At 43.7% G+C, this 61,051-nt stretch overlaps 2 protein-coding genes and 1 pseudogene across 6 annotated transcripts in view; 2 read left to right on the top strand and 1 right to left on the bottom strand.

The window, feature by feature from the left end:
* Positions 1-21,909: 21,909 nt before the first annotated feature.
* Positions 21,910-48,122, bottom strand: CD48 (CD48 molecule). Of its 3 annotated transcripts, none has more exons than XM_081121256.1 (4): positions 47,914-48,122; positions 36,226-36,534; positions 24,341-24,607; positions 21,910-22,732 (listed from the first exon to the last, which is right to left on the bottom strand). In XM_081121256.1, exons 1-4 carry the CDS (start codon positions 47,993-47,995, stop codon positions 22,725-22,727), a joined length of 666 nt encoding a protein of 221 aa, XP_080977382.1. In that variant the 5' UTR covers positions 47,996-48,122; the 3' UTR covers positions 21,910-22,724. The 3 variants fall into 3 exon arrangements, with proteins under 3 accessions (XP_080977382.1, XP_080977380.1, XP_080977381.1); XM_081121254.1 differs by having other exon boundaries at positions 21,910-22,339; XM_081121255.1 differs by lacking the exon at positions 47,914-48,122 and adding an exon at positions 47,802-47,870 and having other exon boundaries at positions 21,910-22,339.
* Positions 42,762-43,415, top strand: LOC308549309 (coiled-coil domain-containing protein 117 pseudogene; annotated as a pseudogene). Its single transcript has one exon. The product of its transcript is annotated as a coiled-coil domain-containing protein 117 pseudogene (transcript).
* Positions 48,123-57,985: 9,863 nt separating the features above from the next.
* Positions 57,986-61,051, top strand: part of SLAMF7 (SLAM family member 7) — a 14,448-nt gene continuing 11,382 nt past the window's right edge. Inside the window, exon 1 of one of the 2 annotated variants that reach the window (XM_081121445.1) lies at positions 57,986-58,100. In XM_081121445.1, coding sequence (XP_080977571.1) covers positions 58,046-58,100 — 55 coding nt within the window. In that variant the 5' untranslated portion in view covers positions 57,986-58,045. The remainder of the gene's footprint in view (positions 58,101-61,051) is intronic. The other variant, XM_081121444.1, reaches the window with a different exon arrangement.

The following is a 61,051-nucleotide window of genomic DNA, read 5'->3' as shown; positions in this document are numbered from 1 at the left end:
CAACTCAGAAAGCACCAGTTCTAGATGGGCTTACGGGTAAATTCTACCGATCGTTTAAGGAGGAAAGTATACCAATTCTCTACAATTTATTTCAGAAGATAGAAGTAGAGAGAATTCTTTCTTATTCATTCTATTCCATAGTCTAACTCACTCTAATACCAGAACCAGACAAAAACATTACAAGAAAAGAAAATTACACCCCAATATCTCTCATGAACATAGATTCAAAAATTCTCAACAAAATATTAGTGAATCGAATCCAATAATGTATAAAGAAAATTATACACTATGGTCAGGTGGAATTTATCTCAAGTATGCAAGCTTAGTTCAACATTTGAAAATCAAGTAATCTCTCCTGTCAACGGGCTAAAGAAGAAGCATCACATGATCATATTAATAGATGCATAAAAAGCATTTGACAAAATTGATAAAAACTCTTGGCCAGTTATCCTTAACTTGATAAAGAATATCTACAAAAACCTACAAGTAAGCCAAAAAGTGTGTGGTAATCTGTTATGACTCCTCCAGGAAACTAATACAGGAGGTAAAGGGGCACAGTGACTAATCCAGGGTACACCATGCTGCAGACTTTGACAGACCAATGATAAAAGATACGGAGGTGATAATGCCCTGTACTTACAAAACCATTTTCAAAAGTCTTCACATTCACGATCTTATTTGATTTTTACAACAGTCCTATGAAGGAGGCAGAGCTGGTGGTGGCGTAAGTCACGTCCTATACCAAACTTGGAAACTCTGACTCTGGGTCTAGACCACTTACTCTTTCCCACTTACTCATCAACACCACGAATACTCAAGAGGGTCAGGAGAGAGGAAATCCCATGAATCGAACTACCTAGATGCCTGGGGCTTCCACATACATACATTATTTGATAAGTCTTTGTAACATTAAACAGAGGGGATAATTATAACTATTTGACAGATTGAGGTACAGAGCTGCTAAATTAGTTTTCTAATGGCTCTGAGCCCCCCAAAATGGAAGAACTGGATTCAAATCCCGCATTATCTGGCTCCAGAGCCTGTGCTTTATTCACTCTTCACACCAATTCCATTACGCTTGCCCTGAAACATTGCCTCTGGTACAGGCAAAGGTAAGGGCAACGGGAGGATCCTGGGTGAGCACCGTTTCCTGCCCCTCGCCTCCATCATCTTCGACAAGCAGCACTTCCTTCCCTGTGGCTATGTAGAACCCCCCCCCCCCCCCGGAGACTGAAGAGGACCACATGCCTGTGGAAAACAGCTCTCCCCAAAAGATCTCAGGTGGGCTGCACAATGAGACCATCTCCCATCCTTAAATAGGAGGGTATAACATCCCCCTAAGACTTGCCACTCTCCTGACACTGTGGCAAGATGTGGCAAAGTGACCTGCATGAAGGTGCCTGGTGTTTGGCTGCCCCTGAGCGTCCTGGCCTCCAGGCCAATTATCGCCCTCATCAGTGCCTCTGACCAGAGGTCCTTACAGCATGAGACAGACCCACAGGGTAAGGTCACTGAGGCGCAGGCCAGACGGCTTGGCCACTTGGAGCCTATGATGAGCACATTTATCTGAATAAGTAAAAAAAAGAACCCCACAAAAATAAAATGAAAATACAAAATTTCCCCAAACTCTGAAACATCTCCTAGGAGACCTGATCACAGGGCCTAAAATTTGTCTGGGGAAAGCACTGGGAAAAACACCCTGGGGTCAGCCCAGTCGGGTGAGATGAGGAAGCCCTCAGGGACAGGTGTCTGATATGGAGGCTGAGCAAACCAGTCGACCAGAGAGCCATACTGCAAGCTGGGGTTGTAGGGGTTGAGGGAGGACAAGAGGAAACTAGGCTATGAAGTGGCTCTAGCTCAGACCTAGACCCAGGTTTTATCCAGTATTTTTAGCCTGAGCGTTCATGCCAGCCAGTCACCTTACTGAGCAGATAGATGTGCTGAGCAACCCAGGCCCAGGGAGGCGAGCTGGGGACATGGCTCAGTGAGGCCTGTGAAGACAGATGCCCACTGGCAGTAACCACTCCAAGGTCTTCACCAAGTTTCCCACCTCAGGATCTCCTCCAGGATTCAGATCCAGTTCAGAGCACTGAAGTCTGAAGGTTGAGAAGAGATATCCATGGCAACTGTAATCTGAGGATTTCCTTCCCCAAATTCTTGTCAGTTCCAGTGATGCTCCTGCCATCCTTCTAGACCCCAGAGCCAGTGTATGTGGATCTCTCCCCTTCTGTGATCTTCCCTAGACTGACCCTGAACTTCTCATGTCCCTGCAGTCTCCACAGCTCTTTGAGAAGCACTCTTGGTAGGGTTATGGGTGCTTCCTAGTATTCCTCAAATCACCCTACGTGGTAGCCATGAAGTTTGCTAGCCTGCTTTCTACTGGCATAAGCTGCTAGAGGAAGGGAAATGCCCACATCATTCCACTTTTTCTAGGAAGGAACAGGGTGAAGGAATGAGTTACAGTGCTCTTGAGTCACCAGCCTCTGACCTTTACTGTGCACCAAACATTGCCTCCCATAGCACTGGCCGACCTTCTTAGACAGAGTGATAAATATGGCAATAATTTGCAAAGTACCCTGGAAATCCTGGAAGACCACTGTCAGCCTGCTTCTCCCTCCAAACAAAACTCAAATGAAGGTCTCCTCTTCAACAATTTTAGAAGGTTCTTTGGCAAGTCTACTGAGCACTCTTCTTGCAAAAGCTGACAAGGAGCAAGATTCATTTCTTTCTCTCTGAATAGTTGTAATCCCTAACCAAGAGTTGCTTCCTTCAGACACAGAGACAGCTGGGGAAGTGGGAGCTGCATGCTCCATGCCATCATTCGATGCTCCTCTGAGATGCTTATGAGTCATGTATAGAGCCAAGAACAGAACCAATAAAATAAAATATAAATCAGAATAGGAAATGTGAAGGGATTTGAAGTCAATATGAAAATCACACAGTATAGCAATTGTCATGACAGTGAGGTAGCTGACCTGAAGTCAGTCCAGGAAAGAGGGACAAGCTAAGATAATTGAGCAGCTTGTAAAACCAAGCTATAGATTAGAAAGCTTCAGTGAAAAATTCTAGCTGGAATCACTAGAGAGAGGAATGAATTGTGGGGGTGGTTCCAAATGAAGCACATGGAGGAAGTCCAATAGCTTCCGTCCATCCAGTTGCCTACCTTTGTACTCATCATGAGAAAACCATTCCATTGGGTCAAAATATGACTCTAAACATCCTTTAATGACGTAACTGTACAAGGACCAACACAATTATCAAACACTTGAATGATTTTTCAGCATCATTTCTAGTTAAGAGGATACTTAGGAAATAGGATTTTTAAATATTAGAGTTTTGTTGCCTCTTTCTAAAATTGCAAATGTAATACAACGCTGAAGAAATTCTTTAAAAATAAAAAAAAAATTCCATAGTTTTCAAACCTTGTCACAACTGCTTTCAAACTTGCAATTCTCCTGCAAATCTTTGTTTTTAAGGCACTAGAGTAGACTGGTTCAGAACTCTGGCTCTCTGGCCGGAGAGGCCTGGGGTCAAGGCCCTGGTCTGTTATTTATAAATCGTGCAACCTTGGGCAAGTTATTTAATCTCTCTAAGCCCTTTCTCAGCAGTAACATAGTTAAGATGAGGAACAATCTCATAGGACTGTTGAGAGAAATAAATGACAATAATGCAAGCAAGGTGTTCAGCACAGTGCCTGGCATGTGGTAGTCATTTTTCATTTGGTGTCTATCACGATTTCCTGCAGGTGGGCATGAGTGATTAAATAATAAACCTGCATCTGGCAGTGCACAGGAAGTACTGCCTTGTGGTAGAGATTAAGGGCAATCCTAGGAGAGCTGAAACAGAATGCTTCAGGAACCTTGGATACGAACGTTACTCCTGGGCTTCTCCATAAGAGGCAACAGTAGCTTTGCAGCATGAATCAGAGACAAAACACATTATGGGCCATTAAGAACTTTTAGCGACTGAAGACAGAAAGATAGATTTTCTGCAATCAGTATTTTAAAGTCTTGTTATAAAGGAACTGAAAATTCTCAGCAAAGACCATCACATTTCATAAAGAAAAGTATCTGTGCATAAAACAGAACAGAACCAATAAAATAAAATATAAATCAGAATAGGAAATGTGAAGGGATTTGAAGTCAATATGAAAATCACACAGTATAGCAATTGCAGTTATTGTGTATAATATTTATTTTTTTATCTTTACTGTTGAAAGTATTACAGATGTCCCCTTCCCCCCCCCCCATTGACTCCCTCCATCCTGCACACACCCCACTCCCCGGATTTCACCACATTATTGTCTGTGTCCATGGCTTATGCATATATGTATATAAATCCCTGGGTTAATCTCTCCCGACCCAACCCCGCCCTGTCCCTGCCTTCCCTCTGAGATTTGTCAGTCTGTTCCATGCTTCTATGTTTCTGGATCTATTTTGTTCATCAGTTTATTTTGTTCATTAGATTTGACATATGAGTGAGACCATGTGATACTTGTCTTTCTCTGCCTGGCTTATTTCACTTAGCATAATACTCTCCACGTCCCACCATGCTGTCCCAAAGGGCAAGAGATCCTTTATTTTATAGTTGCATAGTACTCCATGGTGTAAATGTACCACAGCTTTCTTATCCACTCATCTACTGATGGGCACTTGGGTTGTTTCCAGATCTTGGCTAATGTAAATTGTGCTGCTACGAACATAGGGATGCATATATTCTTTCTGATTGGTGTTTTGAGTTTCTTAGGATATATTCCTAAAAGTGGGATCACTGGGTCAAATGGCAGTTCCACATTTAATTTTTTGAGGAACCTCCATACTGCTTTCCATAGTGTCTGCACCAGTCTGCGTTCCCACTAGCAGTGCACTAGGGTCCACTTTTCCCCACATCCTCGCCAGCACTTGTTTGTTCATTTATTGATGGTAGCCTTTCTGACAGGTGTGAGGTGATATCTCATTGTCATTTTAATTTGCCTCTCTCTGATGATTAGTGACTTTGAGCATTTTTTCATGGTGCATGGTGTAAGTTGATGGTTTAGTTCCAATTTTTTGCATGTACCTGTCATTTTTCCCAGCACCATTTATTGAATAGTCTGTCTTTATTGCATTGTGTGCTCTTGCCTCCTTTGTCAAATATTAATTGAGTGTAATGGCTTGGGTCAGTTTCTGGATTCTCTGTTCTGTTCCACTGATCTATATGGCTGTTCTTGTGCCAGTACCAGGCTGTTTTGATCACAGTGGCTTTCTAGTCTGGTATTGTGATCCCTTCAACTTTGTTATTTCTCAAGATTGCTGCCACTATTAAGGGTCTTTTTTGGTTCCATATAAATTTTTGGAGTGTTTGTTCTAGATCTGTGAAATATGCCATTGCTCTTTTAATAGGGATTGCATTGAAGCTATAGATTGCTTTGGGTAATGTGGACATTTTAATGATGTTAATTCTACTAATCCATCAACGTGGTATATTCTTCCAGTTGTTTATATTTTCCTCCTTCTCTTTTTCAATGTCCTATAGTTTTCCAAGTACAGGTCTTTTACTTTCTTGGTTAAGTTTACTCCTAAGTATCTTAATTTTTTGTTGCAATGGTAAATGAGGTTGTGTTTTTACTTTCTCTTTCTGAAAGTTCGTTATTGGTGTATAAAAATGCCATTGATTTCTGGGTGTTAATTTTGTATCCTGCTAAATTGTCAAATTCATTTATTAAATCTAGTAGTTTTTTAGTGAAGTCTTTAGGGTTTTCTATGTACAATATCATGTCATCTGTAAATAATGACAATTTTACTTCCTCCTTTCCAATTTGGATGTCTTTTATTGTTTCTTCTTGTCTAATCACTGTGGCTAGGACTTCCAGTACTATGTTGAATAAGAGTGGTGAAAGTGAACATCACCATCTTGTTCTTGTTCTTAGAAAAAATGCTTTTAGTTTTTTGCCCAATGAGTATGATGCTGGCTGTAGGTTTGTTATATATGGCCTTTATTATGTTAAGGTATGATTCCCCAATTCCTACTCTGATGAGAGTTTTTGGGTGTTGGATTTTGTCCAATGCTTTTCCTGTGTCTATTGATGTGATCATGTGATTTTTGTCTTTCAATTTGTTTATGTGATGTATCACATTGATTTGCAAATATTGTACCAGCCTTGCATCCTTGGAGTGAATCCCACTTTGTCATGGTATATGATCTTTTTAATTTAGTACTGGATCCGATTTGCTAATATTGTGTTGACGATTTTAGCATCTATGTTCATCAGCGATATTGGCCTGTAACTCTCTTTGTAGTGTCTTTATCTGTCTTGGAATTAGGCTAATGCTGGCCTCATAAAAAGAGCTTAGATGTGTTCCTTCCTCTTGGATTTTTTGGAATAGTTTGAGGATAGGTATTAGTTCTTCTTTGGATGTTTGGTAAAACTCCCCTGTGAAACTATCCAGACCAGAGTTTTTGTTTGCTGGGAGTTTTTTTTATTATTATTATTACTGCTTCAACTTCATCAGTAGTTATCAGCCTATTCAAGTTTTCTGATTCTTCCTGATTGAATTTAGGAAGGTTATATTTTTTCTAGGAATTTGTCCATTTCCTCCAGGTTGTCCAGCTTATTGGCATATAGTTGCTCATAGTATTTGCTTACAATCCTTTGTATTTCTGTGGTGTTACCTTCACCTCTTTCATTTCTGATTTTATTTATTTGTGTCCTCTCTCTTTGTTTCTTGGTGAGTCTGACTAAAGGTTCATCAATTTTGTTTATCTTTTCAAAGAATCAGCTTTTGGTTTCATTGATCTTTTGTATTGTTATTTTAGCCTCTATGTCATTTATTTCTTCTCTGATCTTTATTATTTCCTTCCTTCTGCTCATTCTGGGCTTTTCTTGTTGTTGTCTTTCTAATTCTTTAAGTTGTAGGGTTAGATAGTTTATTAGAAATTTTTCTTGATTTTTGAGGTAGGCCTGTAGTTAGTGCTATGAAATTCCCTCTCAGGACTGCTTTTGCTGTGTTCCATAGATTTGGGGTGGTTGTGTGTTCATTTTTATTTGTTTCCAGGAAGTTTTTTATTTCTTCCTTGATTTGATTGGTAACCCATTCATTCTTTATTAACATCCTACTTAGCCTCCATGCGTTTGAGTGTTTTTATTATAGCTGATCTCTAGTTTCATGCCACTGTGGTCTGAGAAGATGCTTGATATGATTTCAATCCTCTTGAATTTGTAGAGACACAGTTTGTGTCCTAATAGGTGGTCTATGTTTAAGAATGTCCTATGTGTACTTGAGAAGAATGTATATTCTGCAGCTTTGGGATGAAATGTCCTGTAAATATAAATTAAATCCATTTCACCTAGTGTGTCACTTAGAGTTGCTGTTTCCTTATTGATTTTTTATCTAGAAAATCTATCCAGTGATGTCAGTGGTCCTCTGCTATGATTGTATTGCTGCCAATCTCTCTTTTGAAGTCCTCCAGAAGTTTTTTTAGATATTTGGGTGCTCTTATATTGGGTGCATATGTTTACCAGTGTTGTATCTTCTTCTTGTATTGATCCCATTAGTATTATGAAGTGGCCTTCATTGTCTCTTTTTATAGCCTTCATTTTGAAGTCTATTTTGTCGGATATGAGTAATACTACTCCAGCTTTTTTTTCCATTTGCATAGAATTTCCCCCTCCCCCATCCCTTTACTTTCATTCTCTCTAAGTCTTTTGTTCTGAGGTGGGTCTCTTATAGACAGCGTATATATGGGTTTTCTTTTATTGTCCATTCAGCTACCCTATGTCTTTTGATTGGAGCATTTAAGCCATTTACATTTAAGGTTATTATTGATAGAAAGTCATCTGTTGCCATTATTATTTTCTATGCCTGTGTGCCTCCCTCTCTCTCTATTTCTTCTTCTTACAACAGCCCCTTTAGCATTTCTTGCAGTATGGTTCGGTGGTACTGAACACCTTTAGCCTTTTTTTGGTCTGTGAAGCTCTTGATTTCACCTTCAGTTTTGAACGATAGCCTGGCTGGATAGAGTAGTCTTACATTCAATCCCTTGCTTTTCATTACTTTGCATACTTCATGCCACTCCCTTCTGGCCTGTAGTGGTTCTAACGAGAAATTAGCGGAGAAATGAGCTCCTTTGTAGGTAACTTTGTCTCTCTCTTACAGCCTTCAAGATTTTTTCTTTGCCTTTAATGTTTGCTATTTTAAATTATAATGTGTGTTGGTGTGGGTCTTTTGGGGTTCATCTTAATTGGGACTCTCTACATTTCCTGGACTTGTGTGACTTTTTTCTTCACTAAGTTGGGAAAATTTTCTGTCCTCATTTCTTCAAACACATTCTCTAATCCTTGCTCATATTCTTCTCCTTATGGTATCCTTATGATGCTGATGTTGTTACATTTCATGTTGTCCCAAAGCTCCCTTAAACTATCCTCCTGCTTTTTAATATTTTTAAATAATTGCTGCTCAGATTGGGTGTTTTTTCCTATCTTGTCTTCTAATTCACTTATTTGATCCTCAGCGTCTTCTAATCTCCTGCTGATTCCTTCCAGGATATTCTTTATTTCAGCTATGCCATTCTTCATTTCCAATTGATTTAAAAAAAAAAAAAATTTAAATTATTATTATTTTCATCCTCACCCAGGATATTTTTTCCATTGCTTTAGCAAGAGTGAAGAGAGAGAGAAAACATCAGTGTGAGAGAGACACATCCATCAGTTGCCTTCCACATGAGCCCCTACTGGGGCTGGGGATTGAGCCGGCAACCAAGGTACGCACCTTTGACCGGAATCGAACCCAGGACCCTTCAGTCCATGAAGTCGACACTCTAACCACTGAGCCAAACTGGCCAGGGTTCAATTGATTCTTATTCATGGCCTCTACATCTTTTTCAAGCTTAAGAAGTTCCACTAAGTTTCTTATAGTTCTCATTAAGTTGCCTGTAGTTCTCACTAAGTTGTTCTTACTAAGTTGTAACCTTTATTTTGAACTCTAGGTCTGATAAATTGTTTGCCTCCATTTCATTTAGCTCTTTTTCTAGCAATTCCTCCTTTTCTTTCATTTGGGTGTTGTTTCTTTGTCTCCCCGTTTTAGTGGACCAGTCATGCAGGGTGCAAGGTCAAGGCTGCAGGACTGGCACATGGTCACCTGGCCCGTAGTCCCTGGGTGCTAGGCGAGGCAGCCAGGTCGTGCTGGCAGGCCTGTGCAGGAAGAGGAGGCATTGCTCACGATGGCAGGGCTGGGCACACTTAGTCAAGGTGGCAGGCCAAGCAGGCAGGCAGGCAGGCAGGTTGGGCAGGGCATCAAGGAGGCCAGGCAGGCAGGCAAGCAGGGCAAGAGCGCCGGGTCAATGTGGTCGTGCGGCCCCAGGCACTGGTTCAGGTGCACTGGGTCACAGCACCAGGCCCCTGCAGGGAGCGTTGGGTCTTGGTGGTGGGGCCTCGCGTGCCCGTCTGTGGCCTTGGGGCGCTGGGCCCTGGGCTGCTCCTTGCAGCCTCCTCCCAAGGGTGACACTGAGGATCCTCCAAAATGGACTGCGCTCCAACCTCCATCGGGGAGAAGCGCCCCGGGCAGCATTCCTCGGAGGCCAGCAGCTCCTAGGCCATGAGCGCCCGCACTGCCCTGAATTCCCGCACAGGCTGACCAGCGCTCCCCGCGCTCACACCCACACTCTCACCCTCAGTCAGGCCCTGTCCACTGCCACCTTCTTCATTTAGTCTTAAAGAGTCCAGTTATTATATATTTTAACTGTAACTATATAAAATACTTATAAGGTTCTAATTCTGTAGGGTGGGATGGTCTACCTCAACTTATTCTTTTGCTGAATTATTAAAATTTTAAGTAAAAAATGTCTCCAGGTATCATCACAAGTACACACCTGATAGTGGGGTGAGTTCCAATAATAATTGCAGTCAGGATGCTGGTGCCCAGGGAGAGGCTGTGGAAGCAAAGCTCCTCACTGAGCAGGAGCCTAAGAGAAGTGTGTTCTTGCTCATTTTATAAGCACATTTGTAACTAAAATAGCTGGTGTGCACACACTTTTGTACTGTTTTTAAGTTTAACATAATGCATAAAAATGTATTATTATATGCCATTGTCTAGTTTTATGAGCAAGCATTTCTTAAAGAATATTGTGTTAATTATCTTGCTTTGAAAAGAGAGCAAATGCAGATCATGAGATAGTTTAAAATGCTAAGTTTTAGAAAGCATTCTGTGGAGTAAAGGAAGTGTAGGCTGTGCTGGGTGACAGAGGCTTTACTTCTGTCTTCAGTTTTACTACTTCTAAGTTTTGACTTGTTAATTAACATAACAGAGCAAGTTCCATCCTAAGACATTTTTCTAGAAATGAATGCCAGTTAAGAGGAGGCCTCTATTTCCATTGTAGTATTTTTAAGAAGGATGCTCTCCTGGCCAGAGAGAGTCAGGTGGTTGAGCATAGTCCAGTGCACCAGAAGGCTGCCGGTTCGATTCCCAGTCAGGGCACATGCCTGAGCTGTCTCTCACATCTCTCTCTCTCACATCTCTCTCTCTCTCTCTCTCTCTCTCTGCCTCTAAGCATGTCCATGGGTGAAGATTAAAATAATAATAATGATAATAAGAAGAAGAAGGAAGGGGAAGGAAGGGGGGGGAAGGAAGGAAGGAAGGAAGGAAGGAAGGAAGGAAGGAAGGAAGGAAGGAAGGAAGGAAGGAAGGAAGGAAGGCTCCCAGATCCCAGCTCCCAGCTCTGATGACAGAACCATGATAAAGGCCATTAAAATGCTAAACCTTGGTCTCATCTGGACCCCAAGTGGTTGGGATATTAAATCCTGCATGGTCAGATGGCACCCCAAGACCCAGCTGTTCTCAGCTTTCCCTCCAGCAGGAGCTTCTGCAGACCTTCCCCTGCATGGCGGAGCACCCACTCTCCCACCTGGGAGAGACTTGCGTACTGGGATGGAGGGCCAGGAGAAAGACAGGCAATCTTGTTTCTTCCTACGTTGCTTACAAACTCTTTGAAGTCTAAGAATGGACTTTAAGAGCCTGGGTTCTACGTTTGGTTTGTCCACACAGGTGTGTTGGGTGATGAGTGTGGAAGAATATGAGAATTCTACAACAGAAACAGCTATCTCTCCCATGAGCTCTGAACCAGGTCTAGACCTTACTATCATTATCCCCAATTCACAGATGAGGAAACTGAGGCATAGAGAGTTAAATAATTTATTTGAGGTCACACAGTAAATAAGTATCAGGGACAGCACTTGAATATAAGCCCTACCATTTCCTGCCACGCTGGCCTGGGATACATGGGCCTAGCAAAGCCATTATCAGAGTGCTTCATGTCCAGGGACAAGGCAGAGACACCAGAGGAAGAGAGTATCTGTGGCCCATGACATCATTCTATCACATTCTTTCTGGGCTCTCTGTCCCATATCTTAAATTATTTATCATTAATTATCTATGTCTCTTTACTTCTTTGGTATTTCCTGTACACTTCTTAGGACCTGACCTTAGGCTCTCTCTCCCCCTCCCTGTGTCCCCTTTGAGCTCTCTAGCTCTCAGGCCATTTCCTAGCCAGGTTTGTGATTGCTGCCTTGCTGGCTTTTTCAGCTGCCAGTCTTCTACATCCTGGGCCTGCCATAAGCATAGTCCCACTCTCCTTGCTCTGAATTATATATCAAAGCCCCTGACACTTGCAATGTCTATTCTCAGAAATATCTTCTAGGACCTTAAATACTTGGCCCCACCATTGCTCAGCTCTAATTCTTCCTCTAAGGATTAATGTGTGTGACTGCCACCCAGAGTACCTAAAGATTCAAGCTTGATTTTGTCACTATATATTTTTCCAGTTACAGAAGTATATGTAGCCTAGGGTTCGTAGAGTCAGAAAATATGAATCAGAATTACAGAAGTTTCACTCACTACTTTTAAGTCAGCGTTGGTGAAACTTTGTTTTGTTATTTATAAAATAGTGCACTACAAGTTACTGCGTGTGGTGGATGCTATGACGTGCTGCTCAGATCTCAGAGCAGCAAAGAAATTTCTCCCCAGGTGCTGGAAGCATTGGTGCTAATAGCTCTCAGCTGAGTCCTTCTTCAGGAGCTGCCCTCAGCCAGTTCCTTCCCTGAGAGCCACCCACATCTAACGAGTGATCAACTTGTCAATAAAAGGGTATAAAAAGTCCAGTCTCCTTGCTTGGGTTTGGATCAGGCTTTAAGGGGTATCCCAGCTCCAGAGCTCCTTGTGGAATCAGCCAAAGCCTTTGTTGCAATTGTATTTATAACCGAAAACACAGGTTTGGCTGCCTGTCACAACTAAAGCCAAACTTGAGAGACAGGTGCTTGTGCAAAACTAAAGAGGTTTTATTCAGGTGCCTTGACCTGGGAGAATGTTGGACTCCCATCTCAAAGACCATTCCCCCTTCCTGCCCATTCCCCCTATCTTATAGGGATAGGGAGGGGAGGGCTTTTCTTCTATCCAATCATCTTGTTAGCTTTTGACACACTGGGGTTCTCCCCATTCATCTCTCTAGCTTTTGCTGCTCAGGCCTACCCATTCATCTTTCTAAGTTTTGGTGCACTTGGTATAAGAACCTCCACTTGCACCATCTAGGCCAGTGGGGGAGAGTCCACAGTGCTCTGTCTACAGGAGTGGGAGTAAGGGGCTGCATGACCCGCCATCAGGAAGCCTAGAGAGGCCGCAGCCCTCAGCCTGCCTCTGGATGCTGGACAAGGTGCTGGATACCCGAGGAGCCATTTGGAGTCTGCAGGGCATCCCCGGATGTTGGCATGCTTGGGTCCTCCGTGCAGCTTCAGCGGCCCACTGCTCTGAAGTGGCCGGCCGGGGCACGCTCCAACTGACAGCCGCCCATAGGAACGGAATGAGTTCAGCTTCTCCCTCTGCTCAGTCCTACGCCCTTCATCTCCCACAGGTGTTAATTCCACAAGTACTGCCCGGTAAACTTCCTGCACACACAGCTCTGTTTCAGAGTCTATTTGGGGGGAAACCTGAACTAAGTGATCGCATATATTTTTGAGTATTAAAGTAGCATAGTGTATATAAAGTACAGTATTTGATAATAGCATGGGCACTCAGTATTTGCTAGCTCCCCTCTCTTCCTTGCTGTTTTGTTTTTCATTCATTCCTAAGAATACTTGACCTACTGAACCTAGGCCTCTGACGGGAGGCAATGTTCCTCTTCCCACCTGATCGAAAATTTTTCACATACAAATTGTTAAACAATCCTTGGAAAGTCGTTCATCCTCTTGATGGGAGCTACCAAAAGTTTTAAGCTGGTAAGTGATCATATTTCTGCTCTAGAAAGATTACTTTGGCCACAGTATGGGAGAGATTTAGGTAAAATGAGAGGCTAGGAGATTATTAGAAGAAAAAATGGTCTCCACTAAAGAGGTGGCATTCAGTTAGGAGAAGGAGGCCCAATGGAGACTTATTTCATAGGTGGACTGGTTAGGGTTTGGCAACTGGTTGGATGTGGGGTGTGAAGGAGAAGGACCTGTATACAAGGCCTTTAGATTTATGGTGTAGTCTCCAGGCACACAGCAATGCCGTTCTGTGAGACAGGAAGTATAGGAGGTAGAGATAATGTTGAGACAAAATTGGGAGAGCAAGAGTATAGGGTTAGTTTGTTGGCTTGGGATATGTTCAGTTGGCATATCTACTGTACACCCAGATGGAGATTTCCAAGGAGTATTGGAATATAGAGAGCTGAATTGCAAACGAAAACTATAATCTGGAGGAAAAAAAACAACAAAAATCCCTTAAAAACCACCTCTCTAACTCCCTCATCTCACCTTCAGAAAGCTGAGATTTACAGGTTAACAGTGTTAACCCTGAAGGACTTGCCAGAGGCCACATGACCAGTTTTTGAGACACTATGACCAAACCCCAGGTCTCTTGGGTCTAGATCAGTGTACTTGCCCCATGACTGACTTTCATTTTTCTCTATATTCACGTTTCACCTAACAATGCCTAACATACAGTAGGTGCTAAAAATGTTTGGGGAATGAACATAACTAATTATAACCATTCTTTGAGGTAAGGCCAGCCTTCCCTCTCTACATCATCACTGAAATTATATCTCAGCAGAATCTTGGAAATCATCAGACCCAGGGAAGTCCAATTCAGCCACCAAATTTGCATTTCCCCAGGTATCTTTCAACCCCTTTCTGTTTCCTCTAAGAGCAAACCTCTGTTATGCAGGTAACACCCCAGGGCAAGCTTTGTGCTGAGTCCATAGACTTGAATGGGAAGATTAATAAAAGCAAGAAGAATAAAAAGAAGGTACAGTTTTGGGCACACAGAACGGGCAATCAGTCCCCTCTTATTTTACCCTTGGAAAAGCTTAGGCTAAGAGATTTTTCTCTTGATTCAGTCAAATTAAAGTCCTGAGCCTGGGAGAGAGGAGGGAGTAATACGAGACAGAAGGCAACTAAGACTATCAGGCACTTAATATATGCCAGGCTTTGTGCTGGATGATTTACTGAGGCTATCTTATTTAATCTTGATGAAAAGATCATCTACTTTTTTTTCACACAAAGAAACTGAGACTAGAAAGTTTACTTTTCCTAAAAAACTGGTAATGGTGGGTTTTAAGTCTCAAACCCAAGACTGCCTCCAAAGGTTAGGCTCTTCCCCTTACACCAGGGGTGGGGAACCTTGTTTCTGCTAAGGGCCATTTGGATATTTATAACATCATTCATGGGCTATACAAAATTATAAACTTAAAAATTAGCTATGAAGAAAAGCTTCTGGATTTATTTAATTTTGAGTCCTGCCTGCAGTTGCCTTGGCAAGGCCAGACCAAATGATTTCATGGGCCGTATACAGTCCATGGGCCAGACATTCTCCACCCCTGCCTTACACCATGAAACCTTCCAGAGGCTTCCATTGGGCTTCCAAGTGTTAGGTATAAGGCTTTAGACTGAACATGTTCATTTCAGTGTTTTCTCTAAGTGTCAACAGGCTCTTCAATGTTGCAAAATTCAGTGTTCTGAAGTTTGAGAGAATCCAAGAGACCCTTACGAACATAAGAGGGTAACGGGTCAAGCCCAGTGATTATCTGCAGATCTCAAAGGAAGGAGACGTCATCTCTGACTTCCAGCCTGAACACTGCTGCTAATTTGTTACGTGGCCTTGGTCATGTTACTTCCCTCTCTTGGTCTTCCAAGATTAAAGAAAATACCAGGAAATGCAAATTTTGTGGGCTTCCCTGCTGATGATTTCCCACTATTTTCTGTAATAATCATCTCTATTACATAGGGGATGGGAAGAAGTGGTGTATGGGGGAGGGAGAGAGTTTCATCCCTTAGAAATGGTTTTGAAGCATTGGATAAGCAACTATTGGTTTGAATCTTGACAAATGAGTAGGAATTTGTAAGGCAAACTAGAAGGGCAGGGGAGATTCCAGGAAGTACAAAAGCTTGAGCAAAGGCCCTGGGTGTGTTTGAGGAACTACAAGTAGTTCAGGAAGGTTCCAGCATTTGCTTGAAAGGGAGGAGCCAGACTAGAAATTAGGCAGGAGAAATTCATAGAAGCCAAGTCACCTAGTGATCAGCAGTAGCCTTTTGGCCTTCTAAGGAGCCTCTCAGAGGAAGATTCTAAGCACAGAAATATCACAAATTTGTTCTTGAAAAAGAGCCTTTTGTTCTGTATTTCTGCCCCCTGCCAGAGAACGGCACAGCAGAGAAAGGATGTGCGCCTGTTGCCTGGAAACTGGAATGGAAAGACATTTGTGGGGCTGAACCCTGCAGAACCAGAGACAACGTATGGCTCCTACTCATCTGTTACTCGTGGAAGTTTTCTTCTGTTCTTGATTGATTCAACAGGAAAATAAAAACAGAACTGCTATCCAGTACCTCAGAAAGCTGCAGTGTTAATCAGTTGGATCTAGTTTTTGACAAACACCCCCAGGAAAAAGGCTTTCACACTGTGATTTCCAGTCAGATCCAATAAAGATAGCCTCAAAAGCGGGGTCCTAAAGGAACAACATATAAATCAAATGATGACAGTCCTCTGGGAATGAGGTTTTGAAGGAACTCCAACCCCTTTCTGCTCCTCCAGTGGCTGCAAGGCTGTTGGGTTTTGCCATGATTGTGGGGTGCTGGTTTTAAAGGCAAGAGAGAGGATGGATAATGGGATGGGACTAGGGCGAGATAAAATGCCGCAAAGCTAACGGTTCTTACTGGAATTTAGACATTTTTTCTTGAACAAACACTCCTTGAATTGCTGTAAACCTTTAATTAATTTAGTTAATTTCTAAAACTCTAGAAAAGTTGATTCTGTATATTGGCTCAAATAGTGACAAGCAGGGGACCCATTTCTAGTCTGGTTTCAGAGATGATTCATCTTGGTGGGGTGGGCACCCTCACAATTTGCCTAATAAATATTGCTACCTCGGTGCCAATGTTCAGTTTTTCTCTTGATTCTTCAAGTTACTCCCAAACTCTTCAGTGAAATTCTCTCCCACATCTTTTGTTTAGGGATCTTGCATACAACCAGATGATACTGGAGGCAGTTTCTGCTCTTTCAATCCTTTCTTATGTTTTGCAAATGCAAATGTCCTGGCTCTGGCCTGATGCTGATTGAAATTCTCCTTTGCTCAAAGTTGATTTTGGAATCAGGAAAGCTAAACTCTAGTCTAAAGAGCGAGAGAGAGAAATGGGTCCACTTCATTCTAATTGAATCTCCCTACTAGTGAAATTTTGCAAGTGAATTTTCACCAGTTTTCCTAAGAAATAAGGAGACCTCAGTTATAGTAGAAAAACAGATTTTTCTCATTGATCTGATCCTGACTCTTGTGAAATTAAAACCCCAGAATTATTATGCTAAGAATTATTATTTGATTGTTTGAGAACTGGTTTATTTTTCAAGAGCCACCACCCAGATGGCTATTTGCCATCTACAAATGCAGCAATAGCTTTCTTTACGTACTTTTTAATTCACACCTCTCCAGCAACCAGGTGGTTGTTTTTTCTTGCAGAGCACCCCACCTCACCCTCCTTTCTTCTTCTTTTTTCTCTAATTCTCACCCAAGGATATGCTTCTCACTGAATTTTTTTTAGAGAGAGAGGGAAGGAGAGAAAGAGAGAAACATCGATTGCTTGCCTCCTGTACGCATCCCAGTGGGGAGGGAATCCACCCGCATCCTAGGTATGTGCCTTGACCAGGAATTAAACCTGAAACGTTTATGGTGTAAAAGATGACAGGGCCTTTCCGCTTTCTTTTTTCCCCCATTGATTTTTTTAGAGAGAGTGGAAGAGAGGAAGGGGTAGAAAGAGAGACAGAGAGGGAGAGAGGCATCAATGTGACAAGAGACACATCAATTGCTTACCTCCTGCACTCCCCTACAGGAGCAGGGATCGAACCTGCAACCCAGGTACATGTCCTTGACTAGGAATCGAACCTGCACCCCTTCAGTGCAAGGGCCAACACTCTAACCACTGAGCCACACCAGCCAGGCCCTTTCCTCTTTCCTGAAGGCTTCTCCACACACACTCTCCTGACATTCCATTTTCAGTCTCTGATTCCAAAGGAAAGTTCTCTCTGATCCTCAAAACTAGATCCGATCTTCCTAGTTTGCATTCGCTCCATCCCCATTAGCTCTGTTATCTAGCAGTTGTCATATTTGATGACGCCTGTAGCATTGTCATGATTGAAACTAAATTACTCATTTTCCTTGGGGCTGTCTTCCAGACTAGAATATAATCTGCATGAAGGCAGGAACTGTCTGTCTTTCTCAGTGCTAAATCTAGAATGGTGTTTAACTCATAGCAGTTGCTTAATAAATACATATAAACTGTTTTTTAAAATAGTCTGAACTTGATTGGTTGGGAGCTAACATTTTCGCCCCATTCACATCAGGACTGTGTCAGATCTGCCTTCCATCACTTAAGGATGTTTTGGGAAAATCCCTCAGTTTTGTTTTTATCACTTCTAGTAATTTAACAGTACAGTTCACTGTAAAACTCCCCTTAACCTATTCCTGTCACTCCAGCTAAGGCTTGTCTCATGGTCCAAAAATCTATAATAGGGAAGGAGGTATGGTCTAATATTTCTCCCTTCCTATTTTACCTCATCTAGTTTCAGCTTCTTGACTTGTTTAGGGCCAAACTCTTTCTCAGTTACCTGGCTGCTGTTAGTTTTCTCTGTTTCTCTGACTAATACTGATCCACTGTGGATGCCTCCTCTGACAGACATATGACTATTGGTTCATTTGTGGAGCACAGGTGTGAGTGTTTGGGGGGCCACAGTAAGGTTGGTGGGAGTGGGGCACTCTCCACTGAAGAGTGTGATGTGGGAGATGTTCTCTCGCTTGGCCTCTCGGGGCCCTCCTCCCACTCAGCTCCCACCGACGATGTACCATCCAACCTCGAGGCTGGCGTCTGCCTACCTGGTGGCCAGGTGACAAGACAACTGAAGCCTGGCCACCATCTGCAGTGGCCTCTGTGGAGACTCCTACAGCCTCTCCATGCCAAGCAGCGAGTGTGCAGGCTGTTCTCCATCCCACTCCACCTCCACAGTTTCTGTCTTCGGGAAGATCAACGAATCCACTGCCTAACCATGGAAAGAGGCTTCACTTTTTTTGTATTTCTCGAATTTCTCAAGTAGTGCTTTTGGAGCCACTTTCATTTGGCAAAGGGGACCTCATTCATGTGGGAGAGAGGGAGAGGCCACAGGTCTCTCCCAGCTCCAACCATTTTGATCCTGATGATTTTCTCTCTCTTTAATCTTCTGTTTATACAGAATGGGGGTGAAGAGTGCTGGGGTGATTGCTGGGGGAGCAAAATCAATTTGATCACCTCTTACTTAGCCTAGAGGTGATGCTATTCTTGACTTACTTGTAGCTCTTTTTGGAACATGATGTCTCTTTGTCTTAGCTCTAAGTTTAGGGCATTGGGAAGAGTCCCATCAGGAGTCCCATTACAGGTATCTGTTGAGAGAATGAACCAGTGTGTTTGCTGTGCTGTCCTCTCCATGAAGAGCCTGTCTCCAAGCTGGGCTCCCAGACACAGGGGTCACTGGGCTGGGAAGCAGTTATTGAGGGAACCATAGTTTCTATTTCACTAAGGAAGGAAACCAACCAAGCAAGGCACTAACTCTCATGGGCTGTAGACCCTCGTGGGCAGATGGAACGTCAGAGACAGAACAGAGCACAGTGAGAGCTTGGTAAACAAAGCAGCAGTGATTAAAGAAGTGTATCCGCAGGATGAGGTGGAACAGAGGAAAGAAAAAATAAGACACAGGAAGATGATGGAAATAGAAAATGAGGGTGACAAAAATTTGCAAAGATGGTGGAGGAGAGAGAACAGGCTAGGAGAGAGAGGTCAAGGGGAGGGAACTGAGCAAAGGGACTGGGCTATAGCTTGCCCAGCTGGAGCACATGGGGATGGGCAGAGCCTCTGATGAAAGAGAGCAAGAGCCTGTGGTTACCACTTTGCAGCTGGTGCAGGTGGCTCCAGGCTAAATCCGTCCTTCTACCATGCAGCCTTCTGAGGAGGTGATGCATAAGGGGGGGGAGGGGAGAGTAGACCTCTCCAGGTGTGGGGGCTGCCACTTTAACCAATAAACGTGGTCAAGGAAACCTCTTAAAATGAAAACCTGCAATGAAGAATTTTGGAAGGATTTCCTCTCCCAATACCCAGACCTATTCCTTAGGGGGAGCTTTTGGGTAAAGGGGTGTAGCAAAGCCGGGCACATAGAGGGGTTCAGCAGACACTGGCTCTCATTAAGCGGCTCCCAGCATAGGACCTCAGCTCCCAGCGTGGCTGGGGAACTAGGTAAATATGGGTGGACAATGAATGAACTCATTGGGTTGAAGGCCTAATTTATGTGTGCCCTCTTGGTCCCACCTCCGGGCCCAATCAAGCTGTTTCTTTGTGCAGAGCCGCACGTGAAGGCTGCATTCTCTCAGTTCACAGGGGCTCCTGCCTTGCAAGTCTTCCATGTGTTGCCTCGCGTTGCCTGTTGGGAGAAGCTGGTCCCTGGCAGCCCAGCCAAGCACCTGGGGACCACGGGAACCCATAGGAAGGCCCACTGGGAATTTTAACTTGAGAAGAGAATGAGTGTGGTAGCCAGGAGCCAAGCAGGGTAGTAAGTGGAGGAGAGAACCAAGTCCCTTGGACAGGCCCAGAACCACAAAGCTAACGGTCAGAACAGCAGAAAGTCTGGACACAGCTTGTGCCTTGCTGTTGGAACAGTGGTGTGTGGACAGCAGTTGTCTGCGTCTTCTGGTAACTCATTAGAAACGCAGACTCTCAGTTCCCACCCCAGACCTGACTTTCAGTCTGCGCTTGAACAAGACCACCAGGCGATTTTCTGCAGTTTGAGTGAAAGTCTGAGAGGCATTGACCTAATGAATCCAAGGCTTTAAGTTTTACACGTGCTACAGTGCAGCCAGCAGAGGGCAGTGCTGCGGGGACCAGAGCACGCCGAGCGGCGACAGAGCCTGGAACACCTGTGCCCAGACTTCAGCTCACGCGAGAACTTCGGGCAGCTGTTGGGACACCTTCTCTGCACAGAGCCCAATGGCGTGAGTTCACTGAATCACCCCATTAACTTCTGATGTAGAGGAAAACAAATGAGGGGCTTGGGAGCACCCCAGGATCAGGCTGGGCCCCTGCACTGCAAGTCCCAGGCCAGCTTAGGGCACCACGTGTCCTTAAGGCCGACCGGACTCCCCGGCATGTGACCCGCAACCAAACAGCGCCCTGAGCTCAGAAGGGTGCAGCACCTGGGTTAGTACTCCGCAGGCACGATCTCGAACTTCTTGGTAATTTTATCTTTCAATGTGTGTTTTTTAAGAAAAGCTAATTTTTGTTTTGACCGAGGTCACGTAAGACCACGGTTAACGCAAAAATGACCCATAAATGTTTCACAGCACATCAGCTCAGCGGCCAAATCTCGCTTCAGAGCACAAGCTACCGAGGGTCGAACAAAGCGGTGAAACAGGCTCTTCCGAACCCTGGGCCTCAGTGTTAAGCAGCGCTGCCCCTTTGCAGACCCGCGGCGGGCTCCTTCCGCGGCGGGCCGCGGAGCGCCGCAGGGGCGGGGCGGGGGGGGCGGGGGGGGAGGGGACGGGGGGGAAGGGCGGTGCGAGGAGGCCGCGCGGGGCTGGAAGGGAGGGAGGGGGCGGGGAAAGGGCGGTGCGAGGAGGCCGCGCGGGGCGGGAAGGGAGGGAGGGGGAGGAGGGAAGGGCGGTGCGAGGAGGCTGTGCGGGGCGCGGGGCGGGGTCCTACGGCGGCTCGCTGGGTGTCCTGCATCTTGGGCCCGGGCCCTCACCTACTTCTCAGCTTGTGTTTTTTAAGTGACAGATTTTGGGCAATAGCAGGAATCCACTTTGACAATAACATAAAATACTGATTTAAGCAAGACAGCATTGCATAGTATGATCGCATTTGTGGTGGGAAAAAATGCCTGTGTCGTTGTGTGTGCTGGGAAATAGCTAAGGGATTTTTTTTTTTTTTCATGCCTAGCAGTTTTATTTTTGCAAAGTGATATAATCATTTTTATTAGTTACTCTAAATTGAGATTTAGAATGGCATGTCATAAAGAAAATCCTTCATATTTGAGAAAGGAGACTATTTCCACCCAGCATTTGTCTAGATAGCATAATTATGGCTAAGTTACTACCCATGCATTGTTAAGTATTTATTTCTTAATGTGTAGATATAAATACACCAACCTACAATTATAGAAGGTCTGAAAACCTGAATTGTGAAATTCAACTTATCTTTTTCTCTCTTTTTTTATTATTATTTTTTAATTGAATTTATTTGGGGTGACATTGGTTAATAAAAGTTCCAAGTGTACAATTCTATGATACATATCTGTGTATTATATTGTTTGTTCACCACCTCAAGTCAAGTCTCCTATCACCATTTATCTCCCTTATACCTCCCCCGCACTTTCCCTCTGGTAATCGCCATACTGTAGTCATGACTTTTTTAAAAAATATGTTTTTATTTGAGTGGGAGAGAGAGATGCAATGACAAGAGTAATTGACCAGCTGCCTCCTGCACGCCCCCTGCTGGAGATGGAGCTGGCAACCCGGACATGTGCTCTGACCGGGAATCGAACCGTGATGTCCTGGATCATAGATGTCGATGCTCAACCGCTGAGCCACGCCAGCTGGTCTGTAGCGATGCTTTTTTAAAAGTTAATTTGAAAATATTTATAGGTGCTTCAACACACTTTCTGCATTCCACAGAGCCAGAGCTGCTGCCCGGGTTAAGGGCATGGTCGCTGATGAAGGCACGATTCTGCAGTCGGTCTCATCCTCGGTTAGGAGAGTTTGTCTCAAGTCAATAGGAGGCTAAGGATGATGGGTATCATGACCACTAGCCATTCTGTGGTCCAAGCCACTCCAGAGGATCCGGCTGGAAGGACAAGAGAGCCCCAGACACGTAGGTGTCTTGATTACTGCGTTGGGGAAGGGTGGGGGTATGGACGTTGTCATGGGAGCAGGAAAGTGTGTTTCCTCCCTGAATCCAGTCCCAGGGTGCCTGCGACGTCCTCAGCCCAGACTGGCTCCATCTCCCCAGGTGTAAAGTATAAAGAGTGCGGAAACCCATTAAATGCCACCGGCTCAGCTGAGTGCTGTGCTTGCCGGTCACCTTGCATGTTTGGGGGCCTGGGAAAGAATCACTCCTCCACCAGATAGCACTGAGGTAGGGCAGAGCTCCAGGTGTAGACAGATGACCACATGCTATGCACAGCTGACTGAGAGAAGGAAGGACCATGTCTTCCTGTTTCTCCACCCCGTTAGCCATCTGTACCAACGAGAAGGGGAGAAAAGGGGAGAGACAGGGAGGGAAGTGAATACAAACAGGAGGAGAGGAGAGGAGAGGAGGGGAGGGGAGGGGAGCGGAGAGGAGAGGGAGTAACAAAATAACAAGAGAATGAGTGAAGAAATAGGGGAGGGAGATTAGGGATGCTTTTCTAGGATACTCTGGGAGGCTAACAGTGACAAGATAGGTTTAGCCCTTCCAAAACATGTATGTATTATAGTTTTCGACCTCGCTGCCAATGAGCAGTCACCCTCATTTTATAAAGGACAGGGACTGTGTGTCTTCCCTTTTCTGGATCTCAAGATTGGTGTTGATAGGAAGGTGATGCTGGAGCTGCCCCGTCAACTGTGGTCTCAAGGTCAGACCCCAGACTTCGTACTGAGTCTGAGGTGACAGAAGAGCAGCAAATATGAGGAGACTAGAAGAGACATGACCAGCTAGTTAGGAAGACTAAAGAAGAGCATACAGGTTCCGTAGTCCACCTGTAGCAGCAGAGATCACAAAATCAGCACAGGTAGGGGAGAGTAGACTGGGTCGGAGAAGACAATGGGAGAGCAGTGTCTTTGGGGGCCACGGTCCCTGATGACTGGGCATCACAGGTAGGAGTTATTCTAGAAGGATATGTACACCAAGGCTCAGGGATGTGATTTCAGGGGTGTGGACGGTAAGGGTGATCCTTATTTATTAAGGGGGCCCCCAAACTGCTAGTGTCTCCCAAATTGAAGGGACAGGGCCTAATGTAGCTACCATTCACTGAAGACTTATCAGGCACTGTGCCAGGTTATTTAAATTGTCTCACTCAATCCTTACAACAACATGAGCTAAGAACTATTATTTTGTCTGTTATTTGAGAGGAACATGACTTAGAGAAGCTAGTTAGTGACATTCCCAGAATTAATTCCCAGGTGTCTGACTCCAAAACCTTTGGACTTACTACCCAATCTTAGCTACCCCACTATAGGATCTGTATAGGCTTGACAGAGATCCAGAAGTGATGCTCAAGTGAGTGAGTAGATCCCCCCAGGAGACAGGAGAATCTGAAACATAAAACCCAGAATTTGCCTGCCTAGGTTCATCAAGGAGCACACAGCTGGGGAGAGCAGGGAGTCTCTTGCCTTAGGGCAAGGCTCCCACTCCTGTTCACTCCTTGCTCTCGCTCAGGCTCGTCTTTCGGCCCTTCTTTTGCTGACTTATGCAGTCTACCAGAAACCCCTCAATGAGCCTGCTCGGCAACGTGTGGCCTGCTCTCCCACTTGCCCTTTTTCTCTCTGGTCACCCTGATATCTCAGATTGTCCTAAAATTACCCTGGCCTTGGATTCTAGGACCATGCAGTGTTAGAGTAGGCAAGGAGAGAGGGCATCCTGTGCAATCGCCTTTTGCAGATAAGGACGCTGATCTCCACAAAAGTGAGGTGAGTCCCCTGGGAGGTGTTAGCAGAGCCATGAGTAGAACCCGAGTCTCCCGAGTAGAACTCAATTCTCCACCAAATTCTGTGCCCGGAGGCTTAATAGGATCCCCACACCTTTCTTCATTCAAGAGAAAACTAGGGACCCGGAACCCACCTCAGCTCCCTTGGGAATATTTCTTACCCAGTTTACAGGCTGAAGTGAAGTAGACTGTGTCACTGCTGTTGCTCACGGGATTGCTGACTTGGCACGTGTAGAACCTGGAGTAGGTTTGTGGCTTGACAGTGATTTCAAGCACACGGCTCTGGAGCTTTTCCGAAATGGGTCCTGAGTCCCCATACCAGGTGTACTTGACAGACTCGTCCTGGACCACACATGACAGATTCAGATAACAGCTGTTGTTCACTTCCTGTGCCTTCTCAATTTTTATGACAGGCCTAGGTACAGGATCTGCAGATGAGGAGGATATTATAAGATGAGACAATGGATTTATGCATTTGAGGCATTTATGCTGTGAGGGTTTAGCCAACGATGTACAAAGGAAGCTTGGAGGGACGAGTGCTGTGGGAATTGGAGTCAGAGCAAGAAGCTGCTATAGAGGGAACCAGTGAGCAGCTTTGCCCTCTGGGAAGCTCCCGACTGGAAGAGCTTCTCCTCGGGGCGAAGCTGAGCTGGATTCAGCACTCAGAAACCAAATGGGTTTATGGCCATCTGTGGGCCAGAAAGCACAGCAGAGTGTTGGCAGATCTGCTAGGGTCAGAGTTGGTATCTGAACGGTTTGAACCACTTGAGGCCCCTTCTCTAGCAATGGCCCTCAGTTGGCACCTTGGCCCGTCTTCCATCAAGGACTTTTGGACTCAGAGTCAGGAAGAGTCCTGGGGTAAGAGATACCGCCCTGCACATGGCAAAGCCCTTTGCTGGACTCGAAGAGATGCAGAGAAGAGCCTCATGTAATCCCCAGCACCTGTCAACAGTGACCAACAGCATTGCGTCTGTTAACTTTGGCACCTCAGTGTCTAGTGCAGTGTCTACCACATGGCAGGTATTCTATAAGCATCGGATGGATGGATGGATGGATGGATGGATGGATGGATGGATGGATGGATGGATGGACTGATGAAGCGGTTATGAGATAGAAAGGACAAAACACTGCCTTTGGCTTGAGACCAACCTGGATTCTGGACTTGGCTCTGGTGGAGTGACATTAGATAATTGATGCTTTGAATTTCCTTCTTATTTGTAAAATGACATTGCCCATAGGAAGGTGCTTCCTGCAGACTGTAAGTGTTGTATGCATGCTGAAGGTCACATCATCACCACTGTGGTCGTCCTGCTGCTAGATGGGAGGAAAGGTAATCCCAGCATCTGCTCCTTCCTTTGCCGGGGTCACTTTACTTGACATCCTCTCGGATCTTTTTATTCTAGTCAAGGGTAAACCATCTGCAGAATCAGTGCAGCTCAGATGTCACAGGATTAAACTGTGGCAAAGAATCGACAGGTCAGAGCTCGCCTCTGGGTTTGTATGTGTGTGGAGGGGCAAAGGGAGCTCTACCAGGCTAATGCCTTGAACTCTAGACTCATCTTCTCTGTGAAACTCTCTCAGATTGCTCAACTCACCCCACAGGCTTTAACTGAGCAACTTTTATACCTTCCCCCCCTACCATTTCCTATGGTCTAGCCTCATGTCTCACGTACTACTTTCAGCATTTCTCATGATGAGCAGCACAGCACCAGGCACTTTGTGGATGGGATTTATTGAATTAGCTGGGGTAGTCTGGTTCCAAGATGTCCCCTTTGAGTTATCAGAAATTCCTGGGCTGGACTAAAGGACAATTATTCTTCTAAAAACATCCTGAAGGTCTTTCAGGCAGATGTGCTGAAGCCAAACTAGCTAGTGGATTTTAAAATATTGAGAAATTTTACAAGCCGGTTGTGAAACCGTTAGTAATTTAGAACTGGCTGTGATGGGAATGTTTACTGCAGAGACTGGTAAGTGATACAAATCTGGAAATTTTTTTGAACACCACTGTCAGAGATTTTGAGTGTTTCTTGTTCTCAGGACCTCCTGACTTTTTAGGCCATGTGACATGGAGGAAGTGGGCAAGAAGAGGAACCTAGCCTTTAGAACTGGGACCATCTAGCTAGTGGGACCTAAATATTTAAACACTTTTTATTTGTACTGTTTTAGCATTTAAAAATTATCTACTTTGATTCTTATAACATCCTAAAAGGTAGATATAATTATCCTCATAATATGATGAGGAACTCAAGGCTCTGAGGTGCACAACTCTCTTGGATGTTTGCCCAGACCCTTTTCTCTAATAACTTCCTATCCCAGAAGGCCAGGAAGCATGTTTCTGCTTTCTGACCTAACTCTTTTGTCCATTAATGTTTAGATCAGGTACACATACCTGAGCCAAGTTGGGTTAATCAGTTTCTCTCTCTCTCTATTTATTGATTTTATTTTCTCAGGGGAAAGAGAAGAAGGGAAAGGGTCAGTATGTGCCTTACAAAATGATAGATAGCAAATGGATGTACCTGGCACAGCAAAACCAACCATCAAATAAACGGTCCCCAGTGATGGGGGTCACCAAAGCCCAAGGAGGCTCAGTCTCCTGCAGCTCAGAAGTGAGGGGATGGGATGAGGAAAAGAACAGACAGGTACATGCTTTCTTACCCTCCCTCCCCATAAATTCAAGATTTCACACAAAGCTTTGGTTTCTAGCAGTGAAGATGGAGGTATATTCATCTGTCTCCTATTAAACAATCTTGCGGCTACTTTGACATAAGTTTCTTGAATCTGCATAGAAGTTCCTGAGTGACTTGGATATACATTCACCTTCCCTTTCCTGGTCTCCCAACCCCACTTTCAAAATGGAAGTCCCCCTCATTGCTTCTCTCTACTCTACAGTTAAAGGTTAAAGTACACTTGATCCATCCACATACAGCAATCTAAGTGTTTGGCATTAATCACATATCAAGACATGGTTTTGACTCAGGAGGTTGGGAACGAGGAATGGAGTATTCTTAGCTTCGTCTGGTTTTCTGCATACATCATTTAAGGGTTGGGGAGACACTGAACAAATTAAATGTGTGGGGGGTGCATTTTGTGGGGAGCAGATAGAAGAAGGGTAGGAGTCAAGTTTTTAGAACAGAAGATCTGATCCAAAATAGGAAGTAGGGTAAGGGGAAACAGAAGAAAAGATGGTTCAAGACTCCAGGAAGAGGGGTCTCCAAGCTTATGTTTCAGATCCTTTTGCCTGGTGCAGAGTCTTTTGTCAAAGATGCTTTGGCTATTTTTCTGAATACAGAAAGACATTTATAAACAATAAAACCCCTGTGCCGGGTACATCCATTTGCTATCCCAAAAGAACACGAAGACGTTATATTTACACATTATATTACACAAACTAGGCCACCTAACGATCACTAAATCAGACAAATACAAAAGCTAGAGGGGCCACCAATTGAGGGAGACGAGAACTCAGGATCGGACACACATCACCCCTGTGTTCTATTGCATTGGCCTCTTTGCAACACAGTGAGGTGGGTTTTGAGTGATCTCACAGCATGTAAACGAAACCTGCATTTCTCCTTTAGCCACGTGACATTAATCACTGCAGCAGCAGCAGGACCCTGGCTCGGGGCACCACGAAAGCATCCCTGACGGTTTCTCTGGAAGCCAAGGAAGAACAGCCCAGAATTTTTAAAGGTTAAGGAATTTAGTCATTGCTTCATATACCCATCCCTGGGCAGCTCAAGCTAGGCACAGAGGTATCGTTCTTAAAAGCTATCTTTACCAACTCATATTTTTTACAAACACACATACATACACCTTGTTGTGTGCATGGTAGGCCTGGCCCAATCCAACCAGGAATGGATCTGGTATGTAGAGGGAATCCTAAACCCTGGAATTACAGGTTGGGAACAGGAATTCTTTCTACACAGACAACCTTCACCTAATCTTGGCTCCCCTCTGTGCTTTTCACCTGGCCCAGCCTCCCCTAACCTCTGCACCGCCCGTTCCTGTTCAGACTGATTTCCAATCTTTCAGTAGAAGGACATCAAGTCATGAGGCTACTCAGTTAAAATTTAGTCTTCATGAAACATTGACGGTGGAGGGGTTTCAAGAGGACACTGACAGAAAAACCAGCTCTAATTGGTAGAAATGAGGTCATTCAGGAGGCTCTGTGACCCAAATAGCTGTCCTGCCTGGTGATAAAACAACAACGAAATGTGTTCCTGCTGTGCAGACGGGGGCTGCTGCCCTCTTATCCCTGAGATTGCTCGTGTACCCGAGAACACACTGCAGGAACGAGGGCCTTAGATGAAAATACACAAAAATACAAAACTGGAATATTTATATTACAAAAAAAGTTAAACTGGATGGAGTTCGGCACAGGAGCTGAAAGCTTGTACTCACTTCCTCCCGGGAGCACATCAGAGTGGCGGCTAAAGTACAGAGCAGTCAACCTGGGCAGCCGAACCCCGGCTGGACAGGAGTCTTACAAGGAAGGATTTCCAGAAAAACCCGCATCAAGACCAGCAAAGGTAGAGTCGTGAAAGGGGTTAGCCCAGCACCCACGTGCAGCAGGAGGGAATCCAGAGGGATATCCTGGCTGGCGAGTTTTCCCCCACGAAGCGAAGGGCCTGAGCCCCACGCCAGTCTTCCTAGCCTGGAGCACTAGAGCCTGGAACAGGAGCCCACACGATATCTGGCTGTGAAAATCAGCCTGGATTCCACACGCCCTGGTGAGAAGGGGGATGGCTTTCTTGAAGGGCCAGCGCACAGAATCTCAGTGGCAGAACTCACCCTGGGCTCTAGCACAGAGACGGCAGTGGAGTGAACCAGAGTCAAAAAGGGAGGCATTGAAGGACACTGCTGCAGGAAGAAGGCCGGAGTGAGAGCAGCAAATGCCCTATGCTAGGTCCCTCTCCCACACCACCTATGAACACCATCTTTGCAGGGTCCAACATTCCCCTCCATACAACATCAGCCTGGGGAGTGGCAATAGCCCCTCCTTGCCCCCCTGGAGGCTCCACCCTGCTGGGATCAGTCCCAGTCTTTGGTGGACTCCAGCCTGGGCCCACGCTGCAGACCTTATCAAGAGGCTCTCGAGGAGGTTAAGGCAGGCTCCAGGATTGCCATAATCACATGGGAAGAAACTGAGTTGTGGGGCTGGAGAGAAGGGCCATTCTTTTCTCCACCTGAGCAGTGCCACAGTTCTGGGACTGGGCCTATCTCTACCTCCCCATGGTATCAACTGGTAGAGAAACAATGACCACTCCCTGCTGACTCCCCTAAAGGCCCTTCCTTGTTGGGATTGCTCCTGGTAGACAGGTCTTTGGCAGACTCCAGCCTGGGAATTCTCAGTGAGGTTCTGGCAATCACACAGGAAGAGACTGAGTTGTGGGGCTGGAGAGAAGGGCCATTTTTTCATTGTACACCTGAGTGGTGCCTCCATTCCTTTGTGGAGCCCACCCTCCACATGGCCAAATCTTGGTCTGCTTTAGCCTGGTGAACACTGCTGGGCTCATCCTGATGGCCCTGCCCAACCACAAAGTCTGTGGGGTCCCAAGCAGGCGGTAGCTGGCCTTGGTGTACTCTGAGACTTTTGCTGAGTGGCCTCAGACCCAGCACTGGCACCAAGTTTGAATGTGTATCAACCTGGTGAACACCACTCCCCCCTACCTGGTGACTTCCTGAAAACCTTTCACACACCACCAGAGCTCTTCCAGTGACTAAGCCTAACAGGCAGCCGAAGGTGGAGGTGGATGTCAGGGTGCCTTGGGCTTCTTGCTGACCTGCCCCCGGGCTTGAAGCTGGCAGAAGCAGGCCTTAGCATGCAGCTTGGCCCTTCCCACACACACTGAGGCCCAGCAGAGGCAGCCACAAATGGATTGGATGGCTTTGCAGATTTACCATCATTCAAAGAACTATCAATAATCACTAGCACCTATCCTTCTCAAACTACTCCAAAAAATTCAAGAGGAGGAAAGACTCCCAAGCTCATCCTACTAATTTAGCATTATTCTAATTCTAAAACCAGATAAAGACACTACAGAGAAAGAAAAAACTAGACCAATATCCCTAATGAACATAGATGCAACAATCCTCAACAAAATATTAGCAAACCAGCTCCAGCAATACATTAAGAAGATAATACACTATCATCAAGTAAAATTTATTCCTGGGATGCAAGGTTGGTGCAATATCCACAAATCAATTCACATGGTACACACATAGACAAAATGAAGGATAAAAACCACATGATCATATCAGTAGGTGCAGAAAATCCATTTGATAAAATCTAGCCCCCATTTATGATTAGAACTCTCAACAATTTGGGAATAGGGGGAACATACCTCAACATAATAAAGGTCATATATGACAAACCCACAACTAACATCATACTCAGTTGGGAAAACTAAAAGCGTTTCTCTTAACATCAGGAACAGGCAGGGATTTCTGCTTTCACCACTCTTACTCAACATAATATTGGATGTCCTAGCCACAGTAATCAGACAAAAGAAAGAAAGAAAAGGCATCCAAGTTGGAAAGGGAGAAGTAAAGTTCTCATTATTTACAGATGACATGAATATATAGAGAGAGAACCCTAAGGACTCCACCAAAAATCTACTAGAAATGATAAATGAATTCAGTAAAGTATCAGGACACAAAATTAATATTCAGAAATTGGTTGCATTTTTATATACCAATAATGAACTATAAGAAATGGAAACTAAGAAAACAACCCCATTTACAATTGCATGAAACACACATACACACACACACACAAAGCAGAAAAACTCTAGGAATAAATTTAACCAAGGAGGTAAAAAACCCTGTACTTGGAAAACTATAAGGAACTGAAGAAAGAAACCAAAGAAGACACAAATAAATGGAAGCATATACTGAATTCATGGGTGGGAAGAATTAACATCATTAAAATGTATATACCGCCCAAAGCAATCTACAGATTCAACGCAATCCCTGTCAAAACACCGATAGCATTTTTCACAGAACAAGAACAAATAATCCAAAGATTTGTATGGAAACACAAAAGACCTCAAACTGGAAAAAAGGGAACAAAGTGGGAGGTATTACATTATCCAATATCAAACTATACTATAAGGATGTAGTATTAAAAACAGCATGGTACTGACATAAAAACATACGAATAGCTCAATGGAACAAAATAAAGAGCCCAGAAATAAAATGAACACCTAAATGGTCCATTACCCTATGACAAAGGAGCCAAGACCATACCATAGGGTAAATACAGTCTATTCAACAGACGATGTTGAGAAAATTGGACAGATACATGAAAAAGAAAAAGAAACTAGACCACCTTCTTACACCATATACAAGAATAATCTCAAAATGGATTAAAGACATAAATACAAGATTTGAAACCATAAAACTTCTAGAAGAAAACATAGGCAGTAAAATCTCAAACATTTCTCTAGCAATGTTTTTTCTGACGTATCTCCTCAGGCAAGAGAACCAAAGTTAAAAAAATTTAAAAATGGTACTACATCAGACTAAAAGATTTTTCACAGCAAAGGAAACTATCAACAAAATGAAAAGACAACTTACTGAATAGGAGAAGATATTCATCAATGATACATCCGATACAGGGTAAATATCCAAAATTTATAACGAACTCACAGAGCTCAACACCACAAAAACAAACAACCCAATTAAAACATGGGCAGAAAATGTGAATAGACACTTCTCCAAAGTGGACATACAGATGGCAATAGACATATGAAAAGTCACTAATCATCAGAGAAATGCAAATCAAAACCACCGTGAGAAACCACCTCATACCTGTCAGAAAAGCTATCATCAAAGGTCAACAAACAAGTGTTGGTGAAGATGTGGAGAAAAGGGAATCCTCGTGCGCTATTGCTGGGAATGCAGGCTGGTGAAACCACTGTTGAAAACAGTATGGAGGTTCCTCAAAAAAATTAAAAATGGAACTATGACCCAGCAATTCCACTTCTGGGTATATGTCCAAAGAAACCCAAAACACTATTCAAAAGAATATATTCACTCCTATGTTTTTTGCAGCATTATTTACAGTAGCCAAGATATGGAAGCAACCCAAGTGTCCATCAATAGACGAGTGGATAAAACATTTGTGGTACATATATATGATGGAATATTACTCTGCTATAAAACAGAATGAAATCTTACCATATGTGACAGCATGGATGGATCTAGAGGTAGTATGCTAAGTGAAATCAGCTAGACAGAGAAAGACAAATGCCATATGATATCACTTATATATGGAATCTGAAGAACAAAATAAATGAGCAACAAAATAGAAACACACTTATAGATACAGAGAACAAACTGATAGAGGCCAGAAGGGAGGGCTGTTGGGGATGGGGGGAAAAGGTGAAGGATTAAGAAGTACTAATTGGTAGTTACAATATAAGCATGCGGATGGAAGGTATAGCATAGGAGATATAGTTAACAATACTGTAATAACTATGGTGCCAGGTGGGCACTTGAATTATCAGAGGGAACACTTAGTAACCTACATAAATTTCTATCCGCTGTGCTGTACACCTGAAACTAACACAAAAAAGTGTTGAATGCAAACTGTAATCAAAAAATAAAATTTAGCCCGGCCGGGCGTAGCTCAGCGGTTGCGCGTCGACCTAGGATCCAGGCGATCGGGGTTCGATTCCCGGTCAGGGCACATGCCCGGGTTGTGGGCTCGATCAATGACTCTCTCATCATTGATGTTTCTATCTCTCTCTCACCCTCTCCTTTCCTCTCTCTGAAATCGATAAAGATATATTTTAAAAATAATAATAATAAAATAAAATAAAATTTAAGCCCTGGCTGGTGTGGCTCAGTGGTTAGAGCCTTGACCCATGCACCAAAGGGTCTTGGGTTAGATTCCCAGTCAAGGGCATGTACCTGGGTTGCAGGTTCAATTCCCCAACACCAGTCTGGGCATGTGAGGGAGGGAACCAATCAATGTGTCTCTCTCATATCAATGTTTCTTTCTCTCCCCTTCCCTCCCTTCCACTCTCTAAAAACCAATGAAAAAATATCCTCAGTTGAGAATAAATAAGTAAATATATATATATATATATATATATATATATATTTTAATCCTGAAAGTGGCCCTGGCCAGTGTGGCTCAGTTGGTGGAGCATCATCCCATGCACCAAAAGGTTGCTGGTTGGATTTCCAGTGAAAGCACATGCCTGGGTTGTGGGCTTGATCCCCAGTAGGGGGTGTGCAGGAGGGAGTCAATCAATGTTTCTCACATCAATATTTCTCTCTCTCCCTCTCCTTTCCTCTCTAAAAAAATTTAATTTAATTTAATTTAAAAAAACACCTGAAAGTGGAAAAAGAAAAAAACAAATGAAAAGGTAAACTGCTTAGGATAGGTCATTCACACACAGCTAGTGCAGTTGGCAACCTAGAAAAAGTGGGACCAAGGAGCAGTTTTCCAAGGGACCAAATAAATAAAATTATATTGGCCCAGAATGGGGTGGGAGTGAGCTTAAGAGTAGCAGGTCTGCAACTGGTCCCCCAACCACCCCTTTGCCTGTCATCACAACCCACTGCTTGGGACAATTCTCAGACCCCTATCCGAGGAGTGGGTTATGAAGAGAAAGGGCGTGGAAAAACCCTGCCTCACCTGAGATGCCCTCCCACAGAACGTAGTGGTTTGTGGGTTGGGTCCATCAATGCAGTCTTATGCTTAATCTTTTTCCACTCTCGCACAGGAAATATTATTATTACATAGGCTTCTTTGAAACGAAAGCTACCTCCCTATCCAGGTCACTTTCAAACGCTGGAGATTCTGGGGCTGGCGACTCAGATAAACCATACAGGGAGGGATTTCCCCCAAAACCCTCCCATGCATTTGGATAGAGCCGTGGTTGGAGTTCTTTGCCTCGCCCCTCCCTGTTCACCCTCCAAGAGGGAAGAGGGGGGTGACGCTGTGCACTCCAGACTGAGATAACAGCAGTGCCAGCTGCCCCCTACCCATCCTGTTTCCACTTTCTCCTTTCTGCCGATTGACGCCTGCTCCTCGACGCTTCCTGATCGCAAAAGGATGCCCCCCACATGCGCCGTGGCTCAATTCTAGGCCCCTGGGAGCAGATCAGAGCTGTGGGGCTCTTTTTCTTCCTCCCGTAAGTAGGCTGGCTGGCCTTCCCTGTGAGCTGGGGGCCTGCTGGGCCTTCAGTGGATGCCAGGCCACCATCTAGGGGTGGGGTGGCAGCTTGCAGTCCTCGGCATAACGGTCTAGACCTGCACAGTTGCCCCACCCGTCCCTTTGAGCTTCACTTCTCCATGTTCTGCCCTTCTGGCCTCCTCTCACTCTTAATATAGGACAGTCCCCTAGAGCTGGTGACTCAGATAGATTCCAGGCTTTTGGTGAACTTCTTCATTTAAAAATTTATTTATTTACTATTTTTAGAGAGAGGAAGGAAGAAAGAGAGGGAGACATTGAACAGTTGTCTCCCATACGCACCCCAACTGAGGATCAAACCTGCAACCTGGCTATGTGCCTTGGCTATGTGAACCCGCCTCCTCACCCTAGGATATTTTTTCCACTACTTTTCAGAGAGAGTGGAAGGGGGGGAAGAGAAAGAGAGAGAGAGCGAAACATCAATTGGTTGCCTCCCGCACATGCCCGGCAGGGGCCAGGGCATCAAGCCTGCAACCAAGGTATGTGCACTCGACAGGAATCGAATCCAGGACCCTTCAGTCTGCAGACTGACGCTCTAACCACTGAATCATGCTGGTCAGGGCTTTGGTGGACTCCAGAAGCCTTCCATGTGCAGCTTACTCTGCAAACTGCTGGTTTGACACAGAACCCATGGCAATTGGCTATGCCCGTGGCCCTGGGCCTCTCAGGTCAGGCAGCTGCTGACCCCAGAGAAGTCCAAAGGCAAAGGGATGGCTTGGAGAAGAGGTTGCTACGTCTTCCCCAGCACAACCAGTTTTTCTCTCTTGAGAATTTAAATAGAAAGGTACAAAAGTCTAGACTTTGAGAGATAAGTCATATAAAATGGCAGGGACCCTTAGGCCTAGTCCACAGATACCTGAGGCTAGGGACTCTGGACTGGCCCTGGTTCTCAGTCTTCCTCCCCTCTTCCCTTCTTGAATCTTCTAAAGTCCTTTAAGTGTTTTAAATAATCCTAGTTTATTAAATAAATTCTCCTTTTTTGCTAATGGTACATCGAATTGGTTTCTGTTACTTGCCATCAGAATAAATTTACCTGCCCAGCCGGGCATGGTTCAGTGGTTGAGCATCGACCCAGGATCCAGGGGATTGAGGTTCGATTCCCGGTCAGGGCACATGCCCGGGTTGTGGGCTCGATCCCCAGTCGGGGGCGTGCAGGAGGCAGCTGATCAATGACGACTCTTTCATCGTTGACGTTTCAACTCTCTCTTTCCCTCTCCCTTCCTCTCTCTGAAATCAATAAAGATACATTAAAAAAAAAAAAAAGAAGAAATTTACCTAATGGGCATAGCGATGTTAAAATCTTTCTCCAAGGTCACATAGCTAGTAAGTGAATACAGTTTTTAACCCAGATTTCCATGTATAATGTCCTAGTACTTATTCCATATATATTGCTTAGGCTAGAGCTCTGAGTAGAAGTTTTTGTCCTATACATTCAGAAAGACTAAAATCCCTCCTTAATATTCTGCTCCATCCTTTATCTCTTCTTTTTCCTTAAGTCTGATAAAGTCTTTGTTCAAATATATTATTAAGATGAGCTCAGAACTGATCTGGGTTGATCACAGGAGAACATGAAGAGAATAGAGAGGGAAACATCTTACTGTTTTTCTTCTCTTCAAATCTTAGACTCACTAACATCAAAGAGATGTTAAGTGTCCCAAGGCTATCGATTTGGGTTCTGCTGGCCCAGGATCTCTCCCAAGAATTGGCTCCAGGAGAAATGAATTAAGCCTGTCCTAAGGTCCTCTCCTCTCGGAAGAGCCCCCATAATCACCAGGAAGCCTCCCACTGGTCCATAAGGGGCCCAGAATGGGGACTTGCCCCTGGGTTCCCCAAACTCACCAAACACCTGCAGGGGGACTTTCCAGCCCTTTTCAATCCCAGACTTCATCAATACCTTCAGGATGTAGTTGCTGCTGTCTTCTTTCCGGACATCAGAGATGTGGAGCGCACCATTTTCACGACAAAGCATGACCCTGTCCTTAAATTTAGTTCTGAAAAAGCGAGGATTAGGCTCGTTGGACTCCCATTGTAAAATTTTCTGTGTGGTGTTGTAAAACCAGGTGAGACGTTGGTAGTTTTCAGGCAAATTGGAGATTTGAAGACTTGCATTTTTGCCGGAGACCTGGAATACCGGGCGTTCTGAATGACCTGCCAATGAGAGGCAGAGTGAGGCCCATCTTAGAGAAGGCAGAGATGCCCTGTGGTTCAGGCTTTGGCCTGGGCTGGTGGGTCAGGGAAAAAGGAAGGAATTTCTGCTTGCAGCCATGAGTATGGCCTTTAGCAGAGGGCCTGGACCCCTAATCGGAATTCAATGAAAGTTGGAGATTGCGAAGTGGGTTTGGGGACAGGGAACATTTCCATCCAGTTCTGCCTCAGGCAATAAAGAAAAAGGACATTGAGGCTGGCCCAGTAGATTTTCAAATAAAATAATGACAAGCCATCTCCTCTCTGGGCTTGTGTTCCCTACTGGTTCATTGAATTTTCCAGCAGCAGGTGCGGAGTAGAGGAGAAACAAGGTTTAAAGTGGATGGTCTCAGCGGTGGAGCATCGACCTAGGATCCAGGAGATCGTGGTTCGATTCCTAGTCAGGGCACATGCCCGGTTGTGGACTCGATCCCCAGTCGGGGGCATGCAGGAGGCAACCGGTCAATGACAACTCTCTCATCATTGATGTTTCTATGTCTCTCTTCCTCTCTGAAATCAATAAAGACATATTAAAAATAAATAAATAAAACCAACACACAGGAAAGTACATGCAAGAGATAAAGAAAAAAAAATAAAGTGGATGGGAGACAGCCCTGGCTGGTGTTGCTCGGTGGTTAGAGCATTGACCCCTGCACCGAACGGTCTCAGGTTTGATTTCTGGTCAAGGGCACGTAACGGAGTTTCTGGTTCACTCCCTGCCCCTGGTCAGGGCTCGTGCGGGAGGCAACCAGTCGATGCACATAAATGTTTCTCTCTCCTCTCTCTCTTTCTCTTCTCCCTTCCTCCCTTCTGCTCTCTCTGAAAGAGCAATGAAAAAAATATCCTCAGGTGAGGATTAACTACAACAACAAAAATAAAGTGGATGGGAGACAGAGCTGTTCAGTGGCAAAGTATTATAAAAAGCATTTCATTAACAAAAATTGTATGCTATTTTCCTGGCTTTAGTGCTATTGGTAGTATCTGCCAGCTTTTTAAAACTTGTGATATATTGGGATTTCTTTTCTTACTGTAACTAAATTTATTTTGTTCTTATTTGTATGTACAGTTTTGTTCTTTCTTTCGTGAGGGTACCCTACACTGCATAAGCATCAGCTCTAAAAAATCAGGTTTGTCTACGTTGGAGAGAGAAAAAGTGATAGCTACAAGATGCAAGGTAAAAGGAGGTCTGTTGAGTTTTTTGTGGGTGGGGGGAACTAGATACTGTAAATATATATGCGTTCATGTACCGCACAACAATGCTTCAGTCAATGATGGACCGCACGTACAGCAGTGGCCCCACAGATTATAAGGGAAAAATTCCCATCGCCTAGTGACACACGGCCTTTAATGTTGCAGTGCCGCCATCGCTCGCGTGTTTGTGGTGACGCTGGTGTAAACAAGTCTACTGCACTGCTAGTCATATAAAAGTATAGCACATGTAATTATGTACAGCGCGTAATTGTTGATAATAAAAAATGACGGCTACTAGTTTATGTATTTATTATACTATATTTCTATCGTACTGTATTTTCATCATTATATCTAGCATGTACTCTCTCGACTTATCTAGCCTTTCCTGTAAAACAATATGCTGTGTTACACTTGCGGCTGCCTCATATCACGTCTCTTGACTGCATCATTTTCTCTTGTGCTTCACTTAATTTTATGCTGTTTTATAAAGCTAGTGCAGCCTCAGGGCACAGTGTTTGTGCAGCCTGCAGCAGTGCACAGTAACGTCCTAGGCTTCCCATTCGCTCACCGCTCACTCACTGACTCACCCAGAGCAACGTGAGGTCGTGCAAGCTCCATTCACGGTCAGTGCCCTGCACGGGTGCACCATTTTCTATCTTTTATAGCGTAGTTTTACTCTACCTTTCCTACATTTAGATGTTTCAGTACAGTAACACGCTGTGCAGCTGCTTAGCCTAGGAGCAAGTGGCTGTGCCATCTAGGTCTGCATAAGTGCACTCTATGATGTGCACACAGTGATGAATTGCTTAATGACACATTTCTCAACATGTACCATGTTTCTCAACATGTAGCACAGGACTGTACGGGCTGATAAAGAGCAGTAGAAAAAAGCTATGGTTGAGGAAAGAGGAAATATAACTTATGTCACTTTGATCTCATACACTGCCACACAAAAACAGAATCATATTGTTCAACATCATATATATACCACCTAGCTGTTCATTTTCCACACGTCTATCATTTCCAAAAGCATTCTCCTCAATGGCTAAAAGACAATAATGCCTGTGTCCCAGGGCTTTCAAGTTTCTATTTATTAATCCTTCCAACCATCCATCTATCCATTCAACAAACATTTATTAAGCACGTATCCTGTGCCTGAGGCATATTCAGATACACCTAAGCATTCATTTTACAGTGCTTCTGATTGATCCATTTTATACTTTATAATCTCCATGGCATAATCAATTCAGCCCAAGCAACAATATTTGAACAACCACTATGTTCCTGGCACTGTGCTAGGCTCGGACATCAGCAATGCAGACAGAGTCTGTGAATTCTTGGAGCACACAGCTTAGCAGTACATTCTCTAGAGGATTTTAAAATCATTAGACATATATTCTACACTTGTTCTCATTCTATTAATTGTTTCCATGTGGATTAATAGAAGTAGTGACAATAGAAGCCTAGATCAGTGTTTTTCCACTTGGCACTGTTGACTCTTTGATCTAGACAATTCTTTGATGTAAGGGTCTTTTCATGTGCATTGTAGGACGTGTAGCAGCATCCCTGGCCTCTGCCCACTCAATACCACTAGCACCTCTCCAGTTGTGACTCCAGACACTTCAAAATGTCCCCAGGGTGGGGGGCAAAATCACCTTTGAGCCTTCATTCTGGTTGAAAACTGTCCTGGGTCATCCTTGCAGACTCTCCAACAAGTCTCAGACATATGCTTAGAAAGATAGCATAACCCACTGTTAACCACGTCTTTATTTCTCAGTGAGACGTCATAGCCAACCACCAGGATGACTTTTTTGAAATCATTATGCATAGGTGATGAAGGAAAGAGGAAAGAAAGCTATAACATCCTGTGTATGCCTATATCTTAGCATTCATTATATTGAAATAATCTGTTTAATGTATACTCCCTGCCTCTGTCACCAGACTATAGCTTCTTAAGGACAAAAAATGAGTCCTATGAGTCTCCTTCATTTTCCATTATAGAAGTGATGGTTAAAAGTATTGGTTCAAATCCTGTCTCTACCACCTGCTAGCTGTGTAACCTTGAGCATGTTACCCAAGCTCTCTGCTTTTGTTTTAGTGCTTATGGAGGTTGTGATGGTTAATTTTACATGTCAGCTTGACTGGTCTAAGGGATGCTCAGAGGGTTGGTAAAACATTGTTTCTGGATGTGTCTGTGAGGGTGTCTCTGGGCGCGATTAGCATATGAATGGGTAGACTGAGTAAAGATCACCCTCACCCTGAGCATCATCCAGTCCTTTGAAGGCCCAAATAGGACAGAAAGGAAGTGGAAGGGTGAATTAGCTCTCTGCTGGAGCTGGAACATCCATCTTCTTCTACCCTTGGGCATCAGCGTTTCTAGTTCTTGGGCCTTCAGACTTGGACTGGGACTTACATCACTGGCTGCCATGGTTCTCAGTCCTGTGGATTTTGACTAAGACTATACCACTAGTTTTCCTGGACCTCCATCTTACAGATAGCTGATCATGAGACTTCTCTTTATAGATAAGTGCATAATATGGGTTCTGCTTATATACCATAATATGGTTATGCCATAATTGCATGAGCCAATCCTGCATAGTAAATACATTTTGATGTATATATCCTATTGGTTCTGTTTCTCTGAAGAATCCTAATTGATAGTTATACAAATAAAATGTTGAGAATATAATTTAATTAATACAAATAATAAATTAATACAAAAAAAGTACTTAGACTAATACTTGGAAGGTTAGTAAGAATTCAATAAAAGTCATGTTTTATTATAATTGCCTATATTATTTTTATAGTCATAACATCAAGTACTATGCTTGTTACTGAGATGTTAAACAATTACTTGTTTAACTTACTTTATTGTATCAAAACAGCAGTAAAATAAGGACAAGATTTATGACATAATTTTTAGAAATGAATGCCTATATGTAAATATGAAAGAGTAAGGGATATAGAAGGGGCCTAAAACTCAAAAAATAATAGCAGTTCCTGAAGAAGCTTTCACTTGTAGCCTAATGGTCTAAAGGTAGGAGATATCAGTATGGCCCTGGCCAGTGTGGCTCAGCTGGCTGAGCATTGTCCCACACACCAAAAGGTCTCTGGTTTAATTCCCAGTCAGGGCACATGCTCGGGTTTCAGGTTAGATCCCCAGTAGGGGGGTGCACATCAACATTTCTCTCTTTCTCAAATCAATAAAAACATATATTTTTTAAAAAGATATCAGTATGCACAAGAGAAGACACCAAACCAGGTCACCAGCCTAGGATGTGTGATTTTAAGAAAAAGAGGTGCCAGCACCACTGTAAGACCAGAGAGCTTCCCTGAAGGCTCTTGAGGAGGAATGAGAATGATCCCAATGAGAACTGAAGACCGCAGAGCATATAGACTCAAGTCATTACCCAGGCCCAGTTATAATTTGCATCCTTTCTCCAAAATGGAGTCTACTTTATAAAAACAATGAGATCTTGTTTGGCAAGGGTGTCCCCAACATGCTCAAAAGAACTTCAGACTGAAGTGTGAGAGGGAAATCTATACCAGACTCAAAGTCGCTAAGGTGGTGAGTCTCTCAAAGGCAAAGGCCAGGTCTTACCCAACTTCAGATCCCCACAATACTTGGTTAGCATTTGGCGTTTAGTATAGAAGGAATGAATGAATGGATGAATGAGTGAGAGACACAACGTGTACGTAAGTGTTCCCAGTCTTCTCTTGATGACCTCCTACTAGTCAAAAATACTTATATTTTACTTCCCACTTAGTGTTGCCCTCTTGCCTCCTCCTTAAGATTAGTTTGGACTGAATTGGCGGAGAGGAAGGGATGAGTTAAACGAAGGCCACTCAGGTTGCTTTAGGAAATAGGGGTGCTACAGCATGAAGGCTCAAAAGAGTAAGAATCTCTGAGCGACAGATGGATGGGACGGTTTGAGAAGACTGGAGAGGGAAGGAAAGGGGGTTGTAGAAGTGTTGCTATAGCAACCTGTGACCCTTCAGTGCGGGGACGGAAGCTCTAACCATGGAGCACACTGGCCAGAGCTGGAGCCCTATCTTACGGCTGGGGCCTGAGTGAATGAAAAATAGATCATTATTATGACATAGAAAGCAGAACATCAGTGGAGGAGGTGCCCAAGAATTCTCAAAAGAGATAACATAAGAGTGTTGGTCACATACACTCTCAAGTTTTCAGATATCTATAAATAAGCTAAGAGAAACATTGACATGTAAACCCAGCAGCCTCAGATGGATCAAGACACATGCTTAAAAACAGCAAAGGAAGAGTGAACTTTGTTGTAAAATATCTAATAAATGAGGGGCCTGGAAAAGCAACATGAACCTAAAGATAGAAACACTAGAGAGAATGGTTGATTGACCATAAAAGAAAGAAAGAAAGGTATTCTAATTTTCTGAAAGAATTCTATAACCCATTCACAAATTGAAGAAGAAAGATGGATTAATTTTACCCATAGAGGTTGCAAGATTAATGCAGAAACATTGTAATACAATTTGGGGTATCAAGGTGGTAGTTTAGCCAGCTAACAGAGGATTGTCTAATAAATTCAGATAGGTCGATATTTTACTTATGTAGAGTATATTTATATATTTTTCAATTTTTAAAGTAAATTGACAAAACTTTAATTTGCCTTCCTATCAATTTCTTGTTTTAAAAGGTAGGAGAAACAACTTTCAGGAGAGCTACTATTTTGATTTAATTCTAACAGGAAGAAGTAATTGGGTATGTGCCTGGATGTTTAGGATAAAGTAACCCTGTTTACCTGTCGTTTACAATAGAAAATAAAGCAGACATTTTCTGTGCTGACCCATGTTTCTTGTTTGCAAAAAAGCAAAATTTAAATTGGGGGTGGGGGGGATCAGGGATCAGATCAAAGGAAGTAATAATTTTATACCAAAGAGTCTATTCATCAAGAAGAAAGTTCTAAAGAGGAAGCGCTGATCACTCTTCAAACAAGTCACATGGCTTCTAGTAAAACTTTAAGATGAAAGAGGTGCCTTTTAAAAACTTGGAGAGGGAGAGGCGGGCACGCCCCGGGGGAGGGCGGCGGGCAGGCTGCCCTTCAGCGCCCCCCCCCAGCGGTGTGTCAGGGCCCTGTGCTGCTCCCAACGCTGGGTTCCCCGTGGGCTTCAGGAGAGGGCCCGGAGCAAATCCAGGCACGAGTGGCCTTCGTGCCCCCGGGTGTTATACGGCATTTGTGAAGAAATGGGTCAGACAGCTGGAGAACCACAGCGTGAAGTTGCCAGGAGGCAGCTTCAGGAAACTGGGGACAGAATAACTGACGAAAATGAAGAAGTGGAAGCTGGCAGAAGTATCCGCCATCGCCCCAGTCTTACTCTGTCTGATACCATGAAAAGAGGTTTGAAGAGGGAATTTGAGGAAGTCTTTACAAAGAAAACGATTGAGCCCCAGGAACCATCCTTCCATGGAACTTGTGCGATGGAAACCTCTCCCTGAACGCCTTTCTCATAAGCCAAAGCCACCATGTAACGCTAAGAACTACCCCGGGGAGAGCCAGGCTAAGCACGCGGCCTTCCCGGGGAGAACTGAACCGCTCTTGGACCCTGGGCAGGCGGGGATGCCTGTTTACAGCAGTTTGGAGACAGCTGCTTGCACAGAAGAAGAGATGGAACTCTAGAAACCTCTTTCTATACCAAAGTTGTGAAATTTTAGAAGGTTCACGTGTTCATTGGTAAGCTTACTTATATCGTATAGAGATGCATAATTGATAAGGTGACCTATTCAGTAATGTTTACAATTTGGTTAACTTTGAGTGATAATTTAAAAGGCTTTTAGGTAACCCCTGTGCAAATTGGCTGTGGGAGAAGCATGTCTTAGGCAGTCCCAAGGAAGTGCCGTGTGAGCTAAGCCCAGCATCGATAACTTCAGTAGTTCAAAAAAGGTTGTACCTGTATGAGCAAGTTGAGTTTTAAATGTTAATTTAGAAAACGGTGACGGAATAATTAACTGAGAACATATGGGCCGGCAATGTTGAGATTTACTGAAATAGCCAATTTGCCTGGTGCTTCAACTACTGTGCAGCAACCTAACGGTTAGTAGAGAATAGCTTCCTGCTAGCAGGACGTCTTCAGTTTTTGGACATACACCAGCTCAAGGTGTCCTTTGGGGATAACCCGGATTGAAGTTTTTTATTTCTCAGGAAGAACTCTTCTGTGAGGCGAGGACTCAGTAGTGCAAAATGAAGTGACAATTCCTTTAATGCTGCAGAATATTCACTGTAACTTATTAAATGAGTGCAATAGTGTAATACTGGCCCTTTCCTCACACAACAGGAGACCACCCCAGTCCTTCTTGTTTTCTGGGTTTCTTCCTGCTTTGTACGAATCAGATACCTTGTGCAGGAAAATGGGATTTATGCCAAGTATAGACGTCACGTTTTAGAAACTAGCTCCCAGGCATTTTTGAAACACATGCCGAAATCCTTCCCCTTGTTACAGATGGCGTAGAGGCCACAAGTCTGCTTACTGGACTGTTCTCTTGCCTTTTGTTCCTGCTCTCTCTATTTCTGTCTGGATAGTCAGGAAAAGATTTAATGTTTAATATTTAAACAAAATATTTAATGTCTACACAATAAAATTATTCAAACTTCAAACCAGTATTTAAACCACTTGGAAACCAGTTAATAGTTTCTTAATCTCAGATTTAGAGATGAATGTAAACTGTATTCTGTTGAAATCGGCAAGCATTTGATTCATGCCATTTGAAAACCTCCTGCCTATGGGTCATTGTTTAATGGGACCAACTTGCAAAGTTTGTAGCCTTAAAGAAATCTCCATGCTAAAAAAATCTGTTCTACTACAACCCAAAAACATGAAGCAACTGCCGTGAATCTGGAGTTAGTGCCAGTGTTAGGGTGGAAGAGGTGATAGCTTTCCCAGAAGCACCCAGACGCACAGGTGGTCTTCTATAGGAATTGTTGGGCAGGCCTCTGAGCAAAGGTCTGTGTGATGACGAGGAGGAAGGGCCCCCAACAAGGCTCTGATACCACAGGAGAGGGTAAATATAGGAGAGGATTAAGATTCTGCCCGGCCCGGCGTGGCTCAGCGGTTGAGCGTCGACCTAGGATCCAGGAGATCGGGGTTCGATTCCCGGTCAGGGCACATGCCTGGGGTTGCAGGCTCGATCAATGACTCTCTCATCATTGATGCTTCTATCTCTCTCTCCCTCTCCTTTCCTCTCTCTGAAATCAATAAAGATATATTTAAAAAAAAAAAAAAGATTCTGTTCATTAAAATCTAAAGAGCTTATTTCAGAAGTCAAGCTATCTGACATGACAATTATTTCTGCAGGGAAATGCATGTTTAATGCTGCTTTTTAAACTTCCTGCATATGTTTGTACAAAAATTGCCTTCATCCTTGTGGTGCTTCATCTGAACCATCTCCATAGTCCCCGTGCTTCTGCGCAGTTTTTCTTTTAGAGCATAAGACCTGCCTTCGCCTCAAGGTTTCCCCAGGGGAGTGCAGGCCTTCTCACTTAGTACAGCTTTTGCAGCATGTGGCTTTCTATGCTAACGTGTGGAGAGGAAAAATTATCTAAAGCAGGTGAGCTTTAATGAACAAAGGTATATCTTCTCTGAGTTTTAGTAGGGTGTGTGGGGTTGTTTTTTTTTAAAAAAAATTAATGTGAAGAAAGTAAGTCCAGTTCTCACAAATATTAATCAGTCAAATAAAAAAAACACCTCATTCTTGAAAAGGTGCAAATGTAAAATTTAGGAAAATAACTAGAACCATGAGAAGAATGTTTCCCAGCAAGTTCATTCATTATTTTGGGTTTGGAACTTGGTTTTGTTTTAGAATAGTGATAAGAATGGTGCAGTACTAGGAAAGTTCTGGAAAGTGCTGTCAATTTTACTTTAAAATGAGAATCTGGTGTTTCTGTACTTCATTGTTTTCAGTAAAACTTCATAAGTGTTTTTTGGGGAAAAATTATAGATGATAGATGATAGATAGATAGATGATAGATAGATAGATAGATAGATAGATAGATAGATAGATAGATAGATAGATAGATAGATGATAGATAGATGATAGATAGATATGAAGTTACCTGGAGCTCTCTGATGAGATCAGCTATTTACAAACCTCTACAAACTTTTTAAGAAAGTTATTTGGCAGTAGATATCAAGACTGAAGATCTGTGTCATGAGTGACAAGGCGAACAGAGTGCCATTTCCTGTGATGGGAAGTCTAATGACTTCAGTAAGTCAGATTACAATGGGTCAAGGCCTAAACTGAAGACAAAGTAGAGGAGACCAAAAGTAAACTAGTCTTTCCAGACGCGTTAGTGAGAATAAGAACGAGAGTGGTGGGCCACCACGCAAAGGGGTGTGAAAGATAAAGAGAGTTTGGGGTTCTCGGTTTTCAGTTTTACTTAAACAGGAGAAAAACCTAAGCTATGATGGGTAAAGGGAAGGGGCCAGTGAACAGGGAGACATGGTAGATGTAGCTCCTTCCCTCAAGGAACTTTCATTCCAGTGGTTAGGCAATTAATAAGATAATTTCACTACTGGTGGAAAAGGTTAGGAAAAGGGAACTACAGCATGCCAAGGGGGCACATAAAAGGGAGCACATACGTGAATTTGGGGGTCAGGAATGGCTTCCATGGAAGGTGTGAATAGGGATCATTATAAGTAGAAATTCACTAGAGAAAGATGGAAACTGGGAATAATGAGCTTTCCAACCAGAGGAGGAAAAAAAAAATAAAAAAATGAAGTGTCTGGAGAGAAAAAAAAAAAGCAACGTCATTTGAGGAAACACAAGTAGCTCAGTTGGTTGGAGCAAGACTAGGTGAGTGTAATGTTAAAGAGAAAACCGTAGACCTCAAATGGCACAAAACCTAGATTTAATACATGGCCTAATTGTGGTTTCAGCCTCTCTCAGAAACATAACCTTAATAAAACAGTCTGGAATTTTCTGGTCAACACCAATGAAGTAATCTGAATGGGAACCTGGAAGGGAACTTTCTGCATAATACAGACTCTCCATTGTCTTGGTGGACCACAGTTTTGGGTTGCTACCTGAATCTGCATCTATGGGTTGCAGTCTTCTATTCAAATAAATGCTGTTTACTCTTCATTACAGGCTAAAATTATTTTTGGTTGACAGCGTTTCTGCTTTTCTCTCTCTCTCCCTCTCTCCCTCTCTCTCTATTTGGTGGAAAGCTGCTGAATATTCTATTGTAGGGTGGGACCTCTTCCCCAGGGTGACCTTTCTTCCCTAGCATATCACTAGTCATGCAGTTTGGACCCCCTGACCATTTCTCCCTAGAAACAACATCTAGGCCTCAGTTGTATTTCAGCTTCAGGCCCGGAAAGGCAGCCAAACCAGACAAGCGACACCACCACTGACCTCAGGACCAGCTGCACTGGATAAAGACCCCCTGCCCTGGAACCAATCAATCAATGGAGACCTAGACCTTGAAGGGACACACCTGGGAAGCTGCTGAATATTCTATTGAGATCTTCCCCTAGGCCCCTCCCCTAAAGTCTCCACCCTTAAAACCCCGAAAGATGGAGGACCCAGAGCGAGCCTCCGATTTTCCCTTCCTCCCTCTCCCTCCAGGCATGTTACCAATGACCTTCCTCACTCCCAAGCCCCAAAGGCCCTCCCTTTACCTCTATAACTTGTATCTTCAGCCCATTTCTTCTATAAATTACTTTTCCTACCTCTGTGATTTTCCAAATAAATATGAGTCTTGGCTCTGAATTCTTTCCTAGCCAGAACTCAAGTACCTAGATTGCTGAACCCCAGGTCAAGTCAGTACGCCCCTCCCACCAGACTAACACCCAGAGCCCTTCCTTCCCACTGCTCCCAACATTTCCTCTGATTCAAAATGTGACAAATACTTCACAGATCATAAACCATGGGACCAAGAGGGGCCTACTTCATGTCCACACGGTCCTATTTTTGCCTTGTCACCTTGGGAAAAGAGATGGAACTCGATACTCCAAGGCTGAGGAAAGCTCCCCCACTCCCAGCTGCCAGGCTACCAGAATGTGAGTACCTGTGGCCTGGTGCCCGAACTCCGCTTCCAGGCTCGAGCCATGTCCCATATTCTCTCTTCCACCCACCCGTGCCTTCAGCGCAGCCACAGGCAGACAATCTACGGAAAATACCTTGAATGTTGGTCTCCAAGAAGCAATGAGGCAGCAGTAAAAGATGTAGAGCCAGACACCACTTCAACCCTTTGGAGCACATGCCGCTTTCCAGAGCGCCCCAGGAGCACGGCAGCCAGGCAAGACCCAGGCTGCGAAGGGGCAGGAGACCGCTGGGCTCGGAGCTCACCGCTCAGGGTGGCGCGAGGAGAAACCTCCCTCCCCCCTCTGGCAGTTTGTGAACAAGGTCAGAAACCAGAAACAGGAAGTCCTATAGAGTTTGTGTGTTTTTTTGTTTCGTTTTTCTTAAATATACCTTTATTGAGTTCGGAGAGACGGAGGGAGAGGGAGAGAGAGAAACATCAACGATGAGAAAGTCATTGATCGGCTGCCTCCTGCAGGCCCCAAACTGGGGACCGAGCCCGCAACCTGTATGTGCGCCGACCGGGAATCGAACCGGGATCTCCTGGATCCTAGGTCAATGCTCAACCGCTGAGCCACGCCCAGCTGGGTTTTTTTTTTATCTGAGGATACCACAAAAAAAGGAAGTGAAGCAATGTCGTTTGAATGTGCACTGTTTTTGTTTTCTGAGGAGAGGATCCATAGCTTTGTATTCTCAGAGGGGTCAGTGCTCGGAAAGCTTACAGGGCTCTAAAAGAATACCTGCTTTTGGTTTCCTAGGCAGGAATTACCCTGATTAATCCAGAGGCTAAAATTAGCAGGTACCTACCCAAGCCTGCACGGGACTTCTGGCCCAAGTCAACTCTCAATCAAGCTAGTAGGTCTGCGTGGGTAGGTATCTTTAGAACAGAAAGTTGGGGCTGCATCTCCCACCCTTTAAGTCCCACTCTCAGGCTCTTTTTCCCTTAGGGTCACTCACTGCTTGAAACTTTACATTGACCTATCCACTGAACAGTATTAGAAAACCAAGATTACTTGGCCCCAAAGAATGGATTCCCCACCCTCAGGGACCTAACCTTTTCCCCACAGAATTAGCAACCCTAAGGCAGCAGAGGACAGTAGCCTGAGCCTGACTAATGATCACAGAGCCCAGGTGCCAGAAAAAAACCTTCAGAGCTGACCTCAAGATCTGAAGAAATTAGCCTTACCTCACCTCTCGTTAACAGAAAGGGGATCTGGCCCTGAGCAGGCCTGCCTAGGGCCAGCCCGTAGTGTGTGGGTTTTTGACTTCATGCAAAAAAATTTTCACAACACAAGTCTGGGTGAATTTTAGAGAATGTTATTAAAGCTGGGGACGGTAAAATAAGGGCTGGGGAAATGAGCTTAGGCTGGTCTGCTTTGGCTAAGAAGTCAAAGAAAAGGGGACCCTAGGGACAGGTTCAGGGGGTTTGCCCAGGGTGAACTGCTACTGCCCATTGCTATCTTCGTTGCAAGCCTTGTGGGGTCCCTTAGGGTTTAGGAGATGAAGGCCTATGGGGGAATTAAGGGGAAGTCCCAGTCCTGCTCCTGGGAGGAGAGCAAGCTGGACCTTTGTTTTGAGGGATTTTTAAAGGCTGGGCATTTAGGGTCTTAGGAGAGGATCTCAATAGAATATGCAGCAGCTTTATGCTGATGCACCAAAATGAGGTTTATTCTCTTAAATCCCTCTGTCCTTGGGTGTCAAGTGGCACTAGCTGGGCGATTTAAGCTTTTCACCCTCTGGTTAGGGAGGAACTGTGCAAACTACTTGCTTTCTTTTTTACTAAAACCCAGGACTTATTTAAGGTTTGGGTAAAAAATAATTCGGCAGAGTTGGCAGGTTGACAAATGAGTCAACCAAAGGAAGTATCAGTTGGACTCAGAAAGCCCTACCACTCACAAAGAGAGGCAGAAACCTGGGTCCCGGGGCGGGGGGCCTGCAATGAGGCGGCAGAGGGCTCAATGGCTGGGGAGAACTGGGGATTAAATAAATACTTACTTAGAGGTGGCAGGGATGCAAGTGCCCAGGCGTTTGAAGGGGGGATGGAACTTCGGGGAGGGCGGGGCCTGTCGGTACCAGGCGAGCCTGTGGCAGACTCGGTCCAGGTTTCTGCACAGGAATATGGAGAGCACCATGAAGCTGAGCTTGGGTAGACCGACACCCAGACAAACGCTCGGTTGCAGGCTCCATCCTTGGCCCAGTTGGTGCTCCAGCGGGAAGCAAGCAATTGATGTGTCTCTTTCACACTGATGTTTCTCTCTCTCTCTCCCCCCTCTCCCCCTTCCACTCTCTCTGAAAAGCAACAGAAAAAAATATCCCCAGGTGAGGATTTAAAAAAAATAGAATAGCCCTTTAGAGTTACAACCTGCTTTCATACCCATTGATGGTTTTGCTCCCACAATAATCCATGACGTAAGTGTGAGAAGGCAGTTCATTCTAATTTTACAAGTGAAGAAAATATGAATCACAGGAAAGAGATGGCTTGGAGTGGCAGGCCCTATATCAGAACTACTCTGTGTTCCATTGGCCCCTTAGACTTTACCCATTGCAGTCCTGCCCTCTGCATTGTAATTGTTGCCTTATGTGTGTATTTTCCCCAAAAGAACATGGTTCATTTGAAAGCAGACAAATGTCTTTTAACAGTATTTTCAATATGTAACATGAATACAGTGGGTGATACAAGTTGTATTTATGACAAATGAGGAGCACCAGGGTTCTGATCCTGGGCCCTGCTCCACAGTATTTGAGGTAGATCTTTGGGTGTTTGGGTCAGTGTGTTGGGGTAGAGTCACAGTAGGCACTGTTTTGGGCATAAGAAAGGGATAATCTTCCTTCCCAGAGATCCCTTCCCCAAAGACATGCAGCATGATTTGTGAGACCCAGAGAGTGGAGGACCACAGAAGCTGGAAAGCCCAATAGACATTAGAAGTGACTTGTAGAAACTGACAGCAGTTTTCAAAAATCCAAGCCAGTGTCTCATAGCCACAAAGTATGATAGGAAATGATCAGCAGAGTGCAGCAGGGACATTTTTAAAGAAAATAATATGTCTTTATTGATTTCAGAGAGGGGAAGGGAGAGGGAGAGAGAGAGAAACACCAATGATGAGAGTCATTGATCGGCTGCCTCCTGCACGCCCCCTGCTGGGGATCGAGCCCGCAACCCGGGCATGTGGCCTGACTGGGAATTGAACCGCGATCTCCTGGATCCTAGGTCGATGCTCACCCGCTGAGCCATGCCTGGCTGGGCATCAGGGACATTTTTAACACTAATATAAACATTTCAGAGTCGGTTGGAAGATGTCCAACATTCTCGTGAAGGTGTTCAAAAATATGGTCAAACTGTGATTAAAATACATAGGGAGAAAGGCATCAAAATGTTCCTGTGTTTTGTTAGTTTCAAATGGAAAGTTCTCTGTTTTGTACTTTAATGTCATACTTGGTTATTTTATAAAGAAAAGTTTAAATGATGATTGAGTACAAAAATCACAGCAGGAAAGTGATCGCTACGCTTGTGGTATGCCCACTTTCCCACAACACACTCTAATTACAGGGTTTTGGAAAAAGAAATAACTATTGAAAAAGCTATTTTTAAAATTAAATAAGTTGTAACAATACTGTCATGCTTTAAAGCAACAACCATTTCTCACTTCGAGACGACAGGTTTTCTCCTTGAAATAGACAAGCACTCAATTCTTTATAAATTCTCTCTCATGCCTGTAGAATTGCTGAATCTTTCCTCATGTTCTGCTCTGCCACTGTACCAGTCTCACAGAAGATGGAGCCCTGAGGTCCGAAGAAATCCCACTCCTTTTCTGCTCCCAATTTTCCTTTCCAAATAAAAAGAAGGGAAGGCTGGGTGTCGTTCGTAATTACTCAACTTCTATTGCTCAGGACACTCATTCATTTATTCAACACATGTATTAAGGATCTGCTATGTACCAGGCACATAGTTGCTGAGAATAGAGTAGTGAGCAAGCAGACTAAGTCCCTCTTCTCATCCTACTTAGATTTTAGTGTGGTAGATCCTATGGAAAGACAAGAATACGCAGGGTAAGGCGATAGAGAGTAAATTTCAGGGAGTAATGTTTTATCAAGAGGACAAGAAGTCATCTCTAATAGGCAACACAGGGCAAATGTTAAGGCAAAGACAGCTGGGCGGATATCTTGGGGAAGAGCTTTTTTCTAGTGCGGAGGCCTTGAGTGGGGAGTGCGCCTGTCGTGTTCAAGGGCAGTGGGGAGGTTAATGTGACAGATACCCAACAGGCTGGGAGGAAAGAACTAGGAGGTGACATCAATAAGGTAGCCAAGAGCCATCATGGAGGGTCTTGGAGACCCTGGAAAGGACTTTGCACTTTATCCTCAGTGATATGGGAAATGACTGGCAAGCAAAGAAATAACTTGATCTGATTTATGTGTTAAAAGTATCATTCTGGTGGCCTGTGGAGAACAGATTATAGGGGACCAAGGTGGAAGCAAGGAGACTAGTTAGATAGCTGCTGTAATAGCGCAGGCAAGTGATGGTAGTGGTGAAGGTTGGTTACAGGTGATACAAAGTGATGGGGGTCTGGGCATTTTCCAAGGAAGGGACAATAGAATTTGCTGATGAACGGATATGGCACATGAGAGAGTGGAGTCAAAGATAATCATAATTTTCTGGCATGAAAAACTTAATGACGAGAGCAACAATTTACTGTGATGAAGAAGACAGGTGAGGGAGAAAGTAGAGGGCAGGGAAGCAAGAGCTTGATTTGGCACATGTGCCGTTCCAGATGCTTGTTAAAATATTCAAATGGAGATGCCGAGTAGGCGGCTGGATATTGAAGACTGGACTTCACGGAAGAGGTCAGGGTTGGAAATGAAATTGGGTCTTTCAAATCAAGGGACTGAATGAAACTGACTAAAAAATAGGGATTAAAAAAATGAGTAAGTTTAAGGACTGAACCCAGAGACTTTGCAATGTTTATAGACGGGAGAGAGATTTCCAACGATGAACAAGGGAGAGTGAGAAGACTTTGGTAGGAGAGAACCAAGAGAGAATGGAGTCCTGTGGCCAAAATGTCTCAGGGGAGAAGAAACAATTTAACAAACGCTGCCAAGTTTTGGTTTTCAAATGAAATTCTGTTTCAGCATAGGCTTTTATTTTTTTGGTTTCTCTCTCTAGATGTCTTGGTGGAGGACCCTCAGGGCTTTTTACTGACCTCATTCTACCCCATTCAGGCCCCTTACCATCTCTAGACAGCTTCTCTCATCTTCCCAGAAGACGTGGCTTAATCATTTCTAGGACAAGGGAAGCATTACATGAAGAAAGAAAGTGAAAATTAATTTCAATGAAACATGTTCCAAACCACCACTGGGTCCGTTTTTACAAATTATTTACTGTTTGCCAAGAATCAAAATTACATTTCAAAACCACAGTTTCTACCATTGCCACATCTGTACTAGTGATTTACAAATGGATAGTACCTTGTAATGGAAAAGTCACTGGATTTGAAGTCACAATATTTGGGTTCCTATTCTGGTTATGCTAATAAAATGCTGTGTAACCTTAGAGAAAATGCCTCTCTGACTCTTAATTGAAATAGGTCAAGATTAATAACAAATGTCAACCTGTGAGCCAAGTTAGAAAAATATATGTGTAAAATTACAGTTGTTTTCTGGAGTCCTTGCTCACTCTTTTATTGGTCTTCTTAGTCTGTCTGCAGATTTTTAAATTTTCCTATGTAAACACTGATATAATTCAAAAATAATGATAATTAGTCTCTCCTTTTCTAATCTACATACATCTTATTTAGTTAGCTACTTAGTTAGTCTCATTTCTTTGGCCAAGACACCAGTTAATTAATGAATAATAGCAGTGACTGGAGAAACTCCTGTCTTATTCCTGACTTTGATAGTATTGCTTCCAAAGATTCAGCATTTAAGTGTGATGTTTTTTGTAGCTTCATACAAATTTTTAAAATTATGAGTATTGAATTTTATCGAAGTTTTTATTACATCTTCTGATGTGATCATATGTTATTTTGCCTTGTGGGCCCATTCTCACAATCCTGAGATAACTGATATTTTGTCATGACGTGTTTTTAATACATGAGTAGATTTGATTTCTTAATGTTTCATTTAGGATCTTTGCAACTATATTCATAAATAATACTGGTCTATAATTTTCTTTTCCTGTGTTTGTATGATTTTGGTATCAAGGTTTGTTTCAGATACATACACAGTGGTCCCTCGGTTTTCTAATGTAATCCGTCATAGAAGCTCGTTCAGTTCTGCAACGTTTGAAAGCCGAGGGCTCCAGAGCCCACAGCGAGGCCTCAGGACCTTGCCCTCAGCGGAAGCCGTGTGGCCTGTTCGACTTCCGAGGCCTGTTGGAAAACCGAGGCATTTCCCTCCGGGTTTACGGCGTTTGTAACCCAAAATGTTCGTCAATGGAGACCTTTGGAAACCGAGGCACCACTGTGTACTCTCTTCTCTTCATGTATTTGGGTTTCGTGCACCATTTGTCATTCATAGAAATTAATTTGGAGAAGATCTATTCAGAGATACATTCAAGATACACTATAAATAGATCTAAATGGAATTATAAAAAATATTCAGGTAACCTACGGAATGGCCAGGGAAGTAAAACAGAGGTACAAAGAAACCAGAACCGGTGATGCCAGTGTGACTCAGCGGGTTGCGCCCACAAACTGAGAGGTCACAGTTCATTGCAGGCTCAGTCCCCAGGAGGGGATGTGCAGGAGGCAGCCAATTGATGATATGATGATGTTTCTCATGGATGTTTCTCTCTCTCTATCCCCTCACCCTTCCTCTCTCTAAAAATCAATAAAAACATATTTTTTTAAAAAATCCAGAACCAAACTTAAGCCTTAATACATCAATAATTCCATTATATAAATAAATGAAACAGAATAGATAACCCCAGAATATACCCACACAAGTATGGCCAACTGATTTTTGACAAAGGTGCAAAAGCAATTCAGTAGGAAGAATTGTCTTTTGCAACAAATGGTCCTAAAACAGTTGGCCATCCACAGTCAAAAAATGAACCTCGGAGCTTCCATGCTTTTCAATGATTAACCTGTTCAATCCCCTTAGTTCTATGAGGTAGGTGCCATTATTATCCCAGTTTTACAAATGGAGAAACCAAGGCAGAGATGCTGAGAAACCGACCTAAGGACGCAGCTAGCAAGGAATGGCACTGAGCTTGTCCAGCTCCAGAGCCCTTGTTTTTAACCCCTGTGTTATGCTCACTCTCCAGGGATCTTTCCCCCTAATGTTTTTTGTTGTTGTTATTATTCAGTGTTTCTATGGTAGGTATTTGCTAATAAAAATCAAGAAATTCCTAAATAATGAAAACAACAGCAACAACAACAAAATAAACTAAACATATTTACCATATGACCCAGCAATCACACTCCTGGCGATTTATCTCAGAGAAATTTTTTGCTTTTTGTATTTTGAAGATCTGTTATTACTAGTGATATACATTGATGGTTGTTGTGCCTGCCTAGTAAGTTGGTCCCTTTGTGATTATGAAATGTCCCTCATTATCACTTTGTCTTAAAACCTACTTTTCTGATATTAACAGAGCTAATCCAACCTTCTTATACCTAGTGGCTGAATGATGTATCTTCATCCATTCGTTGACTTGCAGCTAAGTTATATCTTTATACTTAAAGGGCACCTCTCATAGACAGCATATAGTTTTGTTTTTAAAATCTATTTAAATAATCTTTGCTTTTAAATTAGAGTGTATAGTCCATTTATACTTAGTGTAATTATTGATATACAGTCATGCACCTCTTAATGATGTTTTAGTCAACAATAAACTGCATATTCTACAGTGGTCCCATAAGATTACAATGGAGCTGAAGAATTCTATCCCTTAGTGACATTGTAGCCATCGTAAAGTTGTCGTGCCATATATGACTCATGAGTTTGGGGAATGCTGGTAGAAACAAACCTACTGCAATCTTAGTTTTATAAAAGTATAACACATACAATTATATACAGTACATAATACTTGATAATAATATAACAACTGTGTTACTGGTTGATGTATTTACTATACTTTTATTGTTATTTTAGTATCTATTATACTCTGTTATTATAGAGTGTACTCTTTCTACTTTTGCAAAAATAAAGTTTGCGGTAAAACTGTATTCTGGGTTAAGCCAGCAGCCTCATACATCGTTTTTACCACATGTCTTGATCGTATAATGTTTCTCTTGTGCTTGATTTAATATCATGTTTATTTTATAAATTTAGAGTAGCCAAAGTGCACAGTGCTTATAAGGTCTAAAGTGTACAGTAATGTCCTAGGCCTTTACATTCACTCACCACTAACTCGTCAACTCACCCTACAGGAGCAACTCCCAGTCCTACAAGCTCCATTTTTATCTTTTATACCATATTTTTATTGTACCTTTTCAATGCTAAGATATACTTAGATATACAAATACTTGCCATTCTGTTACAATTGTCTAAAATATTCAATATAGTAACATGATGTATAGGTTTGTAGCCTAAGAACAATAGGCTACACCATATAGCCTAGGTGCGTGGTGAGCCATACTATCTAGGTTTGTGTAAGTGCACGCTGTGATGTTAGAATAATGACAGAATTGTCTAATGGCATGTTTCTCAGAACCTATTCCTATTGTTTTTTGGTTTTGTTTTTTAAACATATCTTAATTGATTTCAGAGAGAGGAAGGGCGAGGGAGAGAGAGAAATGGAAACATCAGTGATGAGAGAGTCGTCATTGATCGGCTGCCTCCTGCACGGCCCCGACTGGGGACCGAGCCTGCAACTCTGGCATGTGCCCTGACCGGGAACCGAACCGCGATCTCCTGGATCCTAGGTCGATGCTCAACTGCTGAGACACGCCTGGCCGGGCCCTATCCATATTGTTAAGCAGTGCATGACTATAGTTGAATTTAGGTCTACCATTTATTATGTTTTCTATTTGTTCACTCTTTTTGGTTTCACCACCTTTCCTTTCTTTTTAAAAATTATTATTAGCCCGACTGGGAGTGGCTCAGTGGTTGAGTGTTGACCTGGGATCCAGGCGATCGGGGTTCGATTCCTGGTCAGGGCACATGCCCGGGTTGCGGGCTCGATTAATGACTCTCTCATCATTGATGTTTCTATCTCTCTCTCTCCCTCTCCTTTCCTCTCTCTGAAATCAATAAAGATTTTTTTTTAATTATTATTAATAGATTTTTTTAAAAATTCACTTTAATGTCTCTATTAACTTTTTAGCTATTCTTATTTGCTTTATTTTCTTAGTGGTTTCTTTTGATTTGCAACTTAAATATCCTTTTTTATGAAGTACCTATTTGAGTCTCTTGTCTATTGGGTTGTCTGCCTAATTCTTATTGATGTGTATGACTTTTTTTTTTTTTTAATCTTTATTGATTTCAAAGAGAGGAAAGGAGAGGGAGAGAAAGAGACAGAAACATCAATGATGAGTCATTGACCAGCTGCCTCCTGCACGCCCCTACTGGTGATCAAGCCCGCAACCCGGGCATGTGCCTTGACCAGGAATCAAACCCCAATCGCCTGGATCCTAGGTCAACGCTCAACCGCTGAGCCACACCCGGCTGGGCTGTGTATGACTTTATATATGGTGGATATAAGACTCTTGTGGAATAAGTGTATTACAAATACCTTCACCCACTATGTGGCTTGCCTTTTTAACTCTCATATGGTTTTTTTTTATTTAAAAAATGTTTTAATTTTGCTGTACTATATTCTAAGCCTTCATTTTTTCATCTGTAAAATAGAGATTATGATAGTATCTCACTCACAGAGTTGTTATGAGAATTAAATAGGAGAACGCGTGTACTCCTGGCACTTAGTGGCACTCAGTAAGTATTATTATTATTCCCAGTGCCACCCTTTTGTCCCCCCATCAGCCTTTCCATTTTCTGTTTTGAATCTGAGAGGTCATATGCTACAATAGGAAAGCCTGGCCATATGACCTTGACCACTTCCTAGCCTCTCCGAGCCTGTAAGTTTTTTATGTGTGAAATGGAGTTCAGTCACCCTTGGGTTCTTTCTAATGACTGTGTGTTACCAGTGGAAAAGAAAGAAGTTAGACCCGAGTCATCCTCATCCTCGTGACTCTCCTACTTCTTAAACGTCACTTGGGGAAGCCACCTGGGGAGGAAAGCGTGGTGCTCGGAGGGGAAGTGGTGCATTCGCACAGCTGGCCTCAGGAGAGCAGCATGCCCGGCTCCCTCGTGAGCTGCACCCTCATCGCGCTCCTCGCCCAGCTCGCAGGTGAGTCCAGCCAGACCCTGCTCCCCTGCCTGCCTGCCCTGTTACCCCGTTAGGAGGGGTAGCTCCAGGTCCCGGGTCCCCCCAGGAGGCTCTGCTCCCTTACCTAATATTGCTTTTTATACCCTGTGATCTCTGAATCACAGGGGGCAGAAAGAGACTGAAGGGAGAGGAGTGACTCTGGGGGCTGACTCCCCTCTGAGTGTCTTAGGGAAGGAAGGGCTGAAAGCAGAGGTGTTGGGTATCGGGAAGACCTGTATTCTAATCACAATTTCTGTGACAAATTAGATGAAGAATGTCATCTTCCCTGGACCTTAGCCCTCCCTCCCTTTGAGGACACCTTTAAAAACAAAATGATATCATTCAGGTGTATGTTTATTTTTTTTCAGAAATAGGTATTTAGCCCTGGCCGGTGTTGCTCAGTGGTTAGAGTGTTAGCCCAGGCATGGAGGGGTCGAAGGTTCCATTCCCAGTCAAGAGTACATACCTGGGTTGCGGGTTCAATCCCTGGCCCATGCAGGAGGAAACCAATCTATATGCCTCTCTCAAATTGATGTTTCTCTCTTTCTCTCCCTCCCTCCTTTTCGCTCTCTAAAAATCAGTGGGGAAAATGTCCTCAGGTGAGAATTAACAAAAAATATTTATTTATTTATTCATTTATTTAAAATATTTTCTTTGAATACATTTATGAGATACATTAGTTGTAGATTTTTAAATGATTATGTAAAATAATTACATTGGTGAAAGAAAACATTTGAATTCTATCTCTTAACCCAAGCAATTTTGTCGGTTGGTTTTGTTAACCCTCACCGGAGGATTTTAGAGAGAGTGGAAGGAAGGGAGGGGAGAGAAAGAGGAGGTCAACGTGAGATTGATTGGTTGTCTTGCACACGCTCAAACCTGTAACCCAGGTATAGTCAACCTGGAATCAAATCCGCGACTTCAGTGCCCAGGCTGATGCTCTAACCACTGTGCCATATAGGCCAGGGCTTAACCCAAGCAATTTCATCAGTTTCTATGTAGGAAACGAACTCATATTGTAGGTACTTTATGTTTAATGCCATGAAGGACTGGAAACTTCTTCCACCTGTCACAGCACTCTAGTCTGAACATTTGGCTCTCCTCAGGGATCTCAGAACAGAACAGGAGCTCCATAAGTTAGGAATATATCTCCGGTCATGAAACTCCCGGGGTACCTCCATGGAGCTCTCCTCTGAGGATCTGGCATGACTGATTTGCTCACATGTGCCCCAGGCCTGCCTGAAGTGATCTGCCCAAGGCCACACAGCCGGTCAGCGCTCCAGTGCTTCCTTCCCCGCCACCTGGCCTCACCAACTGTTCAGCTTGTATTTTCAGTGTGTGCTTGTTCTAAGCTGTTGGTCCTAAAATAAGTTCTCACCTTATTTGGTGATTAGTGTGAAACCTGGAGACGGTGAAGTGGGGGAGGAGGTGGCAGGAACCCACCCTAAACCTGAACTGTGGGCAGCAGGGCACAAGTGTGTGCTGTGCTCCAGGAGGCTGTGGGCAGCCTGTGTGGTACACTTCTCGTGACTGAAGCAGATCCACGCCTGTCCTAGAGCCTCCAGTGGGCAGGACAATGGGAGCAGCACCAGCCCTGGATGAGGGCTCTTGGGCTTGACTTAGTAGCTATAGTCTGTGGGTGAGCTGCTCAGTCTCTGAACCTTGGTCTTCATGAGTACATAACAAAAAAAATGAAACCCAATGTGAAGAAGTATTGTGGTGTTTTAAATGAGATATCAAGGGCAAAACAATGATAATAATTATCATTTATTAAGCCTCTCCTACTTCTAAGACATTTTTCATACAACCTCCTCACAAGTCTATAAGTTATCATGACCCCTGATTTATGGATGAAAAAACTTAGGCTCAGCGATGTCAAGATGTCTTGGACAAAATTATCCAGCTAGTAACAGGGAGAGCAGAGACTGAGTTCACACCAACCTGCCTAACACAGTACCTGACACCAGAGAAGTGCTCAGTAAATGCATATTCAGCCTGACTCTTCCCAGGAGAACTAGTTGTGATTCCTTCCCCCTCCAGGTTTATGAGGCCAAGGTAGGGTCTAGAAATGCCCAAGAAGAGCAAGTAACTCTGTTTCTAGAATGTGTACGCACCAATAGGGACCCCCCCATGGCCAAGTTAAGAGGGACCAATGAGCAGCTCTGTGGCCTCAGTATTCTCATCTGGAAAATGGGCACAATAACCTGTTCCCCCCTCAAAGATTTTGTGATGATTAAATGAAAGAGGAAGGTTGAGGAGACAAGCAACAAAGGGAAATAGAAAAAAGTGGGTAAGGGGGAATTGGGAGGGTGTTGGAAAGGACCAGGACAGACAAGAAGAAGGAGGCATGAGATGAGTGAGGGGCAGAGCAGTAGAGAGCTTGGGTGTGAACGCTGTTAGGGTTAGGGTTGGAGGGGAAGCAAACATGTGAGATGAATTGGGAGGTTTGCAAGCCTCTGCTCCATGTTCAGATGGTCCCTGACTTATGATGGTTCAACTTGCTATTTTTCAACTTTATGGTGGTGTGCACCAGTAGAAATCACACTTCAGATTTTGAATTTTGATCTTTTCCCAGGCTAGTGATAAGCAATACGATGCTCTGTCATGATGCTGGGCCACGGCAGCTAGCTGTAGCTTCCAGTCAGTCACGTGACCATGACCGTTCTTTACAGTGTACTGTGTTGCCAATGTTTTTTAGACGTTGGGTTTTGTGTTTTCACACCTCACAATGTCTACAAAATGCTCATCTTTGTTTCCTGCTTCCGGTGAGAAAAGGAAGGCAATTAGCCTTGAGAAGAAGTATCTTGAGATGAAACTCAATAAAATTGCTCAACTGTAGGCTGATATAAGTATTCTGAGCATGTTTAAGGTAGGCTAGACTGATGTTCGATAGGTGAGTATATTAAACGCATTTTTGACTTTACGATATTTTT

Source organism: Miniopterus schreibersii (genome assembly GCF_964146895.1).
Source record: "Miniopterus schreibersii genome assembly, chromosome: 19".
NCBI lineage: Eukaryota > Metazoa > Chordata > Mammalia > Chiroptera > Miniopteridae > Miniopterus > Miniopterus schreibersii.
Note: the sequence above shows the minus strand (reverse complement) of the source record. Positions and strands in the feature narration are given on the sequence as shown.

Excerpts from the sequence above, each read along its gene's own strand:
- CD48 (XM_081121254.1), bottom strand. The coding sequence starts at position 47,995 with ATGTGCTCCAAAGGGTTGAAGTGGTGTCTGGCTCTACATCTTTTACTG. Across the intron at positions 36,535-47,913 it reads CTTGGAGACCAACATTCAAG|GTCATTCAGAACGCCCGGTA; the intron begins GTATTTTCCGTA and ends TCTCATTGGCAG. Across the intron at positions 22,340-24,340 it reads CACTTCAGCCTGTAAACTGG|CCGGATCCTCTGGAGTGGCT; the intron begins GTAAGAAATATT and ends TTGTCCTTCCAG.